The sequence below is a fragment of the Miscanthus floridulus genome, chromosome 3 (assembly GCF_019320115.1).
Source record: "Miscanthus floridulus cultivar M001 chromosome 3, ASM1932011v1, whole genome shotgun sequence".
Lineage (NCBI taxonomy): Eukaryota > Viridiplantae > Streptophyta > Magnoliopsida > Poales > Poaceae > Miscanthus > Miscanthus floridulus.
In genome coordinates, this window is record NC_089582.1 from 20,411,725 (window position 1) to 20,483,813 (window position 72,089).

Genomic DNA, 72,089 nt, shown 5'->3' on the forward strand with positions numbered 1-72,089 from the left:
GAGAAGATGCATGGCACTTGTTCTGAACTTCTGATCGCTCGAGTTGATTAACATTTAGGTCAGAACATATTGAACCATCATATTGACTTAGCAGTTTAAGGCCTGTTTGGAATGGAGTATTTTCATAGGAAAAGTAGAGGAAACAAAAATAGAGGAAAGTTTCCTGAGAATAGCATTTGGATTAAAGGATTCTCTGGTTCCTTTCCTATGGAACACTGTTGCAGGCTTCTTCAAAGGAAAACAAAAATCCAATCAGAACTCAGGTTTTCTCTTCCTTCACGAAGTACGAGACAACCACGCTGCTTAGACGTTGGGCTAGCTTGTGCACGTCACTGTCCAATCTCAGCTACTTTGAAGCTTGCACTGATAAGTACCCATATTTGCCTAACATGTTACAATTCCTATCATCCTATGTTATAAATTCCTGTGTTTCAAACAGCCTAAATTTTCTGTTCCTGTGTTTTGAAATCCCGTAGTTTTTCACTTTTCATCATACTTTATTCCTGCATTTTTTTTCTGTTCCTGTGTTTTGGATTCCTTCGTTCCAAACAGGCCCTTACTAAATAGGCAGCCTATAGTTATACCTGGTGTAGGTTCATTGGAAGAATACAGCAGAATGACAGAGGGCTCTGTTATACTATACTATTCCAGCATAAGTACCGGGCAATGCTACAATCTCACAGGTTCTAGCCAAAATCACTGCTGAAATCAAAACTACACGTGTTTTTGTTCGAATTTGCAAACGCATCAGGAGGTTGCAGAGCACAGCATCAGAAGCGCAGTTTACATCATATCATTATTATAGTACTAGACAACCCAGATGTTACAAAACTAAGAAATGCATTCTCCTTTGTTCCACGAAACAATTCCATGGAACTCAGTTAAAACTAGCGTTTCAGAAGCGGGTAATTCCATTTACATAACAGGATCCTAACAATTCGGTAGCTTTTAATAGGACAGAGTACCATTTCCATGCAAAATCAGACCAAAGTGATCAAAACTAGGCAGGCCGCATCATCAGCCAATTCGCACGCGAGAGGCAGCACCTGGATGGGGAAGAGCCTGGTGATGCCCCGCGCGGCGAGCTTCTCCACGATCCGCGCCGAGATCCCCAACCTCGCGATCTCCAGCCCCTACTCAGCCCCCGTATCCACGCCCACGCCCTCCCCAGGCCCGGGGCTGGCCCACGACGCGGGAGTCGATCTGAACCGTAGGGGGACCGGCGAGCCGTGGAACCCCCGACTCGGCGGCGCCAGCGCCCCTGGCGCGGGTGCCTGGCATGGGCCGGGAGGGGCCGGTGGCTGAGAGAGGAGCGCGGCGAGGATGGGCCTCCGGTAGACGGCGGACGGAGACGAGGAGGCGGCCGCGAGGGCGGGGCGGGGCGGAGCAAAGAGATCATCGCGGCGGTGGAAACCCGTGGTGGTACGGGGATATTTAATTTTTTACCATTATAACGGTCTCTTCACGTATTTACCATCGTATTTACCATCTTGAGAGAGCATCTTATACATTCTCGCCATTTTCGTTGACATAGCACGTTAACTCGACCTGACAGCATAGACCGGCCACGAGAAATAATATTTTTGTCCCTCATCTATTTCTTCTATCTCTATCTCTTCATCGCTCGAGCTCCGGCCATGGCCGATGATGGGGTCCATGGCGGCGGCTGACAGGACATAGGGGAAGTTGGGGGCGAGGCAGCCAGGGCCACGCCCTGCAGGTCCATGGCCGCGCCCGACGCCGGCGACGAACATGGCGGCACCTGGAGCACGCGTAGGAGCACGGCCTCCTCGGTGTCGGCGACGAACATGGCGGCCCCGTGCCTCCTCGTGCCCGTGCTCCTCTGCTTCCTCGCCGGTGGAGGACGTGCATCCCTGGCCACAGACGAGCTGCGGCGCGTCTCTTCGTGCGCGGTTGTTGCCGGTACCGGCGAGCCAGCTTCCCCCGCCGACGACGAACATGGTGGCACCTTGTCGGACCTAGGAGCGCGCGCGTCCAAAAGGGGAGGAGTCGGACCTCGCGCGCGCCGCAAGGGATGGGGGAGCAGCGACCGGAAGGGGAGGAGCTGGACCTCGCGCGGCCGACCATGGGGGAGGCACGCTGGGGATGGGGACGCACGCGAGGTAGAGCCCGCGCCCGCGGCAGAGCCCACGCGCGGCGGATCTCGTGCCCGCGTTCGCCATCGGATGGGGAAGAGGAGGCGGAGGTGAGAGGCGCGTAGGCCGGGATGCATCTTTACCAAGCGATGAGGATGAGACGGACGGAAAAGAAATAGATGAAGGGTAACAAAGTCATTTTGCATCCCATAGACACGCCGGCTTTCCTACGTGTCCTGCCACGTATGCAAAAATGGCTTAAAGTTATGAATTCTTCTCTCTCGATGGTAAATATGTAGGAGCAATTTTAAGAGTGCTATGTGAAGATGTGACATCCGTTATAATGGTTAAAAGTTAAATATCCCGTGGTCTGGTGTAGCAAAAACCTCGACGTCGGGGAGAACCAAGATTTTTCCCGTCTCCCATTTCTCGTGGGTCGGGCTTTACGGAAAAGCCAGGACAAAATCGGCCTAGGCTACCTCTGGGTATAAGGCGTCCGTGGGCGTCCGTCCGAGCCGGACCGTGGGCCGCCCACGCCTGCAAAACGACCGTCACTCAAAAAATTCTCAAAAAAATAATTAAAAAAATCAGGTTGAAGCGGTGGCCGATGTAGCCTTATCCACTCGAGCGAGTTAGCCTCATCCATTATTCATCGAGTCAGGAGGTGGGCGAGATTTACAGGAGCTGTTGCTGTGGTGAATCGGAGATTCAGTGGCGGTGGCGTGGGGTAAGCGATGCAGCTGCAGAGGCAACGACATCCACCCCGTGCACAACAGTGCATCTTTGTTCCCCAGCGCCACGATGGTAGGGATCTGGCAGCCGCCCTCAGGCAACCACTGTCCACTGCCTGCTTACGGCCCTTCTGCGCTCTTGCGGCCCACATCTCCGACGACCACTGTGCTTCCCGTGCCCCACTGAAACGACCTGATTTCCGCGAAGGGAAATCCACAGAGTCGAAGTGTATTATGACCGTTGTAGATCATATTACCCAAATTCTAGTCGAATACCACATCCATACAACGATAATATCAGAGTACATAAAGTGCAGAATTACATAAATTATTACATCGCCGCATTGGCGGAATCAAAAGTAGCATTCATCCAGAACAGCTTAAAGATAAGATCGCCAAACTCGAGCGTAGAAACGAACCCCTCAACCGTCAAACTCCTCGGAGCTATACTCCTCGGCAGAACCTGTGTGTCAAAATTTATCAGTACGATTTGTACTGGCCACTCCCACCCTATGAGCTATGCTTTGGGTAAATTGGATGTAAGTTGGATATAATCAAAAGGAACCTATAAGGCTAGGGTTTTCTATGTATTAGCATATCAAGTGTATAATAACAGTTGGTCAAGTTTTAACACCATTCCCACACCCATTCCACCCCATTTCTGTCCAGAGCCAGATTTCGATCCTGGGATCGATATACCACCTTCTCCATATCATCACCATAACATCGCTCAGTCGACAGGCCAACTCCCTCTCGGCACTGCCTCATGGCCCGTAGCCCCTGGCTACGACCGACACTCTCTCACAGGGGAAGAAGAGAAAGACTCATCTCTCTATCTAGTTTAAGCGAAACACAGGAAAGGTCCATAGCCGACAAGTCGGCACATGTATCGATCGATCAACCATACACTCTGTAGAGGTTTCACATAACCACAAGATCTGCCTTCTTCACTGACCGTCGTCAACTGGGCTGATTCCGACCGCTTGCTAGCCTAGGATAATGCCACTCTACCATTCAGCCTTAATACACCCCAAGTCTAGTCTGGGATGGCTGAAACTGTGAGTCATGAGCCGGGTCCACAAGGTCTCCATGAAGTCTCGGAAGGGTGTGGGGGAATCTTCCGCGCCTCGTACCTCCTTACACTGTCCGCTATCAACCTAACAGTAGTGGCAATATCCTACCAAGTAGTCTGGCCGTCCCGCACCATATAGGGCGAGTGGTACGTAAGGCTTCCCGATGAATCTGAGTACTAGTAAGTCCTTAGGGATGACCAAGCCAGAATATCTTCATCAGGGTTTCCATTTACCGTGCCACCACAACACCTCCATCTCGGGCTCCTCCCATCATAGGTTCACACCCAGGACCACCTCATATATCATTTACCCACCACAGGTATCCATTCCAGGGGTGCCAAGGTAGCACCCCATGGCAAGACTTACCCTAGGCTCATCGTATACTCCAACTTGGTCAACACAACCCTCACCCTCCACACACCCAAGTCACACACACAGCACTCTCCCCATAGTCCAGATAACACCAGTTTCCACCACGCATTTAATGTAGTATAAGTGTAGTAGAGGTATAAGCAATGAAATATAGCAGTAAGCGTGTATCTAGCCTAATAGCAGGGTATGCAGGGGTAAGGTTGCGTCAAGGTAAAGGCCATCAAGTAGGCATACTACCATGCAAGTCCTACCATAGTGTGAATATAAAAATAAAGCAATAGCAGTTCTATATTAGCCATGCGTAATAGGTGCTACGAGATTGGGTGGGATGTGGCACCTTCAGTGAAGTCGTCTTCGTACTCCTCACGGTACTCTCGGTCCTCGTCTGTCTAGTTTTTCTTCGAGTCTGCAAACGATCGCATTATCGTCGCGTTAGCGACGTCTATATAATAACATAAAGAGCAATGAAAATTCAAAAGAACCAAATGCACTCAAACATGGGTTCATTGCATAGAGCTCGATTTTAGATGAATTTTGGTCCTGGTCTTGTATTTTTCTGAGTTCATATGAATTAGTTATGAATTTCTGACATTTTAATCATTTCTGAAAATGAAAAAAAGGGCTGAATTAATTCTGGGCTGACACGTGTCACACTGTGACTGGTCCACGTGGCATGCTGACGTCAGTATGACATCATCATGATGTCATCATCTCGGTTCCGGGCTGACAGGTGGGGTCCCGCTGACGTTATCATGACGTCAGCATGACGTCACTCAATGACAAGTGGGTCCAGCGGCTCAATGACGTCAGCATGGCGTGCATGAACAGGGCTACAGTGGTAGCGAGAGCCCAGTTGGAAGAGCGTGTGAGCTCCACGGTGCTTCTACGGCCATGGTGGGCGTGTTGAAGGAGCTCCTAGTGCTCCTAGTGGCTCCAGCCACGGTGGTGGGGGCAAAACAGAGGCGGTGGCTCTCCGACAAGGTGCGGTGCGGCAACGCAGGGCTCTGGTGGGCTTCTTCCTCAGCTAAGGTGAGCACAGTGGGACTCTCATCATGGCTGGAGTCCTCCGTTTGGCTGATGGCAGCACGCACGGCGCGTCCTGGGTCTTGGCAAGCGTGGCCATGGCGGTCTCCCTAACTAACCAGTTGGGCTAAGCTGGAGCTCGAAGCTTCAGCAAGGTTTTCGATCATGGCGGTGCACGTTCCATTTGGCTAGGGAGGTGGTCTCAGCAAGATGGCTCACCGCAGGGTTCGTGGCAATAGGATGGCGGTGCGATGGCGAGGCGAGGCCGTGATGAGGCAATGCAGTGCCGTGCTGAGCAGCTACGTTGCTATAGCTGATCGGGGCGGTGCTCCTGGCTCCGGCGAGGTCCTCCCCGCAGCGGCTTCCTTCTCCACCTTGCTTCTCCTTCCTCTCTCTCTCTCGGCTTGACGCTGTGTGGTGCTGTACCACCAGCGGCGGCGGCGAATAGGCTAAGGGTTAGGGCTCACAGACGTTGGCTTTTTATAGCCGAGCTCCAAGGGCTCCAATGGCGGACGGCGAACGGGCGGTGGTGATACGTGCGGCGCATCCGATGGCTCTCGTGTGGTAGCATAAGCGCGGCGCATGGGGGAACAAGGTCATGCGATTTGTGTGTCCCTGGGCCCATGCCTGCCACACTGGTCGGCCTCCGGTCGTGCGGGGAGAATGCGTGGGCGAGGGGAAGAAGATGCTACTGTGCTAACAAGCGGGGTTGGGTCGTCAGGCGCTTGGCGCGATGTGGCTGTGTGCGGCGCGTGATAGCTGACAAGCGGGCCTGGCTTGTCAGTGGCTGTGCGCGTGCGGGCGGTGATGCTGGGCTGGCTTCATGGGCCGCGTGAGCGAGTGGGAGGGCAGGCGGCTGGTTAGCTGGGCCGATCGAGGCAGGCTGGGCTAAGCTGCTACCTCCTTCTTCTTTCCTTTCTCTTTTATTTGTTGCCAATTTGGTTGGGGTTTATCATAAATATTAAGTAAGTTAGTTAAACATCATATAAGGCAAAAGAATCCAAATCACAAGTGGGTCTAAGGATGCATGCATGATTTGTTTATTTAGGAATTTAATTACACATGTGGCATAAAACCAAACTATGCTTATGATTTTAACCTAGTTGGGTCACGTCCAATCCAGAACTAGGGTTTGGCTTCTACATGAGTCACTCAACATCACATAGTGCTAACACAAAAATTTTGTAGTTGTGATTTTTTTGGTGTGTGGATTTTTGGGTTGTTACAGTCCTACCCCCTTAACAGAATCTCGTCCCCGAGATTAAAGCGTAATGTACTCTTCGAAGAGGTAAGGGTATCGTAGTCGGAGGTCAGACTCTTTCTCCCATGTTGCTTCTCTCTCAGTGTGATTACTCCATTAGATCTTGCACATAGGAGTAGTTTTGCTTTGGGTCTCTTTGGTATCTCTACCCAGAATTCTGATAGGATGTTCTTTATACTCAAGTATATCTTGAATGTCAAGTGTATTAGTTGGCACTACTTCATCGAGCACTCTCAAGCACTTGCGTAGCTGTGAGACATGGAATACGGGATGCACACCCGCCAATTCCTCAGGTAGCTCAAGTTTATAGGCGAGCTTTCCAATCCTCTTGCAAATTTTGTATGGGCCAACAAATCTAGGGGCAAGCTTTCCTTTCACATGGAATATGATAGTTCCACGTAGCGGGGATACCTTGAGATAGATAAAATCTCCCACATTGAACTCAAGTTCTCTTCTTCTTTTGTCAGCATAGCTTTTGTATCGACTTTGAGCAATTCTCAAATTCTCCTTTACTTGGGCAACTCCTTCTTCGACATCTCGAATCTTAGCAGAATCAAAGAACGATCTTTCTCCTAGTTTGGACCACATCAATGGTGTCTTACAAGGTCTGCCATACAGAGCTTCAAATGGCGACATCTTGATACTGGCTTGGTAGCTGTTGTTGTAGGAGAACTCTGCATAGGGTAGGCATTTCTCCCAATCAGAGCCATAATTCAGTACACTCGCGCGAAGCATGTCTTCTAAGATCTGATTTACTCGTTTTGTCTGTCCATCTGTTTGTGGGTGGTAAGCGGTACTAAAATCAAGTTTGGTCCCAATGGACTTGTGTAGAGCTTCCCAGAATCGGGACTCAAACTGAGGACCACGATCAGATATAATACTAGAGGGAGCTCCATGCAGTCTGAGAATATGCTCCACATATAGATCTGCTAACTTTTTGGCATCAGTTTTGGTCTTAACTGGTACAAAGTGAGCAATCTTGGTCAAACGATCAACAATCACCTAGATGGAATCATTGCCTTTATGTGAACAGGGCAATCCAACTATGAAATCCATGGATATGCTCTCCCACTTCCACTCGGGAATGTCAAGAGGCTTTAGCAATCCTGCAGGCCTTTGATGTTCAGCCTTAACTCTATTATAGGTGTCACATCGTGTCACATGTCCCACAATGTCTGTCTTCATGCCTTTCCACCAAAAGTGTTTCTTCAAGTCCTGATACATCTTTGAATTTCCAGGGTGGATACAGTACTTAGAATCATGGGCTTCAGACAGAATTTCCTCTCGTAATGCTGGATCGGAAGGGACACAAATTCTATTCTTGAACCAGATGGTTCCTTATTCATCTTCTTGGTGGTTGGTCTTGTAGCCTAGTTTCATCAGACCACGGAGATATTCGATCTCTTCACAACTTTTCTGAGCTTGACGGATGCGATCTGTGAGATCATACTGTATGCGGAGCTCATTCAACAAGTCATGCGGTAGTATCTCAAGTTGGAAATCATCAATCTCTTCCTTGAGCTCAGGTGGTACGGATTCAGGGATCAGAGTGTGACAGTAACTCTTGCGACTGAGAGCATCTACGACTACATTAGCTTTTCCCGAATGATAGTGAATTTCTAGGTCATAGTCCTTGATCAACTTCAGCCATCGGTGTTGCCTCATATTTAGATCTTCCTGAGTGAAAAAGTACTTCAAGCTCTTGTGATCCATATAGATATCACACTTGTTGCCTATCAAGTAGTGTCTCCAGATCTTCAAGGCATGCACAACTGCTGCTAACTCAAGATCATGGGTTGGGTAACGGTTCTCGTGTTCTTTCTACTGTCGGGAAGCATATGCAATCACTCTTCCACCTTGCATCAATACACAACCAAGTCCTTGACGGGATGCATCACAATAGACCATGAAATCTTTGCTGATATTAGGCAATGCTAGCATAGGAGTTGTGGTAAGCTTCTGTTTCAATTTCTGGAAGCTTTGTTCACACTCGGGTGTCCATTCAAACTCTTTAGTCTTCTTAGCAGGTTGGTCATTGGATGGGCTATCTTGGAGAAGTTCTCGATGAGTCGATGATAATATCTGACCAATCCCAAGAAACTTCTAACTTCTGTCACATTACGGGGTTGATCCCACTCTTTCACAGCTTCAATCTTGGCCGGGTAAACTACGACACCTTCAGCTAATAGTACATGGCCTAGGAAGGCAACTTCCTGTAGCCAAAATTCGCATTTGCTGAACTTTGCGTAGAGCTGATGTTGTGCTAATTTCTCAAGCACAGTTCTCAGATGATGTTCATGTTCTTCAGTGGTGGGTGAATAAACAAGAATGTCATCAATGAATACTACCACAAACTTATCTAGATCATCCATGAAAACCTTATTCATCATGTTCATGAAGTATGCGGGAGCATTCGTGAGTCCAAAGGATACCACGGTGAACTCAAACTACCCATACCTAGTCACAAAAGCTGTCTTCAAAATGTCACTCTCTCGAATCTTCATCTAATGATAGCCAGATCTGAGATCGATCTTGGAGAAATACTTGGCACCTCGTAGCTAATCAAGGAAATCATCGATCCTTGGCAGAGGGTACTTGTTCTTGATGGTGACTGCGTTCAAGTTCCGGTAATCAATGCACATTCTCATTGAGCCATCCTTCTTCTTAACAAACAGAACAGGGGATCCCTAGGGTAAAGCACTGGGTCTGATATACCCCTTCAAGATGAGCTCATCAAGCTATTTCTTAAGCTCGGCCAGTTCATCAACTAACATGCGATAGGGTCTCTTGGCAATGGGTCCTGTTCCCGGCAAAAGATCAATAATGAACTCTACATCATGGTCTGGTGGCATACCCGGTAATTCTTTAGGGAATACATCTTGATAGTCTCTGACCACAGGCACATCATGAACTGTCTTCTTCTCTTTTTGTGATTCTGAACTCGCTTTAAGGGCACATAGGATAGAGGTGGACTTTCCGGACTGAGGCTCACACCTAATAACTTGGCCTAATGGGTGGGTCACTTGGACGTATCTAGGTGAACATGATATGGTACCGCGGTGAATGGTTAACCAATCCATACCTAAGATGACATCTAGGTTTGTGGAAGGTAACAGGGTTAGGTTGGCTTTAAAGATAAGACCCTCAATGGTAAGACTCACTCCCTTACAAATGTGGGTGCATTTTAGGTCTCCTAAAGGTGAGCTAGTGATGATAGGCTTTCCACGTGGGGTTATAGGCAGGTCATGCTCTCGTGTAAACTTGGATGATATGTAAGAACAAGTTGCTCCAGAGTCAAATAGAACTGATGCAGTATTGCCATTAACAAAAACATACCGTACACAACATCAGGGGCAGCCTATGCTTCCTTGGCGTCTAGATGGTTGAGACGTCCACGAGTAGTGGATCCCTTGATCTAAGACTTCTGAGCAGCTGAGTTCTGAGGTCACTCAGTGGCTTTGTGACCCGGTTGGCCACAAGCGAAGCAGGTGAAAGGCGCACCGCCTGTAGGGATTGGCGCGGGTGCCTTCTAGTTTCTAGTGCTTGGTGCAGGGCGGTTCTGTGCTGGGCATTCATTCACTGAGCGGGGATGGTTGAAACGGTCCTGAGTGTTGCGGTCTTGAGCATAACAGTCCCGGGTATAACGATCCTAAGCAGGGTGGGAGTATTTGGTGGTGTAGCCTCCACTACCCCTACTCGATCTAGGGTTGTCATCCCTGTGGTGGCGAGAGCATTCCCTGGATGGTGCATCTCTGCGGAACCTCTTGCGATCACGTCCACGGAAGGACTCCTCAGGCTTACGCTTCCTCTCCTTGTACTCCTCTCTAGCTTCAGCACGGTCCTTCTCAATCTAGATGCAGCAATCCACCAGAGCATGCAATGTGCTACTATCAATACCACCAAACTTTAGCTTGATGTGCGGGTTAAGTCCCTTGTGGTAATAGTACAACTTCTCCTTCTCAGAGTTCACAACATAGGAAGGTGCATAGCGCAGAAGATTGGTGAAACAAGTAGTGTACTCAGTCACCTTGTCCTTTCCCATCTTGATGTTGCGGAACTCCTCAGCTTTGGCCTCCATGATACCCTTGGGAATGTGATACTCAGTGAATGCTTCGACGAACTCTTCCCACGAGATGTTGACAGGGTCCTCATGGGAATCACTGAAACTATCCCACCAGGCGCATGCTGCACCTGTGAGCTGGTGTGTGGCAGCTCCAACACACTCATCATCGGTGAAAGTAGTGAGGTCAAGCTTCTTCTCCATCCCCTTGAGCCAGTCATCGGCCACAAGCGGGTCAGGGTCGGTGCCATCATAGGTAGGTGGCCTTAGCTTTAGAAATCCTTCCAGCTTCCTTTGGAAGTCATTCTGCTGACCTCCCTAGCGATGGGTTGCTCAGTTAATAAGAGCTGCAAGAAGTTGGGTCTATTGTGCCATCACCTCTGCTAGGTTCGGTGGTGGTGGTGGCAGAATGTTCTCCTCAGGCGGTGGGGTATTCTCCAGGTTGAAGGGTATCCCTCCATGTCCACATCCACGGCCTCAGCCACGGTTGTTGCCACCATGCCCCCCATTTGGTTCGACTGGTTCGGGGGTGGGCGCACGTCCACGGTTCATTAGGCGATTAGATCGGTGGTTCGGCATCTGCAACATGAATCATAGGAATCTTAGTGTTTGTGCCATAAGTGCTTATAATTTAGTATGGTTACATGATTTTGACAATTTAAAGGAAAACATTTATTCTATCCAACACTCATTACAAAGAAGCAATAAGGTCCATAAAATGCAATAAGATCCAAAACATTCATTACATGGGTTTTATTATATGGCATCATCTCCAGCAGCTACACTTGGAGACTCGCGAGAATCATACTACACATAGTGTCTCATGTTACATTTCATAAGGGGTACATCATGGGGTACAACTTATGGAAGCCACTGACATGACTCATGACCACGCAGGGTCATCTACTCTAACTCGTACACCGCAGTTGGGATACGACTGCTCTCGATCTCGATCTCCTCATCAAACTTGTGAAGTCAGGACACGTACTTTAAGGCCTCGGCAAGCTCCTCAGTAGGCTTGGCTCTAGGTAGGGTAGGGCAGGCGTCTAGGTTGAGGCGAGTCAGGGCTAACTCGAACTCCTCTATCCTAGGCTTTGTCTTGCTACGAATCTCCTTGGGTAGCTGATCCCACATACTCTTCATCTCCCTGAGGCGCTTCTTGTCAGACTTCTACCAAGCCTGTCAAGTCCTCTCACACTTGTCCTGTAGGTACTCGTTCTTCCTGAGTGCCTCGATCAGGTGACCCTGGTTGTGAATGGCCTTCTTCCTGAACTCCTCTAGATCCTGAGTCATGGTCTTGTTTCGAGATTGGATTTTCAGCATATCAATCCCCTTGGACCTCTCTCTGTCTCCTCGTCGGTTGAACTCAGCCTTCTTGTCATCCAACTCTCCCTGCAACTCCAAGACCTTGCTGTTGAGGTAGCAGTCCCTGTTGCCTAGGTCGGCGGCTTTGTCCTGTAAGTCTGCGACCTCGGTTCTGTGGACTTCTTCACGACGGTTGAGCTTGTCCTATAGCTTGGCAACTGTCTCAAGTAGACTAGCTTTCTCTTATGCTCCCTGTGAGTCTCGCTCCTGGTACTCCCACGGAAGGGCCTAGTCCTGACGTCTCCTCTACTCTAGCTGGGTCACATACCTATCCTGCTCCAGTAGGTGGATAGCCAAGACACGAAGGCATCTGTCCTCCTCGGCAAAGATAACTCAGCCGGTTGTGAAACTCTGCTCACTAGGGGTAAGGCTGAGGTCGAGGGCCTAGGGAAATAGACGGAACTCTATCATCTTCAGGTGCTCGTAGTGGTCCCTCATCACTCTACAAAGTGCCTTGTGTGAGATAGCTTGCAGTCCCTCCTCGACTGTGTCCTCTATAGTCATCTCGGTGAAAGCTGGGACAGAAGGTAAGGTAGTGCTAGCCGGGAACTCGACTGAGGTGACAATCGGTCCTTCGATTCCTCCCTCCTGAGCGGGCTTCCCAGTGTAGGTGACCTTGACAAGCTCGTCGGGGACTCCTAACATGACGAGGACTCGGTAGAGGGTTTGTGCAAAACCCCCGAGCTCATGTAGGTCGAAGGTAAGCTTAGCATGGTCCAGAGGTAGCGGTCCTAGAGGCGGCCAGTCGACGTTCGTTGTCATCTGCATGTTTTAAGGAACAGGTGTTAGCAGGTCAATAATAGATAAGCCTTGCATAAAAGTAAATGCAGGGTCGGTATATAATCAAAGGATGAGTAGTTCACGTCCTATTCTATCGTCCATTTCTGAGGGTTTCGTCCTATGGTCAAGTATGGCTCTGATACTAACTGAAACGACCTGATTTCCGCGAAGGGAAATCCACAGAGTCGAAGTGTATTATAATCGTTGTAGATCATATTACCCAAATTCCAGTCGAATACCACATCCATACAATGATAATATCAGAGTACATAAAGTGCAGAATTACATAAATTATTACATCACCGCATTGGCGGAATCAAAAGTAGCATTCATCCATAACAGCTTAAAGATAAGATCGCCAAACTCGAGCATAGGAACGAACCCCTCAATCGTCAAACTCCTCGGAGTTATACTCCTCAGCAGAACATGTGTGCCAAAATTTATCAGTACGATTTGTACTGGCCACTCCCACCCTATGAGCTATGCTTTGTGTAAATTGGATGCAAGTTGGATATAATCAAAAGGAACCTATAAGGCTGGGGTTTCCTATGTATTAGCATATCAAGTGTATAATAATAGTTGGTCAAGTTTTAACACCATTCCCACACCCATTCCACCCCATTTCTGTCCAGAGCCATATTTCGATCCTAGGATCGATATACCACCTTCTCCATATCATCACCATACCATCGCTCAGTCAACAGGCCAACTCCCTCTCGGCATTGTCTCATGGCCCGTAGCCCCTGGCTACGACTGACACTCTCTCATAGGGGAAGAAGAGAAAGACTCATCTCTCTATCTAGTTTAAGCGAAACCCAGGAAAGGTCCATAGCCGATAAGTCGGCACATGTATCGATCGATCAACCATACACTCTGGAGAGGTTTCACATAACCACAAGATCTACCCTCTTCGCTGACCATCGTCAACTGGGCTGAGCACTACAAGAAATCTGGGGATCTATGACAATTTTTTTGTGACAATGAGTCAATTCGTCAATAAGTCATTCTGTTTTATGACGACTTTCAGGAGGAGAATAACTTACTGACGAAAATTTTGTATTCGTCATTAAGACGCAATAAAAATCGTCATAACAAGAGAAGTAGTTTGTTTATGATGATCTATGTTCCGTCATAACATGCTACCTTGCAATTGTCATAAATTATTGACAATATTAGTTTGTAATTTTATTTACCTATAAATTAGATATTTGGTCCCATTGTCATTTGTATTTTAATGGGCTCTAGCTATTTTCGAAATAAACAAAAAAATCATCTTCATCTCACGTCATATGAAAAAGCTCTATATATAAAGTTATTTTCGAAAAATAGAACAAAAAATCATCTTCCTCTTAGGTCATATAAAAATGATATAATTTTCAAAAGATAGAGCTAAAAGCTCTAGAAAATAAAAACAAGACAGTGACAAGATTTGAATCAGGCTATCAGCGTGTAATTATTTTCTATGCAAGTTATTGTATATATCCTATTTTCTACCAGGTGAAGATAGCCCAAGCCAATAGGTAGGCTCAGCAGAATAGGCCTGCGCACACAAATTGACCCCAGTAGGCCTGCGCACACAAATTCACAAAAAATCTAAAATAAACCGCACCACTCAAGAATCGAACCTTGAACCTCACACCTAACCACCAACAGCTTTGACCACAGTGAACATGTGTTTATGTCTATGCTAGTGTTTTATTTTATTTATTCCTTAACCTAAATTGGATGAACAATAAAATATCCCGCACCCGAAGCCCAAGAGGAGATGGGCCTCTTAAACAGCCGGGCCGCGCTGTAATTTTTTTTAAAAAAACACGCTCTGTGCTCATGAGCGATCGAACCTTGGCTAAAGCCATCAACAAAGCCACGCATTACTACTGACCTACAAAAGGAATTTGATAATTTATTGTATAATAATACTATATTTATAGGATTCTCTCTCGGCAACCAAAACCACAGCTTTGTGATTCCATGAATGTTTTATGGCGTCATTAGCCATCGTTTGCTTATAAAAAATAAAAGACATGAGAAGAAAAATCTTTTATAAAAACACATCGAACCAGTGACCAGAGATCGATCCACCCTGATAGAAGCCTGCGACAGTGTAGAAATGATCAAAACAAAAGTTATACATCTCTCATATTTTAAATTTTGAATTTTGAATTGTTCAAACAAGTCAGATGGGAAATAACTAAAATAAAAATTATACGTCTCGATGAGTTCTACAACTTTTTTATTTATGACTTTTTCATTTGAAACCATTTATTATCCCAACTCATTTGAAGATATACTACACATTATTCACAAATAGATACATCTCACGTATAGTTAAATGACTAAGTGAGAGATGTTCCTATTTGTGAAGAATGTATAGTCCCACTTTATTGAAATCACTTAAATTTTTTATACAATACTTAAAAATCTACAAACTTGCGTGATAACATGACTTTGATGTATAATTATTGCATAAAAAATTTCAATCGATTTTAACAAAACAATACTACACATTGTTCACAAATAGATACATCTCAACATAGATGTATGACTAAGTGAGAGATGTTTTTATTTGTGAAGGATGTATAGTCCCACTTTATTGAAATTGCTTGAAATTTTTATGGAATGCTTATTGACCAAAAATATGTTGGTGTGTCAATTTTTAGAATTATCTGACCAAATTTAGTTATTATTGTAATTATTTGTTGAATTACCATAAAATGAATGTAGTAATGTCTAAAATTGGTTAGAAAAATCTACAAACTTGCATGACAATATATTTTTGGTGTCTAATCATTGCATAAAAGTTTCACATAATTTTAACAAAGCGCTACTGTATGTTGTTAACAAATGTATCATCTCTCACATTTGAATGATGTTCACAAATGTAACATCTCTCAAATGTTATATGGCTAAGTGAGAGATGTGTAATGAATGATGTATAGTCCTACTTTTGAATTGTTCAAACAATATTGGATGAAGATATGACCAAAAGAAAAGTTGTAGACCTCGATTAGTTCTACAACTTTTTTGTTGACGACTTTTTCAGTTGAAATCATTTACTATCCTATAATTCTATTCAAAATTCTCTTATTTTGTAATTTAAATTTTGAATTGTTCATACAAAGTCGGATGGAAAAATGACCAATACAAAAGTTGTAAATCTGGATGAATTTTATAACTTCATTGTTGGTGACCTTTTTGTTTGAAATCATTTGTTATCCCTAAATATTCTTAATTCTATAAAAAAAACAAAAATAAAATAACTTCGTTGCGGCCCATATCAGCCCAGTCACCCACAGCCACTCGATTCATGATCTGATGGCTAAAAATGATCCCGACCAGAAAACCCTAGCATATAATAGTCTCCAGGGAATCCCCTTCGTTCCTCTCAAGGCTGTGCTCGAGCCTCACCGCACCACCCTCCCTCCCTGGTCTCTCTCACGATGCCTCTCCCTCTTCAGCCGCAGACACGCCAAATCAGGCGCCGGCGCACGTCTCCGGCCAGGGGCTCGCCAGATCGGGTGTTGGCCCGCGTCACCGGCCGGGGGCACACCAGATCGGGCGGGCGACAACGGTGGGTTGCTGGCGCCGCCGTGGGGCGCGGTAGTCTCCGCACGCCCCCGGTGGCGAGCCAAGCCAAGGAGGCGAGTCCGTAGCGCCCCAGTGCACGCGTCGCTGGACCACGCCGTGGTCCTGCTCGATGCGACAGGACAGGGTACTCGTAGGCGAGCTACTACACGTCGTTGGGGCTCTTCGTTCTTCCCATGCCTGGGCTGTGGTTCCTCATCAAGCGCTCCGTCAAGTCCAAGGTCCCAGATCCATCCCTGCGCTGCGTCCCTCTCCCCTCTTCCGTTGCTTGCCTCGATCTTGTTTGTCATGTATGCCAAATTGGTGGATGCAGATTGTGCAAAAGACATTTGTCAAAGAGGTCGACCTGGTCCTCCATGGAGCAACCTTCGACCTTCGACCTACGCCGGCGCCGTCTGCCACTGTCGCTCTCCCTCGGCGGAACGACCTTCGATCTACGTCGGCGCCGCTTGCTGCTACAGCTCTCCGGTGATGGAGCGAGGCCGTCGCTCTCTTCCTCGGCTGCTAGCTACCCGACGCGAAGGAGTCCACAGGCCAGATCTGTGTGCTTCCTCCTCAAGCCATGGTTTGAGTGCCTCTTTGATCCTCAAATCTGTGCTACTAGGTACAAATTTCACGTTTTCTGCTCCCCCCTCTGCTGCTATAGTATAGGTTCATCTCTAGAAAGTGGAAACCAATCTACGTTTCAGTGTTTTTTTCTTCTGCTTCATCGTGTCCTTACTATGGTTACATTAGCTCAGTCAGAACGGACCCTGCATGTACAAATTGATTGCATGGCTTAGATTGCGTCAGTCTCAGTAGTCCCTGCGTCTATTGATTCATATTGCCTGGCCGCCTGCCTACATGAGATTTCTGTTGCTTCTCAGGTCTACAGTTCCACATGAATTAGCGATTCAAGCATTATGACTATTGTTCTATGTTTGCCACGTAAACTCATTTACTGATTCCAATGTGCTATCAGATAGATTTCCTCCATGTCTAACTGATTTTGTATCAGCATGTTGCTCAGGTAACAAGGTTTAGAGAACTGAGGCCTGCCTTCTTGATGGGCCGTTCCCTTTCGTTGTTTACCTTCAAATTTTGTCTATGCACTGCCACAATTTTACTTTGTCGTTGTTAGCCTGGTACTGGATTTAAAGATTACATTGCCTTTTCCCTTGCAAACTTTACACCGTTTTTGCCTTGCAGGTTCCTGTCCATGCCATATAATGCAGGTTCATGCATTTTTATGCTACAGATGTTGCCTTAGAATCTCTTATCCTGCTGCTCCTACCCTTGCTGTAGTTCTAGCTGCATCGGTATAGTTGTTGGCCTCCCATGTAGTTCTAGCTGCATTGATATATAGTTGTTGGCGTCCCATGTACAGTTCCTGCCATGTGAAAATAAAGGGCATTATATAGTAAATAGTATATATTACTTTTGGTGAGTTGATGGAAAAAAAATCTTTGATTAACTTGCAATTTTTTAGTACTGTTTGTATAACTTGTAATGAGATTCACATCTCAAGATAGGTGTTCAATTATCATTCGATTTTTGATGTAGCTTTGTATACTACAGATCTTATGTTGATAGCATGTTTGCATTTGGATAATTTCTGAAATGGTGGATTAGATAATCTTTAACATACATGTCTATCAATTTTAGCAAGCAGTCAGTACCTCGATCATATTTACATCTGAATAAATGCTTTTATTTCATGATGACAGGACTGCTGGATTTGTCCATGATGCTGCAGTATAGACCTTGCATAAACGGGGAAGATGGATGACCAAAGATTGTATTTTCTATTAAAACATTCTTTTATTGCGATCTTTTTTTTAATGTAATGCTTGCTGATGGCAAAAGTACAGTTGTTGGTGCTTCTTAATTTAGAAGAGCCAGTAACATATGCATATGTATTATTATTATAAATGATTTATTTCAGGTGTATATTGTAACTATATTATTATAAGTGTATATGGATTGAAATATGTGGGTTGAAAATATATGGGCTCAATTGTGTGGGCTGAAAAAATTGTATGGGCGGCATTGTAACTAAATATATAACCTTTTTGATGTTTGGGCTCGATGGTTGTTGGCCCACTAAATATACAGGTTGCAAAATAGATTTTGTCCTAGAAATTGGTATCAATTTTATTTCTGTAAGTGGGCTTGGCATATAATAAATTAGGCCCCTAATTATATTTGGCCCAGTAATAGCCTTTTTAGTACATGAGCCTAGCCAGGCCATAGGACATTTAGTGACGACTCTTTAATTAGATCGTCATTAAAAATTATGATGAAAAAACATGCGGTCGTCATTAAACATGATTTACCACGCATGATCTTTGACGAATGGTTTTTCGTCATGCAGTCGTCATAAATATAACTGCTATGACAAATATATCAGAATTTATGATGATAACAGGTCGTCATAGATCCTAAGATTTCTTGTAGTTCTGGCCGCTTGCTAGCCTAGGATAATGCCACTCTACCATTTAGCCCTGATACACCCCAAGTCTAGTCTGGGGCGGCTAAAACTGTGAGTGATGAGCTGGGTCCACAAGGTCTCCATGAAGTCTCGGAAGGGTGTGGGGGAATCCTCCACGCCCCGTACCTCCTTACACTGTCCGTTATCAACCTAGCAGTAGTGGCAATATCCTACCAAGTAGTCTGGCCGTCCCGCACCATATAGGGCGAGTGGTACATAAGGCTTCCCGGTGAATCTGAGTACTAGTAAGTCCTTAGGGATGACCAAGCCAGAATGTCTTCATCAGGGTTTCCATTTACCGTGCCACCACAGCACATCCATCCCGGGCTCCTCCCATCACAGGTTCACACCTAGGACCACCTCATATACCGTTTACCCACCATAGGTATCCATTCCAGAGGGTGCCTAGGTAGCACCCTGTGGCAAGACTTGCCCCAGGCTCGTCGTATACTCCAACTTCGTCGACACAACCCTCACCCTCCACACACCCAAGTCACACACGCAGCACTCTCCCCATAGTCTAGATAACACCAGTTTCCACCACGCATTTAATGTAGTATAAGCGTAGTAGATGTATAAGCAATGAAATATAGTAGTAAGCATGTATCTAGCCTAATAGCAGGGTATGCAGGGGTAAGGTTGCGTCAAGGTAAAGGCCATCAAGTAGGCATACTACCATGCAAGTCCTACCATAGTGTGAATATAAAAATAAAGCAATAGCAGTTCTATATTAGCCATGCATAATAGGTGCTACGAGGTTGGGTGGGATGTGGCACCTTCAGTGAAGTCATCTCCGTACTCCTCATGGTACTCTCGGTCCTCGTCTGTCTGGTTCTCCTCCGAGTCTGCAAACGATCGCATTATCGTCGCGTTAGCGACGTCTATAGAATAGCACAAAGAGCAATGAAAATTCAAAAGAATCAAATGCACTCAAACATGGGTTCATTGCGTAGAGCTCGATTTTAGATGAATTTTGGTCCTAGTCTTGTATTTTTCTAAGTTCATATTAATTAGTTATGAATTTCCGATGTTTTAATCATTTCTGAAAATGGAAAAAGAGGCTGAATTAATCCTGGGCTGACACGTGTCATACTATGACTGGTCCACGCGGCATGCTGATGTCGATGTCATCATCTCGGTTCTGGGCTGACAGGTGGGGTCCCGCTGACGTTATCATGACGTCAGCATGACGTCACTCAATGACAAGTGGGTCCAGCGGCTCTATGTCGCTGATTTGTGGGCCCTGTCAACAGTCAACATTGACCAGTCAATGGTCAATATAGGTCGGCCCTCGACTAGGCTGGTTGGGCCTGGATATGGGCTGGGCTTTGGCCACCACGTGGCGCGTGCTGGTGCGACCACGTCGTTTTACTAGGCCACTAACGGGCCGTGTTCCACGGGCGCAGGTGAGGCGCGGTTCATGGTGAACCCGCCTGCGTTGGTCCATGGACCGCAGAGCTGGCCTATGAAGGACTTGGTCCACTTATTCCTTCCTAGGGTTCGGTTCATGTGCATGATGTGGTCATGGTCGATGCTCGGCGGAGCTGCTCGGGACGTGGTCGACGTGGTCATGGTCGGGGCTCGGCAGAGCTGCTCGGGACGTGGTCGGCATGGTCGTGGTCGGAGCTCGGTAGAGCTGCTCGGGACGTGGTCGGCGTGGTCGTGGTCGACGATGGGAAAATCCCCTACTTCTTCCCCGGCGTGCTCCCACCGGTGGTGAGCTCCCCGGCGAGCTTCTCGGACGGTACTGGTGCACGATTAAGGTAGCAAAAAGCGTCGCCAAGTCTCGGCGAGCACAGTGGTGGGGTCAAGGTGGTGGCTAGGGCTTCCTGGGGCTCTGGCCATGGTGAACGGCGGTGTGGGTTCGTCGGCGTGCATGAACAGGGCTACAGTGGTAGCGAGAGCCCAGTTGGAAGAGCGTGTGAGCTCCACGGTGCTTCTACGGCCATGGTGGGCGTGTTGAAGGAGCTCCTGGTGCTTCCAGTGGCTCCGGCCACGGTGGTGGGGGCAAAACAGAGGCGGTGGCGCTCCGACAAGGTGCGGTGCGGCAATGTAGGGCTCCGGTGGGCTTCTTCCTCGGCTAAGGTGAGCGTAGTGGGACTCTCGTCATGGCTGGGGTCCTCCGTTTGGCTGATGGCAGCGCGCACGATGCGTCCTGGGTCTTGGCAAGCATGGCAATGGCGGTCTCCCTAGCTGACCAGTTGGGCTAGGCTGGAGCTCAAAGCTTCAGCAAGGTTTTCGATCATGGCGGTGCACGTTCCATTTGGCTAGGGAGGTGGTCTCAGCAAGATGGCTCACCGCAGGGTTCGTGGCGGTAGGATGGCGATGCGGTGGCGAGGCGAGGCCGTGATGAGGCGATGTAGTACCGTGCCGAGTAGCTACATTGCTGTAGCTGATCAGGGCGGTGCTCCTGGCTCCGGCGAGGTCCTCCCCGCAGCGGCTCCCTCCTCCACCTTGCTTCTCCCTCCTCTCTCTCTCTCGGCTTGACGCTGTGTGGTGCTGTACCACCAGCGGCGGCGGCGAACGGGCTGAGGGTTAGGGCTCACGGACGTTGGCTTTTTATAGCCGAGCTCCAAGGGCTCCAAGGGCGGACGGCGAACGGGCGGTGGTGATACGTGCAGCGCATCTGATGGCTCTCATGCGGTAGCGTAAGCGCGGCGCATGGGGGAACAAGGTCATGCGATTTGCATGACCCTAGGCCCACGCCTGCCACGCTAGTCGGCCTCCGGTTGCGCGGGGAGAATGCGTGGCGTGAGGGGAAGAAGACGCTATTGTGCTGACAAGCGGGGTCGGGTCATCAGGCGCTTGGCGCGATGTGGCTGCGTGCGGCGCGTGATAGCTGACAAGCGGGCCTGGCTTGTCAGCGGCTGTGCGCGTGTGGGCGGCGATGCTGGGCCGGCTTCATGAGCCGTGTGAGCGAGTGGGAGGGCAGGCGGCTGGTTAGCTGGGCCGGTAGAGGCAGGCTAGGCTGAGCTGTTGCCTCCCTCTTCTTTCCTTTCTCTTTTATTTGTTGCTAATTTGGTTGGGGTTTATCATAAATATTAAGTTAGTTAAACATCACATAAGGCAAAAGAATCCAAATCACAAGTGGGTCTAAGGATGCATGCATGATTTATTTATTTAGGAATTTAATTACACATGTGGCATAAAACCAAACTATGCTTATGATTTTAACCTAGTTGGGTCACATCCAATCCAGAACTAGGGTTTGGCTTCTACATGAGTCACTCAACATCACATAGTGCTAACACAAAAATTTTGTAGTTGTGATTTTTTTGGTGTGTGGATTTTTGGGTTGTTACAGCTACCAGCTGCCGGCGCACAAGCAAGGCGACGACAGCTTCGAGGCCCGCACATGTGGGAGGAAACAGTGGCTTCAGAGGCCCTCGTGCGAGCGGCGCGTGGGAGACGAGCACGACGACGAAGACCCACGCCGCTGCATGAGAGGGAGGCGAGGGTGGCTATCGCGTGGAGCTGGTAATCCGACGTGGCCTTCTCCATCGGACCTGCCATGGCTTTCTCCACTAGAGTGGCGAGCTCTACACCGGTAAACTCCACGCGCCGACGAGTCTCCGTTCTGAAACAGCAAGGAAATATTGAGCTGAAAGCGCATGTTGCAAGCGTATGTTTCAAGTGTTTTCAGATGTTTCAGAGCTATGTTGCAAGTGTTTCATGTGAATGTTGCAAAAAGTAGATGGGGATGTTGCACATGTTGCAATAGTTGTACAAGTATGTTGCAAGCTTCTATTCTCAATGTTTCATCTGTGTTTTTTCCAGACGTATGTTACCAGTGTGTTTATTCGGATGTTGCATATGTTTCACGCATATGTTGCAAGTATTTTATCTTGATGTAGCGTATGTTTTACTATGGTTTTCAAGTATTTTTCATGTGTTTTTGCAAGCATTTCATTTGCATGGTGTTTCATCTGCATTTGGATGTATGTTGCAATTGTTGCATCTAGATGTTTTAAAAGTAGATCGGGTGTCGCATCTCTCTCATCGCTTTCTGTTGCCTCATCTCCGTGCACCTCCTCCTCTCAGCGCCGGCTAGGCATCCGCCGCCCCGTCCCCTCTTTCTTTGATGCTAGTGATGTTTAGGGCGGCGCGGGCCCCACGTGGGCACGCAAAACGGCAAGGAAAACGGCAAGCGCGGGCGTCCGGACACCCCGTCCATCTGGACGTCCAGGCACTAGCAAGCCTGATCGCCTAACACATTGTGAGGCGCGTTTATTCTTTTCCCTTTTGTTCTGTTTTGGGAATCTCCGACCTCAACGGCAAAATAAGTTAGAGTGAAGTGTCATTCCGATTTATTAACTCGGCATATTCACTTATATATCATCCTAATTCCTAAACTTGTAAATCACTAATCCTAGAGTCAGTCTACACCACCATGCCTGTCTTACCGCCGGTCACTAGGGAGCAGGAGCAGGATGACATGACCAAAATAAGTTGGTGAACCAATGACATAAAAGCTAACGACAAAAGTCAGTTAAGGAAGTTGGTTGAACTAATGGCAGAGAAGCTGGTGACCGAAGCCCCTAGTGGCGGCCCTGGGTCCGGCGGAATTCCTTGCCGGGTAAGTTTAGACCCACACGAAAGGCTTAACGATCATGGCATCGTAGGCTCGGTAAAATAGACATGTCTTCGAGAGATAGCTCGGGGCCGCCACTAGGGGCTTCGATCACCATCTTCTCTGCCATTAGTTCAACCAACTTCCTTAACCGACTTTTGTCGTTAGCTTTTCAGTCATCAGTTCAGCAACTTCCTTAACCTGCCAGCTTTTCACCAATTTTATTAACCTGTCATCTTCCTTAACCTGCCAGCTTTTCACCAATTTTATTAACCTGTCATCGATTCACCAACTTCCTTAACCTGCCAGCTACTCACCAATTTCCTTACCTGCTAGCTTCTCTGTCATCAGTTTTTCCAACACTAGGCAAGTGTTAGCCACCATGTATTATTGAATTAAATCTCTATTTTCCAAAACAAAACTTTTGAATTGTTGAGCTCTTCATCATAATAATAAAAGAGAAAAAAAAACTCTTCAAAAAAATTAATTATTTTTTTAAAAAATTATTTAAAGCAAAACTTATATTAAATTGTTGGGCTCCTCCTCAACAAAGAGAAGAACCCTCCAAAAATAAGCAAATGCTGCTTATTGCGATGAGCACACGGTATTCTTTAGTAAAAGGCGAAAGAATAGTTCGCTTTGTGCCCACTGCGCAGCCGTGTGCTTTTGCTGAGACGCTCCAAGCCCTCATAAATAGCAGCGCTCCCTGCTGCAATCAGCTTCAGCAAGCAGTTTGGGACTGCAAGCGCCGACCTGTGCCATGTGGTTTGGGTATACGCTAGCTAACGGGTCGAGAACAGACTGCAAATTAAGGCCTACGACGTGGATTTCCTGCTGCTCAATGTGCCCATTATTTCCCGATGACTGGACTTTAAAGAGAAGCCAGGATTTCCTACTGCTTGTACTAATAATCGAAAATCTAATCTCTCGTTACAAATGTTGCTATTGTCAGGAAATATGTACTTCATCAACAGACAACAGGGAATTGATATGATATTTTTAAAAAATAATGATATATGGTTTCTACATGTCATACTCACAACTATATATAGTACATTTTGGAAGTGGCCAGATCCAGGATAAAAATCCACGTATGGCAAACTTTGTACTACTATAATAATACCGAAAATCAAGATAAAGTACTTATCTCTTCAAGCCTACTACAACTACTAATCAAAGAATAGTGTAAATCAAATCAAAGTAGTAAAACATCTGCTAATTCCCGGGCTACAAACACACAGAGAATCCAGAGTTCAGATGTCTTAGTTTCACTTACCTTTTTTTTTAAAAAAAATCCCCTTCTGTACTGCAACAAATTAAAACGAATCACGGTTGCCTTCCACCGGATCAGCGGCGGCAGCAGCACGAAGTGACGAAGACCTTCCATTCCTAGGCAGTGATGCTGGGGACTTGGGGTGTAGGAGTCGCGGACTCGCGCTAGCCCTCGGTGGAGCAATCATCAGATCATCAGCATCGGCGGAAGCCGGAGTGCCGGGAGAACTGAATCGATGGTGGAGCCAAGAAACGCTGAAGGCCGTCCGTCCAAAACTTTTCGCCTTCTGCGTGGGCTTCTCGATCATTAGCCTCCATGTGGTCCAAATAGGCCCAACCTGTCCAACTTTTAGCTCGTCCCCTCGTCTGCGAAAGGAAAAGCATCGCGAGACTCGTCGTTTTCATCCGTTCTTCACAAAATAAAACAGATGACGTCGGCCATGGCTGCCCAGGCATCGGAACAGGGGGACATGGAGAGGTATGGCGGCCGCCAGGGGCGTGTTTGCTAGGGTGGCTGTGGCCGCCTCGGCCCAATGGCCTGTCCCAGGCCAGCTAACGCTAGGCGAAGGGGTGCAACCCCCCTTGTTTGGTTCTCTATACCAATCCGACCAGGCCCAACTTAAGATTGTGTTTGATTCCCATCGACCAACTACCACCGACTGCCATTTTGAGATGGCGTTTGGTGGCGGGCATGGCAGGCCCAAATGGAGGTAGCAGAATGCATATAGAGCAAACACATCATTACAATAATAATACTTAACAGAAACTAAGGGTTTGAATAATAGGCCTCAGACATGAGTAATACATCATTTGCAACCATAGCCAGCTCCAAGTTAAATTGACAAAAAACATAGAACAGTACCAAAGAAGAACATCTACGACCAACTGACAGGAAATTCCATTACAAGAAACAAGAACACATGGAGCTAGCCAGTTAATCATCCAAGTATGTCATCATCGGCCATAGCACTTCACTTACATTTGATGCACATGGACAGCCTCAACCACATGCCAAGTACCAGAATCAAAAGAGTGACAATGGTCACGTTTTTCCAAGAACCATTCTTACCATCAAGATCATGGTGTGCTGCACAAGTATCAGGTTGTAACAGCAAAGGGGGAGATGCAATCTCACCATCAAGATCAGGGTGTGCAGGATAAGTATCAGTTTCTAACAGCAGAGGTGGAGCTGTTAGTGCTTGGCATGATGTAGTGAAATCACTAACAACATGATCATAGTCATTGTACTTCTTGTAAACTAAATTTTTGACCCCAAGCACTTGTTCACTGCACTCATGCAAAAGTCATATAAATTCCTGGTTTCTTTCCCTTGAAAACCACATAGCAATGCACCATTTTTCTGAAACAAAACAATGCTTTAGCCTCAGTCAATGGTAAGCAATGAAACTTGCCATGAGTGCGGAACTTGAAGATCTACGGTTTGGTTTGAAACAAACCGATGATCTCAAGTTCCTCACTGATGACCAGCATCATTAGTTTCAAATAATCAAGTATGACACCGCTGGCATTTCATACAAACTGTGGCCTCAGCTTTAGAATATGGTGGAGTAATTCATTTAAGTTAAGTCATTGGTGGCTGTAGGCAACAGAAGAGGCAAACCCCAGGTCATGGCTGGCATGAAACCCTTGTGGACATCCATTCACTGCCATCAGCATAAGAAAGAAGTTGCTGTTGCAGAGAATGGATGTCTCACACGGGGTCTGATGACACTCATGAAAAAAGAAAAGTAAAATACACCCTGGGTACTTAAACTATTGGGGCATTACCATTTAGGTACTCGAACTGAAAAACCTAGCACATGGGTACTTAAACTATGTGGGCATTACCATCTGAGTACTCGAACTAAAAAACCTCCCACTTGGGTACTTAAACTATTGGGCCATACCATCTGGGTACCGTCGCCGCCGCTGCAGAGTGATCAGGAGCGCGGGAAAATGAATTTCGATTCTTTTTCTTTTTCTGAAAATGGATAAATAGTGCTGGAATTTGTTATTTTTGTAAAAAAATAATTAGAGCTCCAAACATTCTAAAAATTTTTGTGTAGCCTCTATATGATGTACTCTACCTAGGAAAAATATGAAACTTGAAAAATGAATAGTTTTTGTATGTTTAAAAATTACCTCTTTTAATTAATAAATGAACTTCCATAAATTTTATAATTAAAATAAATAAATATCCAAAAGAGGTGGCCTAACTGTGTGAGCGAGCAGGCGAGCACAGGTAGGCCGCCTCTTTTTGGACATTTATTTATTTTAATTATAAAATTTATGAAAGTTCATTTATTAATTAAAAGAGGTAATTTTTAAACATACAAAAACTATTCATTTTCCAAGTTTCATATTTTTTCTAGGTAGAGTACATCATATAGAGGCTACACAAAAATTTTTAGAATGTTTGGAGCTCTAATTATTTTTTTTACAAAAATAACAAATTCTAGCACTATTCATCCATTTTCAGAAAAAGAAAAAGAATCAAAATTCATTTTCCCGCGCTCCTGGTCACTCTGCAGCGGCGGCGACGGTACCCAGATGGTATGGCCCAATAGTTTAAGTACCCAAGTGGGAGGTTTTTTTAGTTCGAGTACCCAGATGGTAATGCCCCTATAGTTTAAGTACCCAGGTACTAGGTTTTTTAGTTTGAGTACCTAAATGGTAATGCCCCAATAGTTTAAGTACCCAAGGTGCATTTTACTCAAAAAAGAACAAGAACAAAGCAAATAAGCAACCACCTCCTTGGTTAAGTTTGCATCATAGGCCATTTTCATTTCCCACATATACCACCAAGTCAAAGAAACAAGAACCAACAGAATAAATTGACAGATCATGCAAACTCAAGGTAAACAGTAGACAGGTAACTTGAATAAGCAAATAAGGTCTAAAATAATGTAGTCAACAGAGGCTACAAATATGATCTTACAATAACATGTGCTGCCCAACAGATCAGAGCTCAAATGGTGCCCATGGTTCCCAATGTCACATAATATTAGCCACCCTCCCAGTCAAACAAGCCCAAAAGGACAGGTGTGGTCAGCCTAGTAAGCTGCACAAAAGATCTACAACAATTTGTGCCCAGCTGTAGTCAAAAGAAGAGAGAGTGGGTGAGAGAGGTGGAGGAACTATACATCTCAACAGTCAACCCCCTCCTTGGCCATGCAACCCAACATGTATTGCAACTACATGTAGTAGTTCTTGGCTAGGTAGTTCCTAAGCCAAATGTCCCTATGGATGTCACTCATGCCAACAAAGCCCCTGCCTTGGGCCTTGTTGTCCAGCAGGTAGGTGTAGGCCACAATGAGGGTCTCCTCAGAAAAGCCAAGAGTCTCCATAATAGCCAAGTAGAGATTGGCATCAACATGGGTTGGACCAGTTTTTCTAAGAGCATTAGCCACATTGTTCACTGCATCTGACATGTTAGTGAGCAAGAGCATCTCATTCTCTGTGAATGTCTCCCTCTTCCTCTTCCCACCCAACCCAGATATGGCCAACAGCTCTGTGGCCTTGCTGCCCTCACCAACTTCAGTGTTGGTTTTCTCCTCACAACTATTGTTGAAGGCAGACCCCTCAGCCTTAGTAGACACACTATCAGCCTGATTTACCCCAAGAGCCTCACCAGATCCTACTGTAAACCTACAAAAAATGACCTCCATCTCAGTGTAAAACCTGATGGGACAGTTAAGGAACTCGACATCCTTAGAGTGGTCCTACAGGAGGGGATAGAGTTTAGGTAACTAGCAAAAAGACAAAGAAAAGGGAAAGGTGAGTAAAGCATCTTAGTTAGTCTACCTTGTAGTGACCAAGGTAGTGCTCCCCCTCTAGCATTATTGTGTTAACATCACTGTCCCATAAGGCTCCACTGAGATCTTTGAGTTTAGAGATCCTAGCCCACTTCTGCCTCCACTTCCTCAAGTGGTTGTACACCTGAGTTGGGGTAACAGCCTCACCACTGTGCTCCTTTAGGTGCTTAGCCACTAGGTTCACATCCTTGTCCTTGAAAACCTTGTCAGGCCTACTACCATTACTCACTAGCTGGGCCATCCTACTAAGCACAAATCCAGAGGTGTTGTTGTTCCACCTCATGGGACCTGGAGCTGCTGGTGGTGCAGGTGCAGCTGCAACAACTACTGGTGGTGTAGGTGGAGCACCAACAACTACAGCAGCAGCTGCTGCAACCCCAGCCTCATAAACCACCACATCAACAGCTGCCACAAACCCACCCAAACCACTAACCACCTCAACAAGAGCTGAAGCCATCCTATTTTCATAAGCAATGAAACAATAGCTTTACATGACCAGGATTGTACATATGCTTAGATGCCCATGGGACACACCCATAAAGTGGCAACAGCATGTCAGTAGCATGCAACTACCTCCTTATGGATGTGTCTCATGGTCATCTACCATAAAACAGTTCATAACAATGCCAAAATTAGGAACATACAGTGCAAAAGCATAGAACATGAATGGAAGAACATCAAATAACATAGGTCTTAGCCTTGTCCAATAGTTATTACACTTGCATTACACAACCAAATGTTCCATACCAAGGCTAACAGATTTGAATATACAAGAATGAACATGCATCAATACACCACAACCCAAAAATAGCGTCGGAGGTGAGTCGCTAAAAGTACCAAAATATTAATGGACGGTCGGTCGCTAAAAATTTGTAACAGATGGTTGGTCAGTATTTCTTGTTTCTCCAACCGAACGTCGGTCGCTATTTTTATTCTTCTTTATCGTTGGAAGACCGGTCGCTAAAACTTGATATTTGGATCCAACGATCCATCGCTATATGTATATTGGGCCCATTTTGCGCCTAAATAGCCCATCAGTCAGATAAAATCCTAGCCGCCACAACCCACAGTTTTCTCCCTCCCCGGGGCCACAGCGCTCGGGCACGACACGCTCCCTCGTACCCGCCGCCGCTGCGTGCTTGCTCCTTCACCCCCGCGCCTCCGTTGCTGCTGCGGCGCGCTCGCCCACAACGGTCGCCACTCGCCCGCCCACCGTCCCCACCACGCTTGCCGCCCGCCCGCCAGCCCACTCACCCACCGTCCCCACCATGGTCGCCGCCCACACGCTGTCTCCACATCGCTCGAAGCCCGCCGTCCCCACTGTGGCCACCGTCGGCCTGCCACACGCTGGCCTACCCTGATCCGGTGGGGACGAGGCAGATCTGGGGCGTGGTTGCGCGATGCGCGGTCAGCGCCCATCTGCGAGGGCTCCACAATGTGGTGGCGACCATGGAGATGGTTAGTGTGACCGGGTCAGGCAACGCCGGCTGGAACGCTGGTCCGGTTTCCGACGGATTTGCATCTACTCCGGCCATGTCAATCCAAGGTGATTTATTGTTCCTTCCCGTCTCCTGCCTCTCAGTTTGCATGCGATGCTAGCAGATGCCATGAATTACTCTTTTATTGTGGAAATATAGTAATCTGCCTTGTAGGATATTAGAAGCACAATACTGGAACTGCAAGCTTATGAAGATAACAGAGTAGCGTATAGATTTGTATTAGCTTCTTGACTGTATGCTTTGTTACCTTGTGCTCTCACCTGATGCAAAACATAGTCTAGCAACTTGAACCACTGCTGTCCGCTTGAAACTCGACCAAGAAGCTCGATTCAGGTAATGGACCTGGACTGACTTGTTCGAAGTTGTTTGTAGTCAGTTAATGGCACACCGTGGCAATTAACAAAGAGAAATTAGGGACAATCACTGAAATGGAAAAGTACATGATCAATGAGATAGATCATCACCAAGCTGTTTGTGTACCTGATTCAGTAATACCTATAGAGATAAAAGCTGTAACACTCCCAAATGTTGGAGTGAAACAGATTAGGTGCCTAGTCTTTCTAAATCAGAAAATGGCAAGGCAATTAGGAACTGTTTTCTCAAAGTTTGTGAATGCAGATTTGTCAACATATATCCGGTTTCTGAACTGGATGCCTGCAGCACTGAAAATGCCAGAACCTGAACTTATTGAGCACGCGGGACATACTCTGCGGTATATGTCCGCATCTATCTTCTTGGGTGAGCATGATATTCATCTTTCTCAATTTTCACATTGCACAATTGCTTTTAGTTTCATGTCTTAAAAGTTTAAGAATAATTGGTTAGAAAGCTTGATGTAGCCGCAAAAAAAAGACTGCCAGCTTAAATCCTTAGCTTCCATTTCTGCAACTTGTTTATTTGCAGATATAGAACTTCCGGTGGCTTGTTCCATACTTATATGCTTGTTTGCAATGCAACACTGTTGATATAAATTAACGCACACAGATAAATCCGTAAGCGCACGGATACCGCTGTAGCTTTCATCCGGAAGTATTCCAAATATCGTATCCACAGGGAAATGCGTGGAACTAACTACGGTCTAACTTAACTAAAGGTAGCAACAAGGTTAGGATAAACATGGGCGTAGAGATGATAACTACGGTTCTCTAGTTCTGACTTGGGTAAGCTATGTCTTTTACTATTCAACTAGGGACATTACTAGGGAAAGACACCAGCAGATGATGCTTTCCTTCGTAACCGCATCGGGAGGTGGACTACAAAGGATCAACGAAGCTATATAGCACATGCTGTATAGAACTGATGTCACACACGCGATCTAACACCGATATGGAATGCAGGGTGCATCCACGATTAACCCAAGTCTAATCACCACGCTTACACTTACGATTAATACTCTACTCCCTCTAGAACAGGAATAAAGCACTAAAAAGAGTCATGATCCTGATGAACAATATAAACAAAATTCTTACTTGAATCAGAAGTTGATTACCAGAGAAATCTTAGAGGCAAGCTCAGATAGAACTTGAATTCGCCAAGGTTCAAGCCGTAGAGAGAGCATCGACAGGCCGACATCTCCTCCAAACTCTTTCCTCACTTTCCATCTCACTATTTCTATTTATAAGACTAGATCATATGGAGGACTAATCTTCTTTGATAGCTGGCTCTGATCCTGATGATATGAATTAGGGTTTCAGGGTTCTACTGAGGGAGGGGGGCAAGGGCTGGTATATATAGGCCGGAGCGTCAATTCGGGACCCTCGGATCAAACCGATTTGAAAGAACGGCGTAGATGCAATCTAAGAGGTGGTGGAGAACCGACTTTCGAAGCGGAGGCTGACTGGTAGGACCATAGGGCAGCCGGCCTATAGGTGGTGCCGACCAGCCCCACATGGCAGCCCTTGAGGTCTGCTTCGGTGGAGAGCCTCCTGGAGTCTTCTAGAATCTTTCCATGCTGTTTACGCGATAGAATTCCATAATTTCCTTTGATGAATAGGTCATCCTTGACGGCCTCCTGATAAACCATGCTAAAAACATAGATTCACCAAAACTCATATAATTTATTAGTTTAAACCCCTATACCTATGTTTGGTGATAGAATTAAGTATAAATGTAGGTTATGTTGATGGTTTATAATTGATGTTAATGACCGTCAACAAGCTCCCCCAAGTTTAACCTTTGCTAGTCCCTGAGCAAAGCTAAACTCAGCAATAGATCAGGAGTTGCTACAATGTTTTCACGCCTCAAAAGTACACATGCGTTCAATCAAAAATTCTCCTCCGGATTAGAATAAACTGATATGACTTTCAAACTTACCCATATTACCTTCAACCATGGAGCTTCTTAGCCTTCACTTGGGTCTTGAGCAATTGAAAGACAGAACGATTAAGCCAAGCACTATGTCTTAAGTTCGTTGTTCCACCATTGTTCCGGAGTTTTTATAAGTTTTCAAAATAAAACTTAGAGATTTCTTTGTATGACACTCTCAAGTCTCTCAATATATGTGGTATTTATGAATCCTCGCCAAGACAATAATGATGTTATGCCTTTTTCTTCCTACCACTAAGGCTTTATGTGGAGTTCATAGGTTGAAAGCTAGAGCATACTTGCAATGCATATATTGTAAAGTCGTACAACAGATCCAAAGAGAGTTGAGTTGAGTCATACAATCAAATCAAGATGCGTATGTGTGTAAAATATATGGTAGCTAATCCTAATTCTGTTTTGCTCCTTAAAACCTTATCTCTCTTTTGAAACTTAGAAACATTTACTAGAGAGCAGGGACTATCTTATTCATCTCTTTTTTTCAAATGGACATCTAAGTACCCATTGTTTTAGATATCTCGGACACTTGTCCATTTGTTTTCTCAACTCTCTTTTTTTCTTTATCTTATTTTTTTATGAATAACTTTTGCATAGCCCCATGTCTCTTTTCTGCAATAAAACTTTGAAAAATAGCAACAATAATTAGGAGCATTTATTTGGTGGATGGAAAACCCAACAAGCATGTTTTTGTGCCTACCCCCAGTGTAGGAGTAGTGCATATCTGGGTGGTGTGTACGTGATCTTGATTTTAACAGCAAGACAAACCTCTCATAAGGGTCAACAAAGCTTGACAAAATTCAATGCAAAAGCAAGCAACATATATGTGAAAGTTTTCCTACCCTAAATAACATGTATGGCTCTAGTGAGAATTCAAGCTTTATCATACAAGAACTCATCATGTAATATTTTTGTGTTTTTTAAAAGATAAATCTCCAGAACTTTAGTATCACTTGGAACAAGATAAACAACAGCTCAGACCTTTTCATATCATATCCGTTAATTACCTAGACTTAGATCAAGCATATGCTACCCACGAGTTTCAAGTTTAGAGTAAATCCTTATGTCAAAACAATCTTATCCAAAATTCGAGAGAATTCAAGGCTAAAAACTAGGTACTTAAAAGGAATTACAACAGAGCAACTATTCATCATTTCTATTTAAGAGATTATTCAGAGTCCTCTTTATTTTATTTAGCTCTTAAAAATGAATTAAAGCAAACTAGAGACACATTATTACTATAAATGATCAAAGCAAAGATAAATTTTTATTTTGTTTTTTTTCATTCATCATTTTTTACTAATTAAAAGAAACTAAAACTAAAACAAAGGGGAAAGAATACTTACCTGGATATACGGGGGTGCTTCTCCCCCAAGCTAGCTCTTTCGGTGACGGTTCGGTGTCTTTAGTCCTTCAAACCGGACTTCTCCTTGTGAAGTTCATTGATCGAGTTCCTCAGTTTGTTCTGAAGACGAGGATTCTTGTGATGACGCCTCTACGGTGATGTCACCTTTTTCCGCCAAACCCATCTTGGGTTTTGAATTTAATTTTGGTTTGATAGGTTCAGGACCTTCACTTGTAGAAATTTGGGGAATCGACTGTCTTCCCCCACACTTTGCTTGAAGTATATCCTGCTCATAAAACAAGGTAGAGATCAAGTGCATGGGCTCTGTTGGTGGGAAAACACCAACAGAACCAAAATTTTACTTATTCTTCTCTAACCTTAGGCACATTGAACAAGATGAAGTTGATGTTGTGTGTTTTGTTCAATTATGTCATGGGTGATAAGATCAAAAGGTTGAGCATGAGTATAACATTTAAGTATATTTGGCCCAAAGGGTTGAATTGCTTAACCAATCGAAGGATTGTCTATCTCTACATAATGTATCGTTCTTTACATGATTATGACTATCATCTTCCAAAGATGGGATGTACATTTTTTAGTTTAATTGGTTAAGACCATGTGCTTAAGAAAGTGGTGCTAGGAACAAGCTTAAAGAACTAAACATGTTAAGCTAGTCAGGTTTGATCAAGTAAATTGTAAATCAAGCATATTTTATTTCTTATTTATGTGCCTACCAGAATCAATGAAAAACCTTTTAAATAATGACCATTTACCTTAGGATGTTACCTTTGTCATTGGAGCGTAATGTCACCATATGACGAAGGGTAGATGACTCGTGATGATCCTTTCCTTTTTGCTTGAAGTTTTCCTTGTTCGACTAGCCTCGTATTTTGAGTTGTTCATGAGCTTTCTTTCTAGATTACATCCTTTCTTTCTCATCCTTTTGTCATGCCATCTTTCTGCTCTTTGATATTTTGACACGTTATTAGACCTTCCATCTTACTCATTGTTTTATGCCTGCAAAGAATTAGTGGACAACACATACCCGAAGGAATATATAATTTTAAAACACGGGTTGTTTGTCCAAAATTTTGTAATTTCCCTCTATGCTAATGAAAAGATGGTGTTGGGATTACTTTCGGCATAGAGATCATGTTTTTTTATACAAGCATGGCTCAAGGCAAAGGTAACTTGCAGCAAAAGACAAAGTGAATGAACATTGGTACTTACAGTGCTTTCATCTGCCTTCTTTATGCAAAGTTATTGGAGTTTGTCATATGTCTTTCTTCATCTCCAATTTGAATTCATATCGTGACTTACCCAGATTGAATTGAAAGTTTCCTATAGGGGTTAGTCTGACAAAATATCCAGTATCTACTACAGCATACTATCGGCTCAAAAAGCAACCTAGACACCACGTCTAATTTGATTTAGGAAGGCATTTTAACCTAAGCACCACGCTTAATTTAAAAGCCTTTAGAAGTAAGATCAACACACCTCTTGGTTCAAAAATCAAACTACACACCTCATCTAATTTGATTCAGAAAAGCAGTTTAAACTAAGCACCATGCCTAATTTAAAAGGTGTATGAAAATACTTCAAAACCTACGCATATACTATAGCATACAAAGGTGGCATAAAAGCATTATAGAGATTTATTTAAGTGGAGATGAACGAGCATAATTGTTATTTAGCAAGTTGAGCATGACTTAAAGGTAGAGACAACCAAAACTAGCAATACGGCATAAGATTTTTTAGTTCATCTCCTAGACTTGAATTTTGTAGCAAAACCAAATTGGGATGATAGAACTCTCATGTGTGAATGTGATTCAATGTTGCATGATGATTGGTTGGACATACCTGACGTTGTCATCCTTCATTCTTTTTGCTTCGAACCTGGAATGGTTAGTAACAAAAATAGTTGAAGGAATATTTTCACAATTATATTTCTATGCTCACTTCACAAGTGCATTATAGCAAAAGTGAATATTTTCACAATTATATTTCTATGCTCACTTCACAAGTGCATTATAGCAAAAGGTGAAAGCTCATGTTATCTACCAAAAGTACTTTCTTTAGGATAAAAGCCCGTTCTTGGAAAACCTTCTAATTGCGTTTTTATTTGGTGAAGTGGTTTCCCCTCCAACACCAACCTTTGGGTGCCTATCTCAAGATTCATGCCAATGAGATTTACAATATTTATGATAAATATATGCATCTACAACCACCCTTTCAAAGTTTTTATGAGCAGGAAGTATGAGGGGGGTGAAGATCTTGTGTGTGGCAATGTTGGAGAAATCAATTGTTTCAGGAGATTTCTCATATGAGCACGGATTTGATGAAGTGTTAAAGAAATAGCTTCCGTGCTCATTGATATCATCTTCCTTTTCAGACTCCAAGGTTGATTCTTCATGAATGCCTATAGGCGGAAACATTATCCCCATCATTCCATGCCTATTATATTCATTGGTCATTTTGTTGTCCAAGATTTCCCTTGGATTGGTGACTCTCGGGTTGATTTTGTTCAAGGCCTCGTCCATCCATTCAATGGCAATGGCACATAAGTTCTTAATATCCTCTAGCCATTGTTGTTGCTCTTCTTGGTCTTCCTTATGGTCTTTATGACTCCTATACTTTGGTTGTCTTAATGGATTTCTAGGATCATCATGATACTTTAGAGAAATATCATAAGGGGAATCATCGGAATCAAGGATGGATTTAGATGAGACATCTAACGTGGGCATAGAAGAGGAGAAGATATGATTGGCTAAATGACTCAGCTCTCCTTCTATAGCATCACTTGACATGTCACCCTTGAGTTCTTCCCAATGTCCTATATGAGAATAAGGACCCTTTCTAACAGATCCCTTCTTGAGAGGATTTGAATTATTTTCGCTCGAAGGTCTCTTATGTAGCAAAAAGTTTAAGCTTTTCCTAAAATCAATATAAAAAATATCATCCTTAATTTTATTAGGGCTTTCCAAAGGTGAAATTTCTTCTCTTTTGGATGATTTTGGGAGTATTGATGGTTCATGATTGATAGCTAAATCTTAGGATTGGAGTGGTTGTGATTTGACTATCAAAACTTCATCTTCTTATTCGGGAGATGATTCTTTCTCTTCCCCAGGGAGTTTATTAGGAATGCTAGTGCAGGGAGTCTTTCCACTATTTCTATCAAGCATAGACCTTGCTTCACTAGCAGACAGATGAAGGAAAGCTCCTCTAGAGGCTGCATCAAGGGATTCTATGGAGTCCTTGCTAAGACCCATGTAAAAATGTTGAAGAAGTATAAGGTCTTGAATGGCAAGGTCCGGGCCTGTGATGATGAGTTCGTTAAAACGATCACACGATGTACCAAGAGATTCTTCTTCTAGTTGTCTAAAACTCAGAACCTCTTTTCGAAGCTAACCACTTTAGAGATGGGAAAGAAACATAAACAAAATTTAGAGCATAGTGTTTCCCAATCTCCTTGCAAACTCCCTACGGTTTGACTATACCATGTTTTAGCTCTTCTCGTCAAAGAGAACGGAAACAACTTTCATCTTAAGGTCTTGTCAGACATGCCAGTGATACACAAGCATGCACAGGTCTGTTCAAACTCTTATAGGTGTGAGTATGGATTTTCATTGCCTTCTCCCAAGAAGGATTTATCCCGAATCAGTTTTATTAAACACGGACGTAGCTCAAAACTAGGTGTTATGATAGGCTCAGAGGATTCTGGTGGCTTTAGGCTTGCGCTCGTGGATTTAGCATATTGATAGATAGGAGTGAAATTCATGCTAAAAGAAAAATGAAAACAAAAGAAAGAATAAAAGATAAAAGGTTAAGCTAGGCTCATAGTTAATTCAGCAACCGTTTCCCTGGCAACGGCGTTAGAAAGCTTGTTGGTATAAATTAATGCACACAGATAAATCCGCAAGCACACGGATATCGCTGTAGCTTTCACATAGAAGTATTTCAAGTATCATATCCACAGGAAAACGTGTGAGACTAATTACAGTCTAATGTAACTAAGGGTAACAACAAGGTTAGGATAAACATGAGCGTAGAGAGAATAACTAAGGTTCTCTAGTTCTGACTTAGGTAAGCTATGTCTTTTACTATTCAACTAGGGACATTACTAGGGAAAGACACCAGCAAAGGATGCTTTCCTTCGCAACCACGTCCTACTTGCGCCTACAGACAGGAGATGGACTACAAAGGATCAACGAAGTTATATAGTAAAGGCTATATAGAACTGATGTCACACATACGATCTACCACTGATACGGAATGCAGGGTGCATCCACGATTAACCCAAGTCTAAGCACCATGCTTACACTTACAATTAATACTCTACTCCCTCTAGAATAGGAATAAAGCACTCAAAAGAGTCATAATCCTGATGAACAATATAAACAAAATGCTTACTTGAATCAGAAGTTGATTACCAGAGGAATCTCAAAGACAAGCTCAGATAGAAATTGGATCCATCAAGGTTCAAGCCGTAGAGAGAGCACCGATAGGCCGGCATCTCCTCCAAACTGTTCCCTCACTCTCCATCTCACTATTTCTATTTATAAGACTAGATCCTATGGAGGACAAATCTCCTCTTGATAGCTGGCTCTGATCCTGATGATATGAATTAGGGTTTTAGGGATCTGCTAAGGGAGGGGGGTAGGGGCTGGTATATATAGGCTGGAGCATCAATTCTAGACCCTTGGATCAAACCGACTTAAAAGAACAACGTAGATGCAATCTAAGAGGCGGTGAAGAACCGAGTTTCGAAGCAGAGGCTGACTGGTGGGACCCACAGGCCAGCCGACCTGTAGGTGGGGCCGGCTAGCCTCACATGGTAGCCCCTCGGGGTTTGCTTCGGTGGAGAGCCTCCTGGAGTCTTCTAGAATCTTCTCATGCTGTTTACGCGACAGAATTCCGTAATTTACTTTGACGAATAGGTCCCCCTTGATGGTTTTCTAGATAAACCCTACTGAAAACACAGATTCACCAAAACTCGTAGAATTTATTAGTTTAAACCCCTATACCTATGTTTGGTGATGGAATTAAGTATAAATGCAGGTTATGTTGATGGTTTATAATTATTGTTAATGACCGTCAACAAACAGTACGGCACACACAAAGTTGGGTTTCTTTTTACACCAATCGTATGCATTTGGCTTCTCTGCATAAGTGCAATAGGTCTCTACAATATCATCCATTGGGACCACCATGTTTATCGAGCCATCTCACCTTGCTTAATGTTTGACTGGGGCAATACCTGAATTCTAGTGACAAAGTATGACTCTTTTTTTCTTCTATTATTGGTAAAACTTTTAGGCTCTGAAGCTATGTATGCAGATCTTGTACATTTTTTGTAATCATCAATCCAGGTATAGACAAGTTTGTTACAACTTACAACAGCAAGTATTGACCTGTGTTATTTTTACATAATTTTATTGATTCCCTATGTTCAACTTTTTCTTGTTAATAAATCATATCTAGTTTACCTCAGGTTCTTATTCTGAAAGCATCTGCCTCTTGACTGAAATCTTTTAATTATAGCGTTGGAATATTAAAATTTTCATGCAAACCACACTATTAATTTACTCAGTATCATACATATATCGACATTCTCTTGGTCTCCGAATCTTGATTGTGCTAATCACCGCACTTGAAAAAGGAAATTGTAAATGTTGAACTGTCCTCAGATTCTTAACGATTTTTAAAAAATCCTGACAGATTGCATTCATATTTGTGGTTTATCCTGCACTTGTATTGGCTTATATGGGACAAGCAGCTTTTATTTCACAATGTCACAACATTGAGAGCAGTTATCATATTGGCCTTTATGTGTCAGTACTAGGTAATTTCTTTAACTTCCGTTATCTTTTTTTCTTTAAAAATGTTATTATTAAAGTAGTAATTTGTTTTTACACAATTCCATTAAAAAAGGCCTGCATGTTTCGAAGCACTGATGTATGCAACTTTGTTTGTAGAAACACTTGGCCTGTTCATCAAGTACTGGAACCTTTTAAATCATCAAGCAGTGCTCTTCATTAAGTTGTTTCCCTGGAGAGAAGATTGTGCACACATCCTCGACAGTGCATGGTCAGATATACATACTAGAAATCAATTGGATGCTGATGATACTCTGCCTGGCTGTTACTATTGGCATCAGAGACACAAAGCACTTAGCAAATGCACAAGGTAAAAAAACTCAGATTCATATAGTTCTTCATACATTGAACTATTGAAGTGAACCTCATATAATTGTTATGGTTTCGCCCATTTTTCTTGATACAGGGTTGGCAGTAACAACTGTCATGCTTGATACATACAAAACTAATGTCTGGAATTCCAGCTATCTTCTCCCCCTTTGTCACCAATCTGCCTGCGTTTCACCAGAATTTTAGCATTGAGTTTGTTGATAGGAAGCCATTGAATTACTGATGGTGAACTACATGCTAGCTTTGATTTCTTTTGGACTACAACCTGGTGGTTTTTGTTTTTGGACTCCAACCTGATGGTGCTAGCTTTTATTGTTTTTGGACTGGCAACCTGATGGTGCTAGCATTTGATCAATGTTTGATTGCTTTTGGTTAATAGGGAAATAATATTTGATGGCTTGTATGTTGGCTCACAAGCAGTGACATGATAATGTATGTACTCGTTTGATATAAATGAATGGGAGTATGATTAATGTGCCCATTTTTGTGTCATTCAAAATTTGTATAATATAATTTCAATATTGTATTGGTCGTGAATGTTTGGTCCAGTTTTAAATACATCTGGTTTATTTTTTTACCTATTTAATTGAGCTTGATGGACTATTGGTTGCTAAAAGTTCTTACTGCGATGAACTGTCAGTCGCTAAAAGCTCTAACGTGTTGTTGGTTGCAAAAAGTTGGACCGTCGAACTGTCGGTCGCTAAAGATCATGTCTGTCGCTGTTTACATATAACGATGGCTTCATTAGCAGCTGCAGGGTCCATCGTTACAACCTTTAGCAACTAATTGTCAATCGTTGTATACCCCTTTCAGCAACTCCAAGTTAGTCGCTGTTTTAAGGTTGTGGTGTAGTGCATGAATCAGGTCCTTTGGGTACCCCTACCCTCCCACATTGTATTACAGATGGCATCCCTCCTAGTGGACATGCCATGGGAGTCTTGAGACAGCATTTCATGGACAGGTTGAGTGTCATGCTGGTTGGGTGGCAGCCAGTCCTCTGGGGGCACTACTTCATCAATGCCAAAGCCTAGAATCCAGGTGTGAAGAATGCAGCAGGCTAACACAAGCTTGACCTATGTCTTGTAAGGGTGGAAGGGCTTGTTATCTAAAATACAAAACCTGTTCTTCAATGCCCCAAAAGCCTTCTCAATTGAGACCCTAAGTGAAGAGTGTCTCAGGTAAAATAGCTCCCTTGCATTGGTAGGTAGGTTTCTACTGCCATACTCTGTCAGATGGTACCTCACCCCCTGTGAAAGGGAGGAAACCACTGCGGCATAGATATCCTGCATCTACAAGGTAGAATTTACCTACAAGTGAACCAATGAGTGTCTAAGGTGAATGTTGTGCCATGGTATAGGACATAAGTGTAGTGGACAGGTAGGTGAGTTACCTTGTGGCACAGTGAAACCATCATTTCTCTCAATGGCATCAGTAAGGATGAGGGCATCATGTGTTGAGCCCTCTCAGCCAGCAAGAACATAAGTGAACTTGGGGTCAAAGTCCACAGCGGCCATCACATTTTGTGAGGGGTTGTGTTTCCTATGCCTGAAAGCTTGCTGCATGGGTCTAGGCACCCTTGCCAACACATGGGTGACATCAATGGCACCAACAGTCCTAGTAAAATTGTGTAAGTGGGATAAGAACATGGGATGACATCTAAATTATGCAATGGCTTAATAGTTGAATGGGCAGTTACCTGCATGTAAGGGTTCCATCTATGGCTCCCAAGGATCTTTGGATGTATGTTAGTTGATGGAGGCTTAATCATTTTATTTCTAAGCTCACCAACAGCATAGAGAACTTGGTGAAAGTGCCTATGAACAGTCTCAATTGATCTCCTAAAGGATTGGTGGACTACCCTAAATCTTTGGTTGTGTCCAACTGAGGAACATTGCAACATGCTCCTCAATTGTGCACCCACCAATTTCAACTACAAGGCCCCTAGTTCTAAATAGGTTGCACAAAGAAAAAAGGAAGCTCTTCTCATCCTTAATATGGAAATGCACTCAGCATCTGTGGAGTTGTAGATGGCCTACAAGGTTTGCTGTCTATGTTGTTCAACATCACTCTTTAGGTCATACAACAGTGGGTCAGGTTTAGGCCTCTTCCTTTTAAGCCTAGAAACAACAACAGACACCATGATAACTACCATGCCAGCTGCTTGTCTGACCATCGTGTCACAATTTCCAGATGGATCCATCTACATGCATGTAAATTCAAAGGTATACTAAGTTTAGACAGCCCTGGTTGGCCTCAACATGGTTGTGTAAGCATAAAAAAAGAAGTAAAGCATGGCTGCTTGTATGAATATGACTCCCAATGCACTGGACTACATCATCTACCATAGCAACAAGGTAAACATAGAACAAGCAAGTAACAAAACATGAACAACATCACTTGAACCCTAAATCCATCATCAGATAAGCAAAACAAATCATAGTACTCGAATAAAGCAGAAATAAGCAGCGCGTAGAAGTAATCCAAAACCCTAGCATCATCGAAATCAGAAGCGCACTGGGATTTGGGGGTCGATTTCACCTTGGGGTGCTCGTCGAAGGCAAAGGCAAGCTCAAAACAGAGAAGAAGAAGATGATGCGACGAAGAACTAGCAGATCTGGAAGGAGAGGAAGTAGATCCGGTCCACGCCGCCACCTAGCGCACCATCGGAACCGAGGAAGACGAATGAAGGAAGGAGATGGCTGCCTCCCAGAGTCCTAGCGAAGAAGAAGGTGCGCTGTCGAGTCAAAGCAGATGTGCGGCGGGGGAACAGAGAGGAAGCCTGTCGGGGAAGAAGGCCGCCTCGCCAGACACCACCACATCACAAATGCCGGTATCTCACGGGATTGCAGCAGTGGAGAGGGAATGGAGGAGAACGAGGCCACGACTAGAAGAGGGGAGGATTTATAGGTGATGGAGGGAGCACATGCGGAGGTTTCACCCTTCCCGCACAAGCCCACGCGCCCCCAAATCGCCCACCGTGAGCCGCATAGAGCCAAGCCCTAAAAAATGCCCGATTTGGCCATAGCCAGAGAGCCAGGCGGAGGGGATGATTTGTGTCGAGGAGAGACAAACTGAGGGGAGGGAAAAGGCCACCAAACACGCAGGTTGCACCCGAGGGGGTGCAACCAGGCCCATGGGCCACCCTTGCAAACATGCCCTAGGGCTTGGTCGCCAGTCGCCATATTGGTGGATCCACCCCTGCATTTTTGTACTTCTAAAATTTTGGCCTTGGCCACCATCAAACACAAGCATGCAACATAACCAAATTCTGGTCACCTGATTTAGCCATGACCAAAATCTGACTTGATCAACTAACTAGCGTCAAATATAATTCCAAACACACCCTAAATTGTGTTCCATGTATCGGAGTAGTAAGCAGTGTTGATGCAGATCGATCAGCCTCAATTCTAGTGTGATGGATCAGCTATGTGCCGATTAGTATTAGCATTAGCATGCGTGCATATTCATGTGTATGTGCCTCATCTGATGAGACTATCTCGCTAGCTAGCTAGCAGGCGCCAACATGCATGTGCCTTGGTCTTGGGTCCATCATGCATATCAAACGGGCAGACGATCGATGCCTAGATTAACCGAGGCAGGCCATTTAGGAGGTCCGCCCCCACCTCGGTTAATAGATTTTAAGAAGCGGTTATTTTTTAACCGCCTCCGTAAATCAATTTTGAGAGGTGATTGATTGTAACCGCCTTGGTTAATAAAAGTGACTGCCTCGGTTAATCCCAGGCATTAACCGAGACGGTTCAAATTTTTGCCTACCTCCAAGCCTCTTTGCAAAATGCCTCGGTTAGGTTTTATTGTAATAGTGCTCGTCTGCAAAAAATATCATGACACTCATCGTTTTCCTCCATTCTTCAAAAAATAGACTGTCACTATGGGAGTGTTTGGTTGACGTCTACACCTTGCCACGCTACGCCACAAATCTCGCGCCTAAGCTTGGGCATCTGTTTAGTTGATTGTTGAACCTGCGGCTTGTCATCACGCAGTCATAGCAATGCTAGTTCATTTTTGTGCCACCAGTCACCAAAAGTCTGGTGCACGATTTGGCCGCCGCATGTTTGGCGCAGCCCGCTGTAGTGTGGCACGCATAGGCGGCAACCAAACAGAGCCTATGTCAGCCATTGCTGCCCAGGCACCAGAACAGGGGTCTCTCACCGAAGGGCGAGAGGTAGGCGTGTGGCAGAACCGCTTGGAATAACACGCTTTCGGAGGAGCTTGTCTTCCACTAAACACTAAGCACCCTGCAAGTGGACTATACCGGACAGTTCCGTCGAGCACACCCCAAGGGAGAACTTGAAACAATCCATATTTTACATCCAGAATCCAATAATGAGTACAAGCTTACAATACTTAGTCCATTTCATACAACCTAGAGTCTTAAAAATTATTTATTACAATACCAGAGTTTAGAGTGCGATAATTAAACAACAGGAATGTAATAATCATCTAGCGGAAACGATACACGAATCCATCTATGCCCACCAGAAGAATCCTCCACACGAGCTAACTCCTCAAGCTACACCTGCAACAGGGTACAATAAACCCTGAGTACACAATGTACTCGCAAGACTTACCCGACTAATGGGAATAGTTTCCCGACTTGCAAGGAACATGATAGGCAATATGGTCTGCTATTTTCTTTTGGTTTGCAAAAAGCATTACTAGAAGTACGTCCTTAAGATCAAGTTTAATTAGCAGTCATGATTACTTCATTTGCTAACCATGCTAGGTAAGCACATGTTATACTTTCAAGCAAGGGTTGAGCAATCAGAACCAATTTACCATCTTTCATATTCTAGTTCTTACTATGGTGCTAGACCATAGCCAAGTCGTACCGTCTCACGGAAACGACGATTCATGAACCAATGTATCTCAGCTGGGTGCCCCGAAACACACGCCTCATTTGTACCCCAGGCACAAATGAGACCAACCCCTCTACTCCTGTCGAGGGGTCTGGGTCCTCGTCTAAACTTGGACTCCAAACCCCACACTTGAGACCCGGTCTCAACATGGTGCTTAGACCTCCACCTCTCCCCGCCTCCAATCAGTCGGTCCAAAAAGAGCGAAAACCCATGACAAGAGCGCAACGAGCCTTCCCACTCCCATAAGCAAGTATGTGCTCAGGATAATAAGTCTGTGACCTGACTACCATCCACAGCAACGGACGGTCCTCAATTGACATGGACAGGGAAAACAGTGTAATCAAGCTAAGCCCCATGGCCATAGGACACAACTTGTTACACCCACCAATAACCCATGCCATATCCCTGCCCAGTCTCCACTTTCTCTTCATCATTTTTATTATGAAAGTAATAATAATCACCTATTATGAGTAACGACAGGTTACTCACGCTATCGATAACCTAAGCATAGCAGCTACTCGAACCTGCCCTAGTAGGACTCTTAGGATATATATATATATATATATATATATATATATATATATATATATATATATATATATATATATATATATATATATACATACATGTGGTTTTCATAGAATTTCTGTAATGTAAATGCACATCACATATATTTACGGTGATTATAAAAAATAAGCGTTATGCACCGAGGCTTGCCTTAGACAGGCACGGTGTCAACTACGTCAGTCAGTGGTGGCTCTAGGACCTCCTCCTACATGAGAATCGCCTCCTCGTACTCCTCGATAATCTCCTCGAACTCATGCTCGTCAATGGTCACGATCTCCGCCGACTCGTTCTCTATATGCATGCGATGATGTTGATACAACGATTTAGTATTTAGGCAACAACAACTTTTAAAATACGAACATATATGCTATACTAACAAACTAGCTCTAATGACTAAGATACTAAGCTAACCATCAGCTCTATCAAATCAAGTGTCAAGCTCACCCTAACAAGTGCTTAATTTCCTAAATCAATGTTATGCTCTTATTCATATTACATGTTTAATGGACATGTAGCTACCCTAATAAACAAGCTATATTAGGGCTACAAAAATTACAGTAAGAACATAATAATACAATGAAGCTACTGTAAAAATTTTAGGATCAAAACTATCACCAATTTATCATAAAAATTCCTACAATAATTACCCTAATAATATTAAGCACTTTCAAACGATTTAATAGCCCTTAGTATCAACAAATATATGCATGATCTATCTGTACTACCAGATAGATCACAATTTTAGGAACCTAACAAAATTTGTTTCGTAATTTTTGGACACCTACACGAATTTATATCAATTATACAAATCTAGCTTAGAAATTGAAATGAAAAAAACTATTACTAATTCCTAAGAAAAAGGAAAAAATGGATTCAACCACGCGGTCCACCTACACGTGGCCCACGCGTGAGACGGCCCACGACAGGGGAGCCCGCACGCGCTGGTGTTTTTGCAAAAGAGCCCTTGGACTTCTCCCGAACTACACCTAAGTCCTAACACTATTTCTTCCTCTCTCTAACCAATTCATTTAACCCCCTGGCTTTACTCGAATTTCCTCGCGCACGCCCCATCGACTCTGTGCACGACGGCGCGGTGGGCGGTGGCATGGGGCGGTTACACTGGCCACCAGAGGCTCGCACAGGCCCAGATGACGGTCCGACCTCCACCTACGGCCCTAGTGCCTATACTAAGCGGTAGTGAGATGCAGCGAGACACACCAGAGCGGGCGACAATGGTGCACAGTCGTCCGTGATGGCGGCACAGCCGTTTCGGAGAGCTACAGTGCTAACGGAGCAGTAGAGGTAGCGGAGAACCATCAGGGGCTCACCGCAAACCTAGCCGAGGTGATGGTTCGGTTGAAGACTACCTGAGCAGGGCAGGTCGCGTGCGACCGAACGGTGCGGCGGTGCACCGCGGCGGACTCGGCCGCGTCAGCGGCATTGGGGTGGCGTTAGCGGTAAGGCTAAGGGGCGTAGAAGGAAGGGGAGTTCTAGTCTAAGCTAGTAGTGCAGCCGATTTGGATCTAGGTGGTTGGTTGGAGGGCTACCATCGGCACCTGTCGATCACGGCCTTATCGGCCTGACGGTGAGGAAACGCCCAAATTGGAGCTTGGCCGGGCGCGATTCAAGGTGGGGTGGGGACGGGCGAATAGGCGACTTAATGGCAGAGCATGAGACGTGACGAATCGAGTCGAGGTGACCTCTCCAAGCCGAATTAGTGAGCGGGGTCAGCTAGTCGGGATGGCAGAGAAGGGAGGGGGGTAGGTCAGAGCTTGGCTCATCCTCGCCTTGGCAGGATGCGGGCAGAGCCATCAGTGCGACACGCGTGCAGCAGCTACGGACAAAACGTGCTCGTCCACGACCAGGCATGGCATGTGTGGTCGCAGTGCCATAAATGGCGAGGCGACGGCATCGGCAGCGGGGGCAAGGCCACGCGCGTGGTGGCGAGCAAGACAACAGCAACGTCGTAGCGCGAGGCAGGGAGGACAGCGGCCGAGGGGGCGTAGGGCCAGCGGCTGGCCGTGCAGGCGGCCTACGGCCAACAGCGGGCACTGCGGCCAGAGACGGCCAGACCATGGCCAAGCCGAGGGTGGCCCTAGCCCACCAGCACGCCGCCATGCGCGCGCGTGGTTCGGCTGAGCGTGGCCACGGCGAGCACTGAAACGCGGTGACCGCGCATTCCAGGCCGAGCAACCAGAAAAGTGTTGCACACAAATTTTAAAGCGTATGCAAAATGTAAACTACTGGAGTTGAAATTAAACCGCCTTCACTATGCTAAAGAGGGCCTATTAGGCTACCAACCAGAGGTAAAACATGACACCACCTCTTAACTCAATTACATAGAATTAATTCCCAAACATGGTGCTGTCAAACTGTCTTTAGACTTGAGGAATTTTCTAAGTCTTGAGCTGGATTCAATTTCAAGTTCATTTCTAAGCTATTAGAAATACTAGCTAGCAATGTTATTTTTCTACAGCAAGAGTTACATTGTCATCTATAAAGTTTGTACTTCAAACCTTATTTAGGTGTCACACACATGTTCTATAATACTTTTGCTTAATAAAAAAATTAGTTTTCAACCCTACTTGATATACATGAGCTATTGAATCAACTTTCATTTAACATTTTTATTAGTCATTTTAGGTTACAAAAAATTGATCTACATACTTTATTACATGCTTTATCATATAAACATGGTGCTCATAATATGGTTTAGTGATTTGTTTAGGGTGTAACACCGAGGGTGTTACTGGGCGGCCGCTAGGGCTCGCCATATTGATGGATCCACCCGTGCGTTTTTGTACTTCTTCTAAAATTTTGGCTTCTTGGCCACCAGCAAAGACATGCATGCAACGTAACCAAATTCTGGTCACCTGATTTAGCCATGACCAAAATCTGACTTGGTCAACTAACTAGCGTCAAATATAATCCAAACACACCCTAAACCGTGTTCCATGTATCGGAGCAGTAAGCAGTTGATGCAGATCGATCGGCTTCAAGTCTAGTGTGTATTAGCATGCATGTGTAGTATGTGTCTCGTGTGACGAGACGTACTACCTCGCTAGCTAGCTACTAGGCGCCAACATGCATGTGCCATGGTCTTGCGTCCATCATGCATATCAAACGGGCAGACGATCGATGCAAGCAGCCAAACTGTCGTGTATACAACTGGCGGCCGCTTATATATAGTTCCAAAACACACACGGGGACTACTGCACCTACCACTTAGCTAAGACTGGCTCGTCAATCGTCATCATTCCATCCTTGACAAATTCAACTAAGTCCGTTCGTCTGGGAATCAAAACAATTTATTTGTTTTGCTGCGACATTGACACCAAACAAGGTGCTTGTCAGTTGTCACACTACTTCTGCGCAAGAGGACATTGTAAACACTAAAGGGCCTGCCCCCTCCTGTTCTTATATAAAAAGGGAAGAAGAAAGTCCCAAATTACTTACCTCAAGTGTGGCATGTGCCTAGATAACCCCTTAAACTGACCTTTTGTTCCATTTGCAGCCCCAATCCATCTTCAGTTATTTTTGTTAGTTCAATCTAATAAGATCTGCCGTTTTGGTTTCTAAACTAGAGTTTTAAGTTAAAGTTTTGTTGGGTGATCAAAAACATCATAAATTTTATTTTAATAAATAATTTTGTGTTTGCCCATTAGGCTATTATCGCCTTGGTTGTAGTGTTGCAAGCCTCAACCTTTCATTTTTTTTGCACAAGTGCTTCCCCAAGGATTCGAACACAAGAACTCTTACATCAGCCAAACTCTCCTATTACCACACCACACATTCACTTGTGACCAAATATATGAGATGTTATTGTTTTGTATGAACTTTTACGGATATTGTATTGAATACTTTGTTCTCCAAAGAATTTCAAATAAAAAAATCAACTGCAAAGTTTTAGATCTCATCTAACACGGTAACTTTTGTGTATGGAATGTTTCCATCTCAGGTCATTTGAAAAACTAAAAAATTGAGATATCAAAATATGAGAACTTAAAATGTAAATTTGGGCTTTTAAACGATCTCAAATAAAATTAATCAGCAACTATATAGTTTATTTTTTTATAAACTTAATCAGATTTAATATAGTTTGACGCTACCATAATTCTATTCTTTTTTTGAGACAGAGGAAAGTACGTTTGTGAAGTGTAGGGCATGCAACCTACCTACTCATCTCATTAGTTGGGCAGTAGCATTGCTGGATCCCGTGCCAAGTGGGCATGCAGCAGCGAAGAAATAATCGAACTGCAGCCAACAAGACATGAAAACAAAAGGAGAAAAAAACACAAGGATCAGGGCTAAAACGCAAGCATCCAAACTGTCTCAGCACTTCTGCTCTAGTACCAGCAAGTTTCTACTGGCGAAACACAGCGATACATCGATGATGTTCCTGATGTTTGCATCATATAAGCACAGATCGATTACATACAGATTCGACAGTGATTGACACAGCATCATATGACTGACTCATCTCATCACACCCTCCTTGACAAGTCGATCGAGTTCGCTCATCAGGGACGAATCAAAACACAACAACAACAAAGCTGCACAGCGAGTTGGATTGTTTTAGACTGCTAGCTCTAGGTCCACACAAGCTAATAAGACGACGACCATTATTCGACCGTCACACACAAATAGCTGCAGAACATTTGATGCCATTCATCGGCCATTTGCATGCATCGACGACGAGGACTCGCGGTTCTGCTTGATGATGGATCGTTGGCTCTATGTATGTGGTGTCCCTCAATCCATGTATATCACTAATTATATCACTGGCGCAACACATAAGATTCTGTCCTGGATCCATGCATGTGTCACTAATGATCACTGGTGCAACATAAGATTCCGATGCCACTACCCCCTCTGTCCTAAAAATAATGCAATTCTAAAGCAATGCTCAACCAAACTTTCTTAAATTTAACTAAATTTAAATATAAAAAATGTTAATGCTTATTTTATACTAAATAAGTATCAGTACATCTGTCATGGAATATATTTTCATGACATACATATTGGGTCTTAAATATTGATAGTATTTTGTACAAACTCGATAAAACTTAAGTTAGCTTGACTTTTTTTTTTTTTTTTGAAGCGAGGTAATAGTACATGCAGGTAGGTACGTAAGTTACGTTGCAGAGAATGTGCACCTACATAGCCGTACGTGTGTACAATTATATTATACACCAGTTACTGCTGCACGTACGTGTGGCACCGGACTCCGCCAAGCCACCGGCCTGCCGTGTGCCGTCTGCCGTCTGAATGGCTGATTGATCGATGGGCAAGCAACAGGCATGCATGGAATATAATGAGTGCAAATGCATGCTCTGCATGCAACTGTGACGACAAAGGAATGGATGTACTGCATGCTGCCATGGAATGGAATCCGAGGCGGATCGGATCAGGCGGAGGCGGGGGAGAGGCCGGGAAGGGAACCCCGGGGTGCATGTCCATGCATGGGTAGCTAGGGTTTAACTCTCGTTTCCTCAGCTGTACCGGCCTCTGTCCGGTGAACCTTGGACATTCCCCCCTTTGCCATGTTGCGCTGATAAATAGATTTTTGCAGCGATCAGCCATGTGGATAGATGTGTCCTCGATCGATCATTTTTTACTAATTTTTTCGCGATGGGGTTCAATTGGTGCCTAATAATAATATTATTTCCTCCTTGCGCGAAATTAATGGACGGTTCGATTCTACCGTACCCTTGCATTGCCGTACGTAGCTAGCTAGTTTTGTGGGGACGTCGACGTCGTGTCCTGGCCGGCCACCTGATCGCAGCAGAACGACCCGAGGATGGACACGCATTTGATCTGCACCATGCATGATCGATGATTGTTACGTTCACAGATCCAAGAACAACGGCGTACATGCATGCATGTGCGTAAGGGGAGGAGCTACGCTCTAGTAGCACCCGCAACCGCGCGTGCCCGACAAATACGACACCAGAGAAACGGTACTGCAGGCCGGGCGACGTCACAAAGCCCCGCCCCGGCCTTCATCGATAAGGGTTCGGGTAGCCTAGAATGAGCCCAGGATCCATTCTAGCTTGATCAAGTTTATACAAATTAGCAAACCATTCTAATTGAAAACTTTTTCAGAAAAATATATCCTGAGGGAACCGAACGAGCGAGGCCTAAAAGGGTGGACCAGCCGGGCATCTTTGGGCAAAAAGTTGGAAACGACTACACTGAGAACCTCTCCCATTGAGCTAGCATGCAAGGGGATAAGCCAGGCACGGCGGAAGAGAGCTGTGCGAGCCTATAGACCATTATGTGCAGAAGCAATGAGCTTCTTCGCAGCTAATGGTTGGTTGTTTACTTTTCATACTAGACTAGATTGTTAGGAAGGATGTGCTGCCAGTTGGGCCCGAGTACGTTGTCAGACAGAGGAAGATCAAGGTCAAGCCAATGATACAAAGAGTCTGGAAAGCCAAAGGGGAGATAGATGGAGGATTATTGAGAAACCAAACACATAGGCTCCCTCCTCTGGAATCCTCCTCCTCATTTACTGTTGTTCTTCCTCGTCCTATAGACCCCTTCATACTCCACACTAGCAACTCATCTGATCCTCAATGCTTCTCTTCTAATATCGGCTACCATGATGTTAACATGACTTTAGTTATGTGCTTGTAATAAGTTAAACTTTGAGGTGTGCGAGTTTTGTAATATGTTTGGTCTGATGCTTCTTCTCTGAAGCCATAACTCCTTTCATTATCTACGATGAATAAATTACAATAAAGTATAAAAAAGCTTATGCCTATTGCCCACCCTTTGCTAGCATCGTCTATGGACCCAATTGCCTACTTCCGCCAAGCCATCCACGCCGGTTCAGTGTCACCATCACCATTGGTCCGGTAGCCTCCCTCGACCTTTCATTCGACTCAGCAGCTACAAAAACCTTTCCTCGCTCTAACCCAAAACCTCAAAACTTAACCCTAAGCCAGTACTTGTATTCGTACCTAAACTCAAAGTCCGCGACTCAACGGGAAAGGAGATGTTGTGTGAGGTCATCGGAAGAGAAGACGATCTTGCTGCGTTAGTCCATCAGATTTTGTTTGCTTACTACCAAACATGACAGTGTGTTGCAGCGGGATGCAAACTTTGTTCTTGGTGCTTGTGCCAATAATAATGAGCTACTATCTCTATTTTTGTAAATATAATTGGACTTGGTTAAATCTTAAATCAAATAAATTTCAAGGTGCAATAAAAGATTAATCCAGCACAGGGAATTGATAGGAGAGTTGAATCAACTTAAATATGGCTATTGTATGCACCCGTTATATGAGTATAATATAAGAAAAGTGGAAGGTGAGCCACACGCCCACATATGTGTCACTAAGCGCACGGACTCAAGTGGCTGGGCCAAGAGCCAAGACCAAGAGATGAGTGGTGCTACACTAACAAATGTTTTGCAACTTCAAACTCAAAGTGAAAAGAGTGAGGGACAAGAGATCGAGGAACGAAAGAGGAGTGAGTGAGGTACATATGGGTCAGAGGGAGAGTGTGAAAAGAGTAAAAAACTTTCACAGTTTAACATTATTTATTAGATATAAATATACTAATTCTCCTTTCAGCATCATCCTAGCTATAGTTTGTTCCTTTTTTGGATTCCAGACAACAATTTACTTCCAAATCTAGGTGTCCTCTTAACTCGATTTAGCTTTTACCTTAAAAAAAGTTTAGTTTTTTTTTCATATAACTTTTGTCCACCTTAAAAAAAACTACTACTACCTTCGTCCCAGATATATATAATGTCGTTGAAGGCAGGGCCATGGCAACCAATGAGAAAGTAAGAGTATGTTTAGTTGGGTGAAAGTTGGAATTTGGGGTATTGTAGCATTTTCGTTTTTATTTGGTAAATAGTGTTCAATCATGAACTAATTAGACTCAAAACGTTCGTCTCGCAATTTTCAACTAAACTATGCAATTAGTTTTTTTTCGTCTACATTTAATGATCCATGCACATATTACCAGATTTGATGTGATGGGTACTATAGCACTTTTTTTATTTTGGGTGCCCAACTAAACACGCGCTACCCAAAATATCCCTACAATCTATCTCTCTCTCTCTCCCGTTCACCTCCAGATCCCCGCAGTCGCTGCAGCGCCTGCCAAGACAAGCCCGCTCTCGCCGCCGGTATGCTTCACGTCGAGTGGGAGTCCGCGGTCCGCCGCTGGTCTGCTCCGCATCGAATGGGAGGCCACGGCCCACCGCCGGTCTGCTCCGCGTCGAGCGCCGCAAGGGAGGCCGTGGCCCGCCGCCGGCCCGAATCGAGCGCTGCAAGGGAGCCCGCTCCATCCCGATCTCTCCGGCGACGCAAGCAAAGGGGAGACCACTGGCGGGGGTGGGAGGTGCAGAGGAGGCAGGCCAGGGCCCCTTCGCGTCGATCGCCATGGATGGGGCCAGGCCGGATCTCGGCCACGAAGCCATGCAACGTCGTCTCCATGCCGATGAAGGAGAAGAAGGGGGAGGTGGCACCGACGGAGGAGAAGATCGAGGAGGCGGCGCTAGTGGTGGAGCAGAGAATCTCGGGGCCGGATCTTGGCCACCACGCTGGTGAAGGGGAAGAGAGGGGCCGGTAGAGAAGAGGAGGGGGTGTTGGCTGGATCTCGGCCGCCTGTAGCTGGATCTCGGCCGCCCGTAGCCTCGCCGGCGGAGGAGAAGGCGGTTGGCGCCGGTGCAGGAGAAGCGGTGGGCGGCTCTGGTGGAGTAAATGAGAGAGGATGCCGAGATGAGAATGGGAGGAAGGGGCGAGCGGATGGGCCAGCCTAGCGTAGTGGGTGGGTTGTCAGTATGCAGAGCTAGAACGACACTCTTTCTGGGACGGAGGCACGCAGCTCCCGCATCATCTCAGGGAAAAAATTCCAGTTTCACTGTCGGTGGGCACGAGATTGTTAGCAAGCATTAACGCGCTGTAGTTTCTCGTCTGCCAGACGCCCACCACACCCAAATGTGACAGGCCACTAAGCCCTTGTTTAGTTGGATCCCAAAATTTAAAAAGTTGCTACAGTACCTGTCACATCGAATGTTTGCGGTCCGTGTATGGAGCATTAAATATAGACGAAAAGAAAAACTAATTGCACAGTTTGGTGGGAAATTGCGAGACGAACGTTTTAAGCCTAATTAGTCAATGTTTGGACACTATTTACCAAATAAAAACGAAGGTGCTACAGTAACTCTAAAATCTAAATTTCGCGAACTAAACAAGGGTAAATTCCGAGTTCGTACAGTACGTATAGTACCAGCGTATGGTACAAGAAGAGCAGGTGCAGTGCAGCAGTGAAGTGCACCCAACACACACTGCACGCCTGCAGCCTGCAGCAGGTATGATACGGTACGGGCTACCACAGATTTGCATTGCATGCAGACGAAAAATCTCAAAATGCTCGGTCGCACGTACGGATTACATATATTTCAGCAGGATATGATCCCATAGCTTTGGCAGCTTGCACAGCTGGACGGACACCGCGACGAGATCGATCGGGTGATGCCTCGGCGTTCGTACGTACCCGTCCATCGGATCGATCGGAGCTAGCAAAGCGGAGTAGCTCCCTAGTACAAGCTCGCAGGACGCATGCAGCGTCTCGTGTCTACCGCGTGCCGCCGTCCGGCCGCGACGTCGCTGTGGCGTGCTTCGAGGCCGGTGCCGCCGCTTGCCGGCGCCGCCTCGGTGGGGCCTCCTCCGCCGGCAGCGCGATGGTGTGGTTGGTGGCCGACGCGGTCGCCTTTGTCGTCGGCTGCTGCTTGTCATTGTTCGGTGCTGCGGCCGAAGCGACGACGATGGGCGGGCCGCCGCCGCCGGGGCTCATCAGCTGCGGATTCTGCTTCCTCCGGGCGTGCTCCTTGTCCAGCTCGCGCGCGAACCGCTCCACCTTTTCGGCGTTGGTCTCGCCGGACAGCTTGCGGCCCTGGAACAGCAGCGACTCCACGCTCCTCTGCAGCAGCATCGCCTCGGCCTTCCACACCGCCTGCTGCTTCGTCTCGCCGCCGCACGCCCGAGGCGCCCGCCCGCCGCCGCCGCCGCACCGCCCTCCCGTGCCCTGGACACCCATGCCCATGGTGTTAGCATTGATAGGCCAGTTAATTAATCTTTATTACTTTAGAGATTAGAGAAGACTTGCATTGGGACTGACGGGCTACTAGCAATGTGTCCTTTTTACCTGGATGCGGATGTAATTGGTCGTCCTGCTATGTCCGAACGCCATGGCGACAGCTTGATCCACCTAAATGCAAGCAACAACATGAATACGCCAGATGGGATCACGCACCGTACGCTAAGCAATTCAACGAAATTTAACCAAACGCACGCACGATCCAGAGGTGCGTTCGTACGATGAAACCGCGGCGTCACATGAGAATTCATTGCTCGCTGCCGTTCGCGATGAAGAGACGCCGGAACGGCCGCGGTTGCTAGCTAGTTGGGCCGTACGTTACGTACCATGTCGGAGACGCCCTCGGCGGCGATGCTGGCGACCTCGGGCGCCCTGCGGCTGCGTCCGCCGGCGTCCCCCGCGCCCGTGCCGATGGACATGACGAGGAGGTCGTCGATGGTGACCGCGGCGGGGAACTCGCGCCGGTTGTTGAGGACGTGCGTGATGGCCGCCGCCGTGGGGTTTCCCAGCGCGACGCCGCCGCCGACGGCGCGGATCCGCGTGGCGCCGTCCACGGACACCACCTCCACCACCGCTGCCCCGGCCGCGCACGTGGCAGCGCACACGTCCCGCAGCCGGAAGTCGTGCGCGGCGCACTCTGCGGCGTCGGCGCGCGAGAAGAGGAACGGCGCCCGCGTGGCCAGGTCGTAGCAGGGCACCAGGACCGGACGCACCGTGTCGCGGAGCGTGAGGTCGCCGAGCGCCCTGCCGAAGGAGGCGGCGGCGGCAGGGGAGGAAGAGGGGCCGCGGCGGCGCGCGAACACCAGCTGCCCCAGGCCCCCCGCGCCGTGGCGGCGGCGGAGCAGGAACGCCAGCGCCTCGTCGGCGCTGCACATGGGCCGCCCGCGCGGCCCGCGCGCGAACAGCAGCGCCGCCAGGACGCCCCCCGCGCCCGACCCCGCGGCGACGTCGAAGAAGTCGGCCAGCCGCGCCGCGGGGCTGCCGGCGCGCCGCCGCAGCGCGGCCTCCAGGCGCACCAGCGCCGCGCCCGCCAGGAGCCCGTCCGCCGCGCGCGCGCCGCCGTCGATGGAGAGGACGCACACCTTGAGGCCCGTGCTGGCGGCTGCCCGCGGGTGCCCGGCGGCGGCGACGGCGGCGCTAGGGAAGAGGCCGCCCGGGACGTCGCAGCCGAAGAGGAACTTGGACTCCAGCAGGGAGAAGATCTCGTAGGTGAGCCTGCTCGCCGCGTCGACGTCGTCCTTGCCCTTCTCGCGGTCTGCCGCAGCCAGATCCGCCGCTTCTTCCATTGCTGCTCGCGGCGCGCGCGCTCACTTCTTGGGTGCCAGAGCGCGCGTTTTATGGCGGGAAGAAGGAAGAGAAACGGCCGGCGCGGCGCAGGTTAGCGGCCACGTCATCGCTCGCTCCCGCGTAGGGGAGTAGGTAGCTGGCGGTCGGACGCGTACGTACGTTCGTGTACTGGGGCGTGTATCGTCAATGCGTCTACGTAAACTCATTGCTTTTTTCTAAGGACAACAAAAACTTTTGCTTTCTCGCAAATGCTGTTAGGACAACAATTTTTTTTCTAGCGGTGCCTGAGCAACTCCTTGCAATGCTTCGTCACATTGTATATATGTATAAATGTGCACGTATTAGTGTCGCGTACGTACGTACGTTGTGGGACGCCGTACTGGATCGACGGCACGACGACGACGACACTTGTGCAGTTCGATCGATCAGATCAGTACGTGCAGGTGTACCGCCGTCTAGTGATCGACTACAGTTGTCACATGTGGACACAGCCTGTGAATCATTTGCGTCAGTGGCGGTGCCCCGGGTGCTCCAGCAGAGGGTGGACGTGAGGACACCAACGACGCAGACGCGCGACTAGGTGCCACTAGTGCTGGATGCCCTTCGATGTGGCATTCTGCTCCCCTCGCTTCTCCATTCCCTAACTCCATCTTCATGATGGGATCGACGACAACTTCTATGGGGTAGAGAACGCGACGGGGATGACCATGGAGTTTGCGGTGGTGGCAGAGAAGCCCATGTTTCGCCACCGGCGTCTGGGTTTCGGTAACACCTTACGAGTTTATTTGTTTAGCACCACGATTTAGGCTTAAAAAATTACCAAACCTATTTTCTCGAATTTTAAAATTTAAAAACCAGTTTTTCGCATCAACGGTAAAAATCAGAAATTATATTTTGAATCGCTAATTGTGGTGAATTGTTTTGCGCAAAAATAATAACATAACACCTAATATTTTGTTCTATGGCTGGGTATTGAGTAGGAGTTGTCGCGTGAAATGTTTAGGGACGGTGGTCGATAGGATTTAAATCTTTTGGAGTGCCGACGACGTATCGTTGTTCACATTTGCGTCGCACCGCGTCGTCGAGTCTCGTCGTCGTGCTGCTGCTCCCTCTCCCTCACTTGCGTCGCGTCCGATATTTTTATATGAGCGCCACCGTTCGACTGCCTGTTTCATCGCGTCGTCTCTGCTGCAATGAAGGCCACGGTCTTGTCCGTGCCAACCGGCATGCCCTGCCGGCCATGTTGGGCCAAGCCGTCCTGCCATCGTGTTTAAGAAGTAAACGAGCCCGCACGCGTCTCCTTGCTTGTTCGTCTTGAGTTAGACTGTCTCTGCTTGTCCTTGCTGCCTATCGCTGCTGTCTATCTCTATGCCGAGGTCAAGTTGCTGCTGCTGTGTGTCCCTGTGTCAAGCACCCGACGTGTCTGCAGTGCCAGCATGTGCTGCTCAGTCACGTCGCGTAAGATAAGGCCAGCGCACTGATAGAGCTGGAGTACCCGATCTTTCGGTGAGTGGAGGATAACTACGATTTGGTGGGTGTCGACCCTCGCGATCCGACTACGACGAACAAGTCCGTGGCGCCTTAGCAATCGCTGAACCAACTCCCGATGGTTATTGACCTTGCTGGTGCGAGATCAACCTGATCACGAAGATCAATTCCTGCAGGCAATCGAAGAACAAGCAAGAATTTGAGGCGAGCAACCCTGAATATTACTCGAAGGTGGGGTTCTGAATTACACGAAGACGAAGCTTCGGAAGTAGCAATGGCTAACTTAAGCAAAACAAAACCCAAGCCAAAGAGGGGGTGCAGCCCTTGGCTAAATAGGGGGAGGAGGGAGGAAGGAGGACGCCCAGCCTGCCCACAAGGCAGGGAATAGGCGCCCAAACAGCCACACACCATCTCCTTGATCCCCTTTCCTGATTTAGATGGTGCAGCACCTTCCTGGTTATTTCTTGACAAAACTAAAAACACATAGGTGGCGCAGCACCTAGACATTATTCTGGGCAGGTTCATCATGAGCATAGATGGCGCATGCACTTAGGAAACTTCTGGTCCTTCATTCTTCAAAATCATCACGAAGTTTAATTCACGTGCATGAGCTCGAGTGATGGGTCCTGGTGGCGCCTGTGCTGGTTCAGTTGGAGTAGCCATTCCCGTGTCGGTGTTGATGTCCTCATCATCCTCCCCTTCTTGAATCGAAGTCGTCCTCGACGGCAGCTCCTCACCCTCGCCCGCATATGGTTTCAAATCTGCAACATTAAAACTAGAGGAAACACCATAGTCTGCAGGCAGGTCAAGTATATAAGCATTATCATTGATTTTCTTTAACACCTTGAAGGGACCAGCAGCACGGGGCATCAGCTTAGACCTGCGCAAACTAGGAAAGCGATCCTTGCGTAAATGCAACCAAACCAAGTCACCAGGTTCAAAAGTAACAAGTTTACGTCCTTTACTACCAACAGCCTGATTTTTAGCATTAGTGTGCGCAATGTTCTGCTGTGTTTGCTCATGGATGTCCAACATTTGTTGAACACGTGCAATAGCATCGACATGTGGGGCGTCCAAAGGGTCAAAGGACAGCAAGTCAATTGGCGCCCGTGGAATGTAACCATAGACAACCTGAAAAGGGCACATTTTCGTGGAGGAATGTGTAGCACGATTGTAAGCAAACTCGACATGGGGCAAACAATCCTCCCAAAGTTTCAGATTCTTGTCTAACACAGCCCTAAGCATGGTAGATAAGGTTCTGTTCACAACCTCAGTTTGCCCATCTATTTGTGGGTGACAAGTGGTGCTGAAAAGCAATTTAGTTCCTAGTTTATTCCAAAGAGATCTCCAAAAATGACTTAGGAACTTAGCATCGCGATCTGAGACTATTGTATTTGGAACACCATGTAAACGAATAATCTCACGAAAGAACAACTCAGCAACGCTGCTAGCATCATCAGTTTTATGACATGGTATGAAGTGAGCCATTTTAGAGAATCGATCAACAACCACAAAGATACTATCCCTCCCCTTCTTAGTTCGAGGTAAGCCCAAAACAAAATCCATAGAAATATCTAGCCAAGGAGAAGTAGGGACAGGTAACGGCATATACAAACCGTGGTTGTTCAGGTGTGACTTAGCTTTCTGGCACGTGGTGCAGCGTGCAACAAAACGCTCCACGTCGCGGCGCATCTGGGGCCAAAAGAAGTGCGCGGCCAAAATCTCCTGTGTCTTGTAAACGCCAAAGTGTCCCATGAGGCCGCCACCATGCGCTTCCTGCAACAGCAAAAGACGAACCGAGCTTGCGGGAATACATAGCTTGTTAGCGCGGAACAAAAACCCATCGGTTACATGGAATTTACCCCATGGTTTACCATCCTTGCAATGCAGCATGATGTCCTTAAAGCCAGGATCATCGGCGTATTGTTCTTTCACAGTTTGTAAACCAAAAATTTTAAAGTCTAACTGGGACAGCATGGTGTATCTACGCGACAAAGCATCAGCAATAATGTTGTCTTTCCCGTTCTTGTGTTTGATGATGTAAGGAAAAGACTCTATGAATTCGACCCACTTAGCATGCCGACGGTTCAGATTAGTTTGGCTACGAATATGTTTTAATGCCTCATGATCAGAATGAATTATAAACTCGCGAGGCCAAAGATAGTGCTGCCATGTTTGAAGTGTGCGAACCAAAGCAAAAAGCTCCTTATCATAAGTGGAATAATTCAGACTAGCACCGCTTAATTTTTCGCTAAAGTAAGCAACTGGCTTGCCCGCTTGCAGCAAAACACTGCCTAACCCAATACCACTAGCATCGCATTCAAGTTCAAACATCTTATTGAAATCAGGTAGCTGTAGTAAGGGGGCATGTGTCAACTTATCTTTTAGAATGGTGAATGCCTCGTCCTGTGCCGCACCCCAGGAGAAAGGAACGCCCTTCTTGGTGAGCTCATGCAACGGGGCGGCAATGGAGCTGAAGTCACGCACGAACCGTCGGTAGAAACCTGCAAGCCCAAGAAAACTCCGAATCTGCGTAACTGTCGTTGGCGTGGGCCAGCTCTGGATGGCATCAATCTTGCTGCTGTCCACCTCAATGCCCTGCGGAGTAACAACATAGCCAAGAAACGAAACACGTTGTGTGCAGAAGTCGCACTTGTCCAAGTTACCAAACAAGCGGGCAGCGCGCAAAGCATCAAAAATAGCATGCAAATGTTCCAAATGCTCTTCCCTAGACTTGCTGTAAATCAGAATATCATCAAAATAAACAACCACAAACAAGCCTATGAAAGGCCTCAAAACTTCATTCATTAAGCGCATAAACGTGCTGGGAGCATTAGTCAATCCAAACGGCATAACTAACCATTCATATAAGCCAAATTTTGTTTTAAAAGCCGTCTTCCATTCGTCCCCAAGTTTCATTCTAATCTGATGGTACCCGCTACGCAAATCTACCTTGGAGAATATAACAGCACCGCTAAGCTCATCAAGCATATCATCAAGGCGAGGTATAGGATAACGATAACGAATTGTGATATTGTTAATCGCTCGACAATCTACACACATGCGCCAGGTACCATCTTTCTTTGGGACAAGTAGCACAGGAACAGAGCAAGGGCTAAGAGACTCACGAATGTAGCCTTTATCAAGTAGTGCTTGGACTTGGCGCTGAATCTCCTTTGTCTCATCAGGATTGGTACGGTACGGGGCGCGGTTTGGAAGCTGGGCGCCCGGGATGAGGTCGATCTGGTGCTCAATGCCACGAATGGGAGGAAGACCTGGTGGTAAGTCCTTCGGAAACACATCGGCAAAGTCCTGCAAAAGCTTAGTAACAGCAGGGGGTATATCCAAAGATGGTGCATCATCGAGTGAAACCAGCACATGAGAACATACAAGCGCATAGCAAGGCATATTATCAACATGTAGTTCATCAAAATCAGAACGCATAGCAAGTAAAACAGGAGCATGTAGCTTAATTTCTTTAGACGTGGCTGGTTGTTGTTGGCATTGTTTTAATGCTTTAGTAGCCCTAGCAATGTCATCTTTCACAATCTGTTCAGGGGTCATTGGATGAAGAATAATTTTCTTGCCCTTAAACAGTAATGAATAATGATTTGTGCGACCATGATGTAAACAATCAGTATCATATTGCCACGGCCTACCAAGCAACAACGAACATGCCTCCATAGGAACAACATCGCAATCAGCATAATCAGAATAAGAACCCATGGAGAAGTGAACACGAACCGAGCGTGTTACCTTGAGTTTGCCACCCTGGTTGAGCCATTGAATGTGGTAGGGATGTGGATGTGGACGCGTTTGGAGAGACAACTTCTCCACCAGATCCGAACTTGCCAAATTGTTGCAACTACCGCCGTCAATGATGATGCGAATGGATCGTTCTTGCACAACGCCTTTGGTGTGGAACAAAGTGTGGCGCTGGTTCTGCTCAGGCTGTGCAACTTGTGTACTGAGGACTCGCTGCACAACAAGACTCTCATACTTGTCGGCGTCAGTGGCAGCCACGTGTTCTTCCACATGTCCTGAAACGTCAGCAGCAAGCATAGCATATATAGTTTCATCGGAATCACTAGCGGAAGAATACTCACCATCATCACGTATAATCAACGTACGCTTGTTGGGGCAGTCCCGTATCATATGCCCATAACCTTTGCAACGATGGCATTGAATGTCCTTTGTGCGGCTAGTGGAAGAGGAGGCGCTCTTATTAACTGAAGGGGGCGCTGGAGGTGGAGCTGCTGCCTTGTCACGTGACGTACTACTAGGTGTATAGGGCGTCGTAGGGGTTGAATGGGTCAAAGTAGTGCGACCTGCAAAAGAGTTAGAATGGGTCCTTGCTCGTCGTCCCTGCACTTCACGTTCAGCTTTGCAAGCAAATGCAAACAAAGTAGTAATATCATCGTAGTGCTTATAATCAAGAATATCCTGAATTTCACGGTTCAAACCACCATGAAATCGTGCCATCGCAGCATCATTAGTCTCAACTAAACCACAACGAATCATGCCGGTTTGCAACTCCTGATAATACTCTTCTACAGATTTGGTTCCTTGCTGAAAACGCTGCATTTTATTAAGCAAGTCTCGTGCATAATAGGAAGGAACAAATCGGTGTCGCATGACAGTTTTTAATTGCTCCCAAGTTGTGGGAATGTTATTAGGGTGTTTGCTGCGATGCTCACGCCACCAAATTGATGCGAAATCTGTAAACTCACTAGTAGCAGCCCTAACTTGATATTGTGCAGGAACATCATGACAATGAAATTTCTGATCTACCGCAAGTTCCCAATCAAGATACGCACCCGGATCATATTTGCCATTAAATGAAGGAATTGTGAACTTAATCTTAGTAAATGAGTCGTTTCGATTACGTACCACGCGCTCACCACGGCGGTTGCGGTGGCGCCCTCCATGGCGGTCCTGGTCGTCGATCTCGGTATCACCACCATAATCAAAGTCCGCACGTTGATCAGCAAGTTGTTGTACCAACTCATCAAGGCGTGTAGTGAGCATGGCAAGGCTGGTGGCGTGGGCAGTTTGTGCTTGCTGCATCTCCGCGAGCGTAGCATTTGTGGCCATTTGAGCGTCCTGAAATTGACCCACTTGCTCGTTGGCGATCCTAATCTCCTCTGCCAAGCCCTCCACATGCTCGTTCATCTTGCGATTAAAGTGGTGAATGATGCCTTTAGTGCGTGGGGAGTGAGGCATGGTGTCCTGATTAGCTGGCTCCCCTGACATTGTTAGTGGAAAAGCAACGAACACGAAAGCAAGTATTTGTCCTAAAGCTAATAGGAAGTGGTGCTGATCAAGGCACTCAAACTAAAGCTGTTATCAAACTCTTACCCGTTCTTACCAAGCTCCAGGGGTGACTTGCAACCAGCGGTACAACCTTCCAAAGATTGAATGGAGCGATTGCCAGAGGACACAGAGCTTGATCGCTGTAGAAAATTTGTGGAGCTATGGGAAGCTTCAATTTGTAGCAAGGAGTAGCACAAGCATTCAGCAAAGGCAAAGTTGAATAATCACTCAAAGCTGGTGTTGTGCTGGTCCTAGGCTAGACCGTACTAGAGACGTGAGCCCACGCACAAAGATAGACACAGAATTGCAAGAACAAAGAGTAAAAGACAGCGAGTACACACCCTTGGCATCTCTTGTTTTTTTGTTTTTTTTGTGTGCGGCTCTTTTTGCACCTTTTGCCTTTTTTTTTGGTGCGGCTCTTGTTTTTTTTTGTTTTATGCACCTCTGGCCTTTTTCAGTTTGATGACACTGCCAACACGTTGCACAACTCAAAAGGAAAACAAAAGGAAATCAGGAACTCTTTCCTTTCGTGTAGCCACAGACTGCCTAATCTCGCACGATCTCCTGTGATACGCCCAAAATGAATCGCAAGGCAAGTGAGTATCCGTTGGAAAGGGCACGAAATATGCTTTCCAAATTGTACCTAAACTTCCCAAACGGACTACGGATGCAACAGCTAATGCCTGTGTCCTTGCCGAGATAAATCAAGACCCGAAATAAATGACTTTCCTTTTGTAGGTGGGAAATTGGCGTGAACAAGGGGGTCTATGACGTGGGAAAGATTACAGGAGCATGGAGGACAAAGGAAAAGGAGGATCAAGTGCAAAGATGTGAACTAATACGTGACAGGAACTCAAAACTCTAATGGACTAGACGCCAAGACCAGCAACACGACACAGCGATGCAACCAAAAACTCAACAAAGCAATAAACTGAATGAAAGATGCAAAGGCTCAAAAGGTCTTGGACAGTGGTTCTAACCTGAAACGTTTTTTGTTGGCTTTTCTGGTGGACGATAGGACGATGAACAAAACTACAAATAAAGGGGATAGATCTCACCGAGCAACCTGAAAGCTCTGATACCACTTGATAGAGCTGGAGTACCCGATCTTTCGGTGAGTGGAGGATAACTACGATTTGGTGGGTGTCGACCCTCGCGATCCGACTACGACGAACAAATCCGTGGCGCCTTAGCAATCGCTGAACCAACTCCCGATGGTTATTGACCTTGCTGGTGCGAGATCAACCTGATCACGAAGATCAATTCCTGCAGGCAATCGAAGAACAAGCAAGAATTTGAGGCGAGCAACCCTGAATATTACTCGAAGGTGGGGTTCTGAATTACACGAAGACGAAGCTTCGGAAGTAGCAATGGCTAACTTAAGCAAAACAAAACCCAAGCCAAAGAGGGGGTGCAGCCCTTGGCTAAATAGGGGGAGGAGGGAGGAAGGAGGACGCCCAGCCTGCCCACAAGGCAGGGAATAGGCGCCCAAACAGCCACACACCATCTCCTTGATCCCCTTTCCTGATTTAGATGGTGCAGCACCTTCCTGGTTATTTCTTGATAAAACTAAAAACACATAGGTGGCGCAGCACCTAGACATTATTCTGGGCAGGTTCATCATGAGCATAGATGGCGCATGCACTTAGGAAACTTCTGGTCCTTCATTCTTCAAAATCATCACGAAGTTTAATTCACGTGCATGAGCTCGAGTGATGGGTCCTGGTGGCGCCTGTGCTGGTTCAGTTGGAGTAGCCATTCCCGTGTCGGTGTTGATGTCCTCGTCACGCACCTTACAGCACAGCAGCCGAGCCTTCATAGCTGCAGCAGACCTTTTTTCTCCTCGCCTCTGCTCCCTTTTACTCTCTCGGTCTCTGCCTCTGCCTTTGTGTGTTTTTCGGGGCCAAAGTCAAGTCGTGTCAGACCTATCCCTCACTCCCTTCTTTTTTTCCCTACCTTTCGGCCGCTGTCGACCGGCCACAGCACTCAAGCGCACCGAGCCCTATTGCTAACCGCGCGCGTCCCTCGGTGAATAGAACTGCTCCGGGCGACCTCCGCTGGCACATGCGCTGCTCCCTTTGCCGGCCATCGCACGTGCATGCTGCTGCCTACCCTGCCCTCTGGCATTTTAGTCTCGCCAGTCACCAAGGCCGCCATCCCTCTCTTGTCGGCATCGGCCCGATCGCGAGCACCGTCGCCGTCCACGCCGTCCGTGGCCCCGCCTGCTCTGGACCGCTGCCTTTCCGGCGCCCGAGCCCCGCTGCGCTGCCCTCCCATGCGTTGCCTCGCCGTCGAGCTCCAGCACCTGCTCCTTCGCCCTCCGCTCCGTTGCCATGCCGCTTCACCCTTCCCCGCTCCTCGCTAGCGTTGAGCGCCCGGTCGGACGTGACCCGCCCGCTGCCGTAGCACGCCATTGCCACGCCCGCAGTCGCTCAACGTCACTGGCCACCGCGCACGTAGGCGCGCGCGAGCCACTGCCACGCCTCCCTGCTCCCTGCTGCCTCGTGCTGGTCTCGACCGTCGCTGCACCCCACGTCCTACTCTAGTCCGCTGCTCATAGCATCTCGCGCCGCTGTCGTCCGCATTGGGGGCCGTCGTTACCTGGCCGAACATCGAGCCCTGCGTGCTCTGCACCATACCTCGCCGTATCATATCCACCGTCGACCGCGCTATGTCCGCCGGTGCCGAGAAGCCTACCAGCGTCGTAGCCGCCGTCGCTGCGCCGTCCGCTCGTCGTCCCCCCCTTCATGTATGCGTGCGAGCGCGTAGGCCCACGGACCGTGTTGGACCTGCTGCTCCACGGCCGTTACCGTCGTTGCCCGCCCACGTCGACGAGAAGCCGTGCTCGTCGCCGTTGTTCGCCGCTGCGCCCACCACTGTCGCAGCCACCTCGCCGTGGGCCGGCCGCTTTCGGTTTGCTGGGCCACGTGCGCACCTAGGCCGTCCGTGCCACTGCCCGCGCCTGGGCCGTCGTTCGCGCCGCGCTGGGCCGGCCTTGTGCCACCGCGCCTGGGCCGCGCGCTGTGCTTCTCCGGGCCGAGCCGCGCACGCCGAAAGTGGGCCACGCTGAGCCCGCGCCCGCTGTGGACCGGTTTGGTGGCCGCTGCCCGTTTAATTTTCTAAAAGTATGTGTTAATTTAGTCTCGAAAATAAACTTGCAAAATTCATAGTAAATCATAGAAAAATAATAAAAATGCCAAATCAATTTTGTTAGTCTCCTAAAATCATGATCTACCTGTTATTATATTTTATTCACATAGTTTGATAATATTCTTGGAAGCTATATAATTAATTTAAGGTACTTAATATTGTAAAAATATAAACTTATAGGAATTATTGTGATAAATTGGTAATAGTGTTGGATCTGAAATTTTTATAGTAGGCTCCTAGCAATATTAGGTACTCACTATAATTTTTGTAGCTCCGGAATAATTAGTTTGCTAAATAAATAATGATGTCCTATTACAAATAAAGATTAAATTGATAGAATAGAATAAAGAAACAACTTGGGTGTATATAACTAAAATAGTTGTTGAGAAATAACGCTTTATTCGACGACATGGATATGTAGCCTAAGTACGGACGTCATTAGAACTAGCTCGTTAGCTTAGTGCGGCATGATCGGGTTTCTAAGCATTCAGCTATCGTTGATTATTTACATCTATGCATTTGCATCAATGCATATCATATAAGTACGATGATGGATCAACGGATCAATTGAAGGATGATTGGGAATCTGCAGATGGTATTCTCTCTAGGAGATAATGCGATGGGCTTTCAATTCAGATGATGTGGATGATCTAAAGATGTAAATGCTAACTTTTGGTTATATTTTACTCAGGCAAGCCCCGGTGCATAACCTCTACTTTTCTGCAGTTTAAATTATATTTGTGCATTAAGTTTTAAGGAGTTGAATGAAACCCACTTGCATATATATATATGACAGGATCGTGTAGATTATATTTGTGCATTAAGTTTTAAATTATATCTTTATCCTACGAGTCTTACTAGTATGACAGGATCGTGTAGATTGCTATGCTACAGGACTTCGGTAGAAGTCGAGTGATTGCCTGTCACTCGCGATATATAGAGAAATATGTTACTGTATTATTATCACTTGGAAAATATAAATGGTGGAAATGATAAATGGTGACTGGGCAGGGATATGGTTTGGGTACTCAAGGTTTTATTCCCCCTGTTGCAGGTGACAGGTGGAGGCTAGAGCTGACCTTTATGTGTGGATTCCTCCTGGTGGGCTCAGAGAGGAATTTCCTTTATGCTGCGATCGTAGTTTTTATTTATAACTCATACTAAATGTTTTTTTTGTAAATAAAAGTTTTATAATTTGTTGTCATAGTTTACATATCAATGTTTCACCATGCCACGAATAACTATTTATTTCCGTTGTAATTCTGATCTCATGTTTATATTCCGCTGTCAATTTAAATTGTTCATAACTCTGATAACATGATTACATTCGGCTGTTATAATAATAAATATTATACTCTGATGTTGTATTAGGAGTGATGTAAGAAATGGTTAAGAATGATATAAGCTTTATTCTCTCATTTGTGATCCTGATGTAAAAATGTGGATTTTCGAGTGCTCTCCTGAGGTGTGCCCGACGGAACCGAGTAATTTAGTGTTCTCCCTTGGATGCTTAGTGTCTAATGGAAGACGAGCACTCCTGGGAGGTATTAGATTAGGCGGTTCTGCCACAGTTTCGAACAGGCAGACTCGGTTGTGATTGGGGCTAAAGATTGGATGGAGCCATTTGTTGATGTCGCTTCCTCCTTGGAAGGATCCTCTTTGTACCTCTTATCCCTACCTGTTTGTTGATTGTTAGTGAAAACATTTCTTATTGTGGGCTGGCGGCGCGGCTATGTTAACGCCTTTAGCGTTGTTACCTTCCTGAAGGCGTCGCCAAGCAATTCTAGTTCTGTTGTTTGGTGCTTGTCGTTTGGCTCTATTGTTGCTCTTGATTTGTATGCTTGCGTATATGATGTATTGTCTTACTTACCTTCTTTGGCAGCTTGAGACAGCCTACCAGTGGTGCTGACTTCCCTTGGGCTCGAGGTTTTCACCGAAAGCTCTCAACACCACCAGTGGCGGAGCTTGATGGAAAAACGAGAGGGGGGGGGGGGGGGGGGGCATCAACATTAATTTCTTACTTAATATTACTTAATATGGATATTTATTTATTTGAATCACCAGTTCAATAGCAACTTAAGGGAATTTTCAATCAGCAAGGAGAGGCCATGGCCTTCTTTGGTTCTGCATGTAGCTCCGCCAATGAACACCACGTCTTCTCTCATCTCTTGACCCACTAGATGGTGTTAGAAGGTCCAAGGGAGGCTAGAGGTTTTGGCCAATGGAAGGAGGACAACTCGGATGAGAAATATGAAGTGGTTGCTGAAGATCCTCCCCGTTGTGGATGGCTACAATGCATAAAGTGCTACTGTCTTCACTATAGAAACACAATCGCTTGACGACAGTGAGGCTAGAATTATTCGGCGAGTCATGTGACGAGGTTGGAATAGATTGAGACTTGAGTCTTTGTTTCTCCTTTTCGTGTTTTATACCCGGGGGTGGATCAGAGTCTAATTATGTACTATGAGCGTGTTATAATCAGCTATATTCACTCACTTCTAGAGGCCGGCCTTAAGTGAAAAAAACAACGCACCACATACAGTACTTCCTTACTTTTTAGCGATGGTACGTCATGGAGATCCGAAGAAAAAGGCCACATGAATCTCCACGATTCGTCCAAACTCAAAACAGCGTAAGTATGGTACATGTGTAATAATATATAAAAAAAAGGTACTGCCTTTGTTTTAGATTATAATTTTATTTTAGCTTTTCTAGATATATGTTATATTTGCTATGCATTTATTAGATATAGATTATGTCTACGTACATGTTTAAAAAAATATATATTTAGAAGAACCAGAATAACTTATAATTTGAAACACACGGGGCAGGGAAAAAAAGACTGCAGGGCCAGTGAGCTCGCTAGCGGGCCGCGTGCAGCTCCCTCGTGAGAGTGGCATGGCCGTGCGCCGTACGTGTACGCGTGGGTATGTTGCATGAAGGCTCGGGTGGGATCTGAGTAATCGATGTGCTCTGCGCAGCGCATGCATGCGGCAGATGCCACTTGCCACGTGCGCAAGCAGCGACGCGCGCACAATTAGGGCGCTCGATCCATCCATCCACGTACGTACGGATAGCCACCAGTGTATGCAATGCAACCGGACACCCGGTCCATTTGTACGGATAGCACGTGTGGGATCATCGATCGTCAGCAGACGGCAATGCATCGCCCGATCTGCCGGTCGCGCGCGCCGCAGGACGTTAATGCATGCACGGCGGTCCCACACGTGCTCATCCGCTCCGTCCTCCTCTCTCCGTCTCTCGATCGCCATGCAAGCTTGGGTTTGGGTATCATATAGATGAATATGACGATGATGACGATGATGATGATCTCAACTGATCCACCACCACAACCACTTAGCCCTTGTTTAGTTTCACCTTAACTTCCAAAAAGTTGCTACAGTACCTGTCACATCGAATGTTTGCGGCCCATGCATGGAGCATTAAATGTAGACGAAAAGAAAAACTAATTACACAGTTTGGTGGGAAATTACGAGACGAACGCTTTGAGCCTAATTAGTCCATGTTTGAACACTATTTGTCAAATAAAAACGAACGTGCTACAGTAGCCCCAAAATCCAAATTTCTTGGACTAAGCCCTTGTTTAGTTCCGCCTCAATTTCTAAAAAATTGCTACAGTACCTATCACATCGAATGTTTGCAGCCCGTGTATGGAGCATTAAATGTAGACGAAAAGAAAAACTAATTACACAGTTTGGTGGGAAATTGCGAGACGAACGTTTTGAGCCTAATTAGTCCATGTTTGAACACTATTTATCAAATAAAAACGAACGTGCTACAGTAGCCCTAAAATCCAAATTTCTACAACTAAACACAGCCAGAAACAAGGGCTTATTGTTGTACATAGGATTCCGTTCCGTCCAGGTCCAGCAGGTCCGGTCCATGCGTGCCCACGCGCCATGTAGGACTGAGGAGTACCACGTAGCACGTTCAGGACGTCCATGCATGCATTATATGTGGCCACTGTTAAGGGCAAGTACATTGGTACTGGTCTGGTCTCGTAGGTAGTGTCGTGTAGTGCCTCCTAATTTTGAGACCAGTTAATAAATATTATATACAATAGTTGTTTTTTAAGTTGCTCACAATTCCTTAATCTAGACATCGATATTTTTTTGGTGCGATATTTGTTTTGGTTCGTCCGTCTGCCTACGTCTACGATCCCCGCCTGCTTTGAAGAAAACAAATCGATCACCTGAGGCCACATGCATGGAAGGAAACAATAATCATGCACCGCGCGATAGAAAAAGAAAATGCCATCGCTGCGATCCCTGCCTGCTTTGAAGAAAACAAATCGATCACCTGAGGCCACATGCATGGAAGGAAACAATAATCATACATGGAAGGAAACAATCATGCGGTGCCCCTCTCTCGCTCGGTCAAATATCTTTCATCTCCACGTAAACCGGATCATATGGTATTGTCCATAATTTGGAGGGTATTAAATTTAGGCTGGGTGCATAGTAGGCCACCTAGCTTTATTCTTGCAACTTCTACCTCTTTATGTGTTAGTCTTTGCCAATGGTATAATTTGTTCGCAAAGCTCAAGCAAGACAATTGGCAAAGATCAAGCAAGACGACTCAATGAGGTTGACCCTTAATTTTAGTGTTTCCAGCATGCAGACCTAAAATTAAAAAGTGGCTACTGCTTGAGAACATCAGTGGCGCCAAATAAAAGATGTGCATGTTATACATGGTGAGACTAGTGAACCTTCTGCAACTTTCTAAACGAATATTCCCATCATTAGTATATAGGTCCATTCCCCTGCGTTTCTTCGTGCTCCCATTAGCATATAATATGAAAGTATTGTTGTGTTTATCATAACTTCCAGTTGACTACTCCCATTAGCATATACTTCCTCTGCCCTAAAATATAAGTCGTTATGGGATGCGTGCAGGTTAAACTTTCTCAACTTTGACTAGGTTTGTAAAAAATACGTGCAACATTTATATCTCCAAATAAGTTTATTATGAAAATATATTCAATGGTCTATGTAATGATACTAATTATGTATTATAAATATTAATATTCTTTTATATATAATTGGTCGAAGTTAAAAAAAATTGACTTCTCAGGAAGCGAGAATAAATTCTATTTTGGGACAGAGGGAGTATATGAAAGCAGTGTTGAAAATATTTTAACAATCAAGTTCGTCTCTGTCTGACTGGAAAGCTTAGACATCATAATGGCATCAAAAATTTTGACTCTCATGGACACCCTCATGGATCAGTGCAAAGCATCCTAATCCTACAACATACACAAATGGCAACCTTAAAGTTATGATATTTTCAAAGTGTGGACAATAAAGATCATCTTAGACGTTATGGCATTAGAGTATATACGTGCATGCACATAGGCATGGTGGTGCAAGTGAGCAGCCAGCAAAAGTCGAGAGTTAGGGGGTGTTTAGATCCCAGGACTGAACTT

General features: G+C 45.9%; 2 protein-coding genes, 1 non-coding gene and 1 pseudogene across 4 annotated transcripts; 1 reads left to right on the forward strand and 3 right to left on the reverse strand.

Annotated features, from left to right (window-relative positions):
- Positions 1 to 1,810, reverse strand: part of LOC136543301 (DEAD-box ATP-dependent RNA helicase 53-like) — a 3,713-nt pseudogene extending 1,903 nt beyond the window's left edge.
- Positions 1,811 to 23,925: 22,115 nt separating this feature from the next.
- Positions 23,926 to 24,044, reverse strand: LOC136547639 (U5 spliceosomal RNA). The gene has a single exon (XR_010781604.1). It is a non-coding gene; the product is annotated as a U5 spliceosomal RNA (small nuclear RNA).
- A 5,527-nt stretch (positions 24,045 to 29,571) lies between these two features.
- On the forward strand, positions 29,572 to 40,304 carry LOC136545171 (uncharacterized). Of its 2 annotated transcripts, XM_066537213.1 has the most exons (4): positions 29,572 to 30,019; positions 30,591 to 30,710; positions 39,612 to 39,822; positions 39,919 to 40,304. In XM_066537213.1, exons 1-4 carry the CDS (start codon positions 29,923 to 29,925, stop codon positions 39,944 to 39,946), a joined length of 456 nt encoding a protein of 151 aa, XP_066393310.1. In that variant the 5' UTR covers positions 29,572 to 29,922; the 3' UTR covers positions 39,947 to 40,304. The 2 variants fall into 2 exon arrangements, 1 of the variants encoding a protein (XP_066393310.1); XR_010780941.1 differs by lacking the exons at positions 29,572 to 30,019; positions 30,591 to 30,710 and adding an exon at positions 39,048 to 39,478.
- Positions 40,305 to 54,506: 14,202 nt separating this feature from the next.
- On the reverse strand, positions 54,507 to 56,726 carry LOC136545172 (patatin-like protein 3). The gene is made up of 3 exons (XM_066537214.1): positions 55,732 to 56,726; positions 55,454 to 55,516; positions 54,507 to 55,333 (listed from the first exon to the last, which is right to left on the reverse strand). The coding sequence occupies exons 1-3, from the start codon at positions 56,689 to 56,691 to the stop codon at positions 54,884 to 54,886; spliced, it is 1,473 nt and encodes a 490-aa protein (XP_066393311.1). The 5' UTR covers positions 56,692 to 56,726; the 3' UTR covers positions 54,507 to 54,883.
- Positions 56,727 to 72,089: the final 15,363 nt, after the last annotated feature.

Coding starts and splice junctions, on each gene's coding strand:
- LOC136545171 (XM_066537213.1), top strand. CDS start 29,923: ATGGAGATGGTTAGTGTGACCGGGTCAGGCAACGCCGGCTGGAACGCT. Junction 30,711..39,611: donor GTCCGCATCTATCTTCTTGG/GTGAGCATGATA, acceptor CTTTGTTTGTAG/AAACACTTGGCCTGTTCATC. Junction 39,823..39,918: donor GCACTTAGCAAATGCACAAG/GTAAAAAAACTC, acceptor TTCTTGATACAG/GGTTGGCAGTAACAACTGTC.
- LOC136545172 (XM_066537214.1), bottom strand. CDS start 56,691: ATGGAAGAAGCGGCGGATCTGGCTGCGGCAGACCGCGAGAAGGGCAAG. Junction 55,517..55,731: donor CCGAGGGCGTCTCCGACATG/GTACGTAACGTA, acceptor GCTTGCATTTAG/GTGGATCAAGCTGTCGCCAT. Junction 55,334..55,453: donor CCAATTACATCCGCATCCAG/GTAAAAAGGACA, acceptor ATGGGTGTCCAG/GGCACGGGAGGGCGGTGCGG.